Source organism: Atractosteus spatula, chromosome 7 (assembly GCF_055471065.1).
Source record: "Atractosteus spatula isolate fAtrSpa1 chromosome 7, fAtrSpa1.hap1, whole genome shotgun sequence".
NCBI classification, from domain to species: domain Eukaryota; kingdom Metazoa; phylum Chordata; class Actinopteri; order Semionotiformes; family Lepisosteidae; genus Atractosteus; species Atractosteus spatula.
The window spans coordinates 14,523,415-14,595,503 of NC_142712.1; the positions used below are offsets into that span (position 1 = coordinate 14,523,415).

General features: G+C 36.8%; 8 protein-coding genes across 8 annotated transcripts; all 8 read right to left on the bottom strand.

Moving 5' to 3' along the window:
* Positions 1–1,733: 1,733 nt before the first annotated feature.
* LOC148830568 (olfactory receptor 1E16-like) lies at positions 1,734–2,687 on the bottom strand. Its single transcript, XM_088919918.1, has one exon. It carries the CDS (start codon positions 2,685–2,687, stop codon positions 1,734–1,736), a length of 954 nt encoding a protein of 317 aa, XP_088776044.1.
* Positions 2,688–18,335: 15,648 nt separating this feature from the next.
* Positions 18,336–19,292, bottom strand: LOC148830569 (olfactory receptor 5B12-like). The gene is made up of 2 exons (XM_088919919.1): positions 18,857–19,292; positions 18,336–18,658 (listed from the first exon to the last, which is right to left on the bottom strand). The coding sequence occupies exons 1-2, from the start codon at positions 19,290–19,292 to the stop codon at positions 18,336–18,338; spliced, it is 759 nt and encodes a 252-aa protein (XP_088776045.1).
* Positions 19,293–26,564: 7,272 nt separating this feature from the next.
* On the bottom strand, positions 26,565–27,521 carry LOC148830570 (olfactory receptor 1E16-like). Its single transcript, XM_088919920.1, has one exon. The coding sequence runs from the start codon at positions 27,519–27,521 to the stop codon at positions 26,565–26,567; it is 957 nt and encodes a 318-aa protein (XP_088776046.1).
* Positions 27,522–32,550: 5,029 nt separating this feature from the next.
* Positions 32,551–33,507, bottom strand: LOC148830571 (olfactory receptor 1F1-like). Its single transcript, XM_088919921.1, has one exon. It carries the CDS (start codon positions 33,505–33,507, stop codon positions 32,551–32,553), a length of 957 nt encoding a protein of 318 aa, XP_088776047.1.
* A 1,756-nt stretch (positions 33,508–35,263) lies between these two features.
* On the bottom strand, positions 35,264–41,157 carry LOC148830572 (olfactory receptor 5H19-like). Its single transcript, XM_088919923.1, has 4 exons — positions 41,148–41,157; positions 39,672–40,672; positions 38,908–38,978; positions 35,264–35,636 (listed from the first exon to the last, which is right to left on the bottom strand). Exons 1-4 carry the CDS (start codon positions 41,155–41,157, stop codon positions 35,264–35,266), a joined length of 1,455 nt encoding a protein of 484 aa, XP_088776049.1.
* Positions 41,158–45,922: 4,765 nt separating this feature from the next.
* LOC148830573 (olfactory receptor 2AT4-like) lies at positions 45,923–47,270 on the bottom strand. The gene is made up of 2 exons (XM_088919924.1): positions 47,213–47,270; positions 45,923–46,914 (listed from the first exon to the last, which is right to left on the bottom strand). Exons 1-2 carry the CDS (start codon positions 47,268–47,270, stop codon positions 45,923–45,925), a joined length of 1,050 nt encoding a protein of 349 aa, XP_088776050.1.
* A 10,259-nt stretch (positions 47,271–57,529) lies between these two features.
* On the bottom strand, positions 57,530–59,313 carry LOC148830574 (olfactory receptor 4B13-like). The gene is made up of 2 exons (XM_088919925.1): positions 59,280–59,313; positions 57,530–58,530 (listed from the first exon to the last, which is right to left on the bottom strand). The coding sequence occupies exons 1-2, from the start codon at positions 59,311–59,313 to the stop codon at positions 57,530–57,532; spliced, it is 1,035 nt and encodes a 344-aa protein (XP_088776051.1).
* Positions 59,314–63,107: 3,794 nt separating this feature from the next.
* On the bottom strand, positions 63,108–66,052 carry LOC148830575 (olfactory receptor 1E16-like). Its single transcript, XM_088919927.1, has 3 exons — positions 65,783–66,052; positions 64,764–64,824; positions 63,108–64,108 (listed from the first exon to the last, which is right to left on the bottom strand). Exons 1-3 carry the CDS (start codon positions 66,050–66,052, stop codon positions 63,108–63,110), a joined length of 1,332 nt encoding a protein of 443 aa, XP_088776053.1.
* Positions 66,053–72,089: the final 6,037 nt, after the last annotated feature.

Genomic DNA, 72,089 nt, shown 5'->3' on the forward strand with positions numbered 1-72,089 from the left:
TTGTTGTGGGAGCTGGAAATGGCACTCACACAGGTGTGATCTTTACAACTCTGCTTTGACGTGTATAGTGATAAATTACTTTTGATGATTGTCATTATGGTTAGAGGAACACAAAGATTTTGTAAATGCGGTATTGAATCTAAAAATATAAATGTTTTTTTTTTCTCATTAATTAGTCTTAAAGGCAACATTTGGAAATAAATAAATCCCAACATGTATTTCTAATGGACCTTAAGACTGAGATTCTGTCCTAAATCCATCTGCACATTAATTATTTAAATAGAAATATTTTATGTGCTAAACTTGTGCATGCACCGACCTGAAACAGAAAACTATGACATAAACAAATGTATAACATTATCTATTATAATGTAGGTAACATATATTCTACATACATATATACTATACAAGACCTTGTTTATCTCTCTTAAGAAGTTAAAACATTTATCACAATTAATAAAGTTCCCACTTCTCCATCTGAACTGTGCAGAACTGCTGGTTGTAGCCATTACCAATGATGTATATAGGTCTTTATTTCCTTAGAGCAATAAAGGTGGGAAATGTAAAATAAAACACATTGGAATCTATATAGATACATACAGAAAGAAAGGAGCTACTGATCACAGCCTGCTTCTTATGAAGTATTGTTTTTTATCATACATTTACCAAAGTAAAACCTTACCACTATTTACAAAAATTTTGGTGGATTTTTAAGCACATTCTTAAAGTTACTACAAGTATTAGGGACTTTTTTTGAAATGCAAATGTGAATTAAAAAATAAAAAAAATCCACTTATGTACTACTAAATATAGTATTAAAAATGCTTACAGTATTTGAAGGTGTTTGTTATTAGTTACTTTATTGATCGCGTGAGGGAAATTGCAATGTAAAATATTTTAGAATATAAACCCTAAGCATTATAGTGGAAAATTAATTAATGTAATGCTTAAGGTGCAGCTAACGTACAACTAAGATAAGGACAGTGATATTATCAACAAGGAGAAGTCATGATGACTATATTTAATACTTTCTGTGGAACCATACAAAGTGAATCTTCACAAACTAAAATCTGTTATTTGGAGAATACATCAAGATGACACAGCTTGCTTTCAGATGAATAGAAACAGGTGAAGTCAGTGAAGGAAAGATGATAAAGTGTCCAGCTGTGAACTGGGTACAGTGTTGTAGTAACAGGCAAGGTAAAAAGAAATGTCTTAGGATAAAAAGAATCAAAGGGTGAATCCTGGACTCACAACAGAGTATTCAGAACAGAACTGAGCCTCCAGAGGGTTTATTATTTGTGAATTGTTAAATAGTTAATAAGTCTATTTAGAGGTTTCTAGAAATTTATGGGACAAAGTCTGTGTACAAAGTTTGTGTCATTTCACCCCAAACACACTAAAAAACCCCTCCCTTTTTCACAGTTCCTTTGGCTACGACGATTATGCAGTGATGACATCGATTTCCAGAACCAGAAAGTCTGTTTAAAGTAAAAAGCTAAACATAACATCCTTTGGCCTTGTAAAATTTAACTTTTGAAAAGCATTAATAATTAAGGACAAATGTTTTATATCACTCATGTTTCAGAAAATAAGTTACAAGTTAAAAATAATAAGATCAATTGCATTTTATGCTTTATTTTTTTTGTCACTGCATCATAAAATTGAGGATTAAGTATCTTTTAGTCTGTACAGAAAAAACACTCACTCTTCCAGAATAATTAAGAATACTTTTAATTTACTGGAGAAGCCTTTCGCTTTCTGATAAACTTTTTAATTTGCCCCATTACCTCCTCAGTTTTTAAGGTGTATATGATGGGATTCAGCAGAGGAGGCAGGGTCATAGACAAAGATGTGTTGAGGATTCTGGTGTTAGTGTCCACCAGCACATTTGACCATCCAATCATATATGTTACTAAAATAGGTATAAAATACATGGCCACTAACACTAAATGAGCCATGCATGTTTTAAATGCTTTCCACCTCCCCTGGGCAGATGAAATCCTTGAAAGAGCAGCTATAATGCAAACGTATGATAAACTAATTAAAGCAAGTGGTACAAAAAAGTAAGAAACAATATAAACTCTGGCTATGGTCCAGTTTGCAGTGTAGGTGCTGCAGGCCTCTTTGAACACTGGTCCATGATCACAGAAATAACTCTTAATGACAGGAACAGGTTGGCAGAATGACAAGTGTGTTATAAAAACCACTGCGACAACAAAAGAGATTAAAGATAATACCCAGCAGAACCCAATTATAAAAATCATCCTGCTGTTTGTGTTGATTGTGCTGCTTCTCAGTGGAAAACAAATAGCGACGAGTCTTTCGTAACCCATAACAACAAGGGAGAAAGATTCAAGGATATGCAAAAAATGAACAAATAACATTTGAGTTAAACATGTCTCATATGACACAAATTTTGAGTCAAAAAGAAATTGACTTATACATTTTGGAATAAGAGCTGTGCTAATGCTCACATCTACTACAGATAAATTAAAAACTGCTATGTACTTTGGTGTATGAAAACACTCTGAAAGCCATATAATGTACATTAGGAAGAAGTTGGCTATCACAGTTGCCAGATAAACGAAAGCCAGAAATATGAAATAATAATCACTGTGCTGCAGATTCTGAAAGCCAGAGATCAAAAACCCCACAGGGGTGGAAAACGTGGTGTTTATCTCCATCGCTGCCAGCTGTTGAAAGAGTGCTTCAGTTTCCCCCTTTTCACTTTTTCTCAAACCTAAAATTAAAAAGGCAATGAAAATGAAAGATGACAATATTTTACAATTAACAATGGTTTTGGTATAACAGTGTTAATCTGCCATATTGTCTGTCCTGCATAATTTTATTCACTAGCAGCAGTACTCACTAATGACAAAAATTAAACAAAATGATTTCTAACTAAAAATACAAAATGAGTATCATTGTCATTTTTCATACACCTTGACATAATCTCAATAGTGTCATACTGTACATGCATTTGCACTTTGTAAGGTATATATGAAATTTTTTCACCTGACAGAGATATGACGGAGGTATGTTTTCTGTGTGCTGTCTCAATATCAGAATCCTGCCTTAAGCCATCCTTTTATGTTCTAGAACATAGTAGTAATCACCTTGTTCTCACGTGGTATTACAATTCCTGTGTGCATGAATGGGTGCTCTTGTGTTTCTGAGAAGGATGTGTAAAATTATATCACATGGGGAAAGGGGATAAATATTTTTTAACCATGAATGAGTCATTTGGTTTTTTTTCTGACAGCGTGCTCCAAACAAGGAAATTAGATTCAGATTAAAAAATTTAACCTGCTAGTTTCAAATTTCAGATACAAATTTCATATACCCCAGAGAAGCCTACAGCTACAGGTGCTCTGTGTTGTGATGCACCTAATAAAAACATGCAACACTGTTTTTTTTCCAGTTACTCATTTGACATGAGCACCATATCTGCAAACAAATCCTAACATGGATTTCTAGCAGACATTAATTGCAGAGTTCCATGCCTATCTATACATCATTTTCCTATGAGAAATTTGCAGTGCACTAAAAACAGAACACACACGTAAAACAGAAAAGACTGACCTAAACAAATGTCTAACTTTCCAATAACAATTACTGAATGCTGTTCTCTTATCCGTCTTAAAAACTAAAAGCAAAACTAATTTAAATGATCATTTAAATGTATCACATTTGATAAAGCAGTTTCTCAGATCCCCATCTGATCTGTGAAGTAGAACTGCTGGTGCATTATGGCAACCATGTGGCAGTGTGTGACCACAGTGGGTAGTACACTGAACCTTTAAATCCCCTTCCTTATGAAAAGAGCTCTCTTATCCTTTGGGCTGAGGAACAAAGGCAATTATTTGTATTAGTAGTAGTAGTAGTAGTAGTATTTTCACTAACAACAGTGTGTACACCTTTTGTTTTATAAGAACACGTGTACATTTCATTGGTGGGAAACTTTAAAGAAATCTTAAATGTATTAAACAAAAACTATGTAGGTATTTATAGAAAGAAGGGAACTACACATCACAACTTACAACCCTGTGAAATATTGCTTTTTATCAGATTTCATTTTAAACCACTACCTCCACTTACAATGATGCTGGTACATTTTTTTAATCTCATTCTAGATGTTAGTTGCAGTATTTAAGTTGATTTTGTAATGCAATTTTGGATTAATAGAGTAAAAATTAGATCCCACTTGCTTTCACTAAAATAGTAATTACAAAATTAAAGGTAGATATTTTGATTTATTTAAAACGACAAAGGCAACAAACATTTGATCAGCTTGTAAAATTTAATTTAAAAAAGCACTAGTAAGACTACAAATGAAACAAAAATATTGGATATTATATTAATATTAATAAAACTTAAGAATAAAATAAAAACTAAAATAAGTTATTTTACATCATTACTGCAACAAATTAGAAATTACAATATTAATGACATTTTGTTCTGTACTCGGTTTCAAAGTTGTTATGGTATCATAACACCGAAGATTAAATACTTTTTACTTATTACAGAGATAAACACTCACAATCACAGACTACATGGATACTAATGATTTACTGAAGTATCCTTCCGCTTTCTGATGAACTTCTTAATTTGATCCAGTACCTCCTCAGTTTTTAAGGTGTATATGATGGGATTCAGAAGAGGCAGGGTTGCTGACAAAGATGTATTGAGGATTCTGCTGTCAGTGCTCACCAGCATGTTTGACCATGAAATCAAATACGTTACTAAAAGAGGTATAAAATATGTGGCTACTAAGGCTAAAGTGAGCCATGCATGTTTTAAATGCTTTCCACCAACCCTGTACAGATGCAATCCTGGAAAGAGCAGCTATAATGCACATGTATGATAAACTAATGAAAAACAGTGGCACAATATAGAAAATTACAATATAAAGACTGGCTTTAGTCTTATTTGCACTGTTGTCACTACAGGCCTCTTTGAACACTGGACCATGATCACAGAAATAACTCTGAATTACTTGGATGTTTTGACAGTATGATAATCGTGTTATAAAAACCACTGATATAACATTACTTATTAAAATCAATACCCAGCAGAAACCAACCATAAAGAACATCCTGGTGTTTATGTTGATTGTGCTGCTTCTCCGTGGAAAACAAATAGAGACAAGTCTTTCGTAAGCCATAACAGCAAGGGAGGGAGATTCCATGCTATGCAGACAGTAAACAACAAACATTTGAGTTAAACATATCTCATATAACACAAATCTTGAGTCAAAAAGAAACTGACCTTAACATTTTGGAATAAGAGCTGTGCTAATGCTCACATCTACTACAGATAAATTAAAAACAGCTATGTACTTTGGTGTATGAAGACACTCTGAAACCCATATAATGGACATTAGGAAGAAATTGGCTGCCAGGGTTGCCAGGTAAACAAAAAACAGGAATATGAAATTATAACCACTGTCTGCAGATTCTGAAATCCAGAGATCAGAAACCCCACAGGGGCAGAAAATGTGGTGTTCCTTTCCATTGCAGGCAGCTGTTGAAAAGGTGCTTCAGTTTCCCCCTTTTGACTTTCTCAAACCTAAAATTATAAAGGCAATGAAATTGAAAGATGACAATACTGTAGAATTAATAATGATACTAGTAAAACAGAAACAATCTGCACAAATTTCCTGTATCAGTTTCATTTGCAAGTTTTATGGTTTTGACTATTATGGAATTCAAGGGATATTATAAGTGTCCATATCATTATCTATATCTCAAATCATTATCTATATTTTTATGTAATCATTTCTAAATAAGAGTAAACTTCTCTATATGAAACTATATTTGAAAGATTTAATAAATAAGCTCTATTGCAAAAGTTTTTTAATGTGCTTGCTCCATTTCATACCTGACAAAGAGATGATTGTGAAATTCGTTCTCTGTGCTGTCTCAATAGCAGCATCCTACCCTAAATCATCCTTTTATGTACCACAGTGTAGTTGTCATCACCATGTCCTCAAGTGGTATTACAATTCTTGTGTGCATGTGTGGGTGCTCTTGTGTCACTAACAAAGAACTGCAAAATAAAACAATGTTTCTCAATGTTACTGAGAAAGCTACAAAAAATATAATGCATATTTTCTGTAAACTAGCCCCCAAGCCATTGACCCATTGAATTCTTTTGAGAGACATAATAGGGGAATACTTCTGTTTTTACACTTAGAAAAAAAAACATTTCAAGAATTCAAATTTATGGTGAAATGATGCTGTTAAGATTTTTTTTATATTACACTGATATGTGTGATATAAAATTCAACAATTTTACAAGTGCTATAGCAGTGGTTCTCAAACTTTTTAGACCAAGTACAACCCCCTGATCAAACCAAAGCATCCAAGTACCACCTACAAGTCATCTTCTCATAGGAACCACAGAAAATCTCAATGACCAACATGAGCGCGTGTGCACACACATAATAAAAATAGCATTGAGCACTTACTATTTCAGTGAGAGGGGTGAGCCTGTTTAGTCGAGCAAAGCCTTGCAATGTCAGGGACGAGGGCAGTGAGCTTCAAACGCAGATCTGGCTCAGCATCCATTTTGTTGTGGTGCTTTGTCTTGATTGCAGTGAGAGCAGAGAAGCCTTTCTCACAAAGGTAGGTAGCAGCAAAATGCATCAAAAACCACATAGCCTTTAATGAGAGGGCAGGGTATTCACTCTGTCTTTGGATCCAGAAATCCAACAGAGACTGTCATTTCAATTCTGACATCAAAGTCGCATCAGATGATAACTTGAGCAACTTCGTGTTAGCGCCGGGCTGTTAACAAACCCTGTGCAGATCTCGAGACACGGTCCAAAAGCTAAGGTATCTAAGACGGGAGGCGAAGAAGAGTGGTCGGTAATTCCAAGCGAGGTCAAATCCAGGTAGTCAGAATGAAGTCAGACAAACAAATTCGAGAGGTGCAAGACGAGAGAGAGGTAGCGAGAAATCCAAAGCTAAAGAGTCATACAGTAGTTGAGGGGATCCAGACGAGGTAGAGAGGGTTTCAGGAAAGGAGAGCGAGGCGAGCTCAGGAGGCAGAAGAAATTCTAATACCAAGCACCGGTAGTATGGAGCAGAGGGTTTAAATGGTTGCGGGGAAAAGGTGTGGAATGAAGATTGAATCATTTGGAGTTAATTGGTGCCGGCTGTGCTCGTAACACTTCCCTTGTTCAGCACAGGTCAGATCCTTGGGTATTCCTATGACATCAACAGTAAAGGGGTTCCTGATCCACTCTGGTATGGGCTCAACTGGAAAATACTCTGAGAACTGTTCTTCCAATGACAAGAGGTGCAGTGAAATCACATCACAAACAGCAGCATCAAGTGCCACACCATACTGTATGTACGCAGATGGTTCTCTAAAGTTGGGAAAGCAGAGACATCACTTGCGTTGATTTTATTAACAAAAAGCTGCAGCTTTTTCTTCATTATAGTGATCTTGTCAGACACGTCAAAAATTGTTAAAGAGAGCCCCTGCAGTCCCTTATTCAGCTCATTCAAACGTGAAAATATGTCAGCCAGGTAGGCTAATTTTACCAGCCACATTACAAAGCACAGTGAACAGACATGAATTCATTGGTCGAGCCTTGATACAATTCACAACCTTGACAGCAGAGTCTAACACAGATTTTAAATCCTCAGGCATTTTCTTGACTGCCAAGGCCTCGCGGTGGATGCTGCAGTGCGTCCACTTCATATCTGGAGCAACCTCTCTAATTCGTGCAACTACACAGCTTGTCATTTCTCTAGCACCGTCTGTACAAATTCCGATGCATTTTTCACAGTCTATACCATTCTCTTTGATAAATTCATTCATTCTGAAATATGTGCTCTCCTGTAGTTCTTATTGGTAGCAACTTACAGTGACACTTACAATGACATCTACAGACTCATCTAATTGCAGTGAAAAACAGTCTGCATCTGCTCATCTTAATGCGCTCTATCAGCATACTTTTGACATCATCTGCCATATCAATTATTCTACGAGTGACTATGTCATTCGAAACGGGCAGCAGGTCGAGCTGTTTAGCAGCTTTTTCTCCACATATAATATGTCAGCTCTTTTGCCAGCGGTAAACAAAGTTCTTCACCAATACTGTGGAGGGGCTTACCTGCTTTAGCAATCCGTAAGCTTGCATATTTCTCTGTTTTCCCTAAAAAGACAGCCAGTAGTCCATCTCAGAAGTTAAAAGACGTTTTTATTTCATGCACATAGGAGTGAAACACAAAGATGCTCGGTGTATTTTTCTCAAATTAACCTAGAACAGTCCTTAAATATTTATCTGTTATCTATCACTCTTTTCTGTGCTTACAAGACTGGCAGTGTTCCAAAATCACGCACATTCTCCTACCTCCCTATTTGCTGAAGATCATTTTTTTAAATACAATTGGTCACTTAGGTTCCTAGCATGCATTCCTATACAATGGTATACAATTACATAGTAGCCCTTGTGTCCACACAAGCATTAGCGTGCGCTGTATCATCGTAGCTGAGTACGTAGGCTGCGTATTTCACACATAAACTAATTTTATAAAAATAGAAAATATGAAAACCCATCCCAATTTTTTAGCGCACACAAAAAATGTCCAGTGTCATCTGGCGTACCACCTGGGGCGCTCCGCGTACCACTGGTAGTACACGTACCACAGTTTGAGAACCACTGTGCTATAGAATTCATATTGTGCTTTTCTTTAGCATTATGAATTCTAGCTTTTGATTTGCAGTAGGTTAAGGGTAGGGTTAAGACTTTCTTCAAAAAATGAATCCAACCTTCCACTCATTTGGGTTGAAAATATTAGTCTGAAAAGACTAAGCAATGTCAGCAAACCTAAGACAATGTATCAACAATGGTAAAATTTTATGTTTTGAGAAGTATTCTGCTATTGGAAATTTTATGTTCAATGGTGTTCTCAATGAGCGTGGCTTTAGGGTTAAATAGGTTAACAGTCAGGAATACCCAATAAATCCTGGCTGAATCTGTTAATATGCTAGTGCATTCAATGCCAAATGCAAGAGTTTGAAAAGTATACAGTACTCCCTTTTTTAAACTTTTTCTTTTAGGGCAATTGAGACAGTATTCCCATTTTTCGAATAGCAGTGTGTGAGGCCATATATGTAAGAAAAAAAATGTGAAGAAAACATTCAAATATTACTTTTCACCCCCGCTCCCAAAATGGATGTACTCTTTAATATTTTGAATTATCTTGGAAAGCATAAACAGCACAGACTTGGTTAGGGTCTTGAATTAAAGAGAACACCCTGGAGATCCCTTCATACTTTGAGTATGTCTTACTCAGTACAAACACTAGAGATACATATCAAAAACAAAAACAGGAAAAAATAGCAAACATATTTTATTGTCCTTCTTCAAAAGGCAATATCTCACGTTGAGGAGCATCTAGGCTGAAAATTTCTCTTTCCATGTCTTCTTTAATGTGTTTTCTAACTTGCATAAAAGGTTGAGAGTGATTCAACAAATAATAAAAAAATGGCATAGATTTTTATGATGGCTGGTCCTGGAATGATTTTCTCCTCCTTCCTGGAGATAGCAGAAATCAATGCAAAGTCTAATTTTTTCATTGTGTTTTCCTGTTGTATTGACTTCTGGCTGTGCTAGAGAGCCCATATATAATGTTTTCAGAGAAAAACAATGTTTTTGCACATTTTGAACACTGGTGTGTATTTTGACAGATTGACAAAAGGCTACAGTATGTGATCAATCTACAATTTCTTGATAGAAGAAAAACTAAAAAAGACAGGCAATGCAAGGACAGCTAAGAACTCTCTCTTTGCTAAAGCCTTCCCTAAAAGGTCTCTAAATGGTCATAATTTGATGAATGACAGCTGTTTCTTCTTATTACATCAGCTTTTTTGGTAGCCTGGTCGGTTTCAAAACTTACAGGGTCTTTCGGCAGCCATTTCTTTTTTGTTTACTATATATTCTACATGCATTTACATGGGAAAGTTTTACTCTACAAAAGTCACTTTTTCAAAGGTAAGCATCTCGTCTTTTGGTGAATTTTTATTTTTGTGATTGTGTTTTGCTGGAGAATCTATTATTACCGATGGACTTTGGACCTTCTCTAAATTGAAACGCTAGATATACCTTCAGAAATGATTTGCATTATGCTTCTGTATCTGGGTACGAAACACTGCTGAAAACATTAGGTTGTCCTGTTTGTTGTGATGTATGGTTCGTAGTGTTTTGTTTTGATTTTGCTGGTCAAAATATTTATAAAGGAACAAGAAATAGGTTTATTCCATGCTGAAAAGAGAAGGAAGAAAACATAACGTTTGGCTGTGGAGCCTTCTTCAGGTGTGAGGAATTGGATGAAGTAATTGCAGGAGCATTGGGGCTCGTCAGGGCATCGCAGATTCAGGGAGTTATAAGTTTTATCCAAATGATTGGGAGGTTGCATTCATTTGTTGAAGAAAGTCAACAAATGAATTCAAATGAAAGTCAACGATCCAATCCTCACACCCGAAGAAGGCTCCATGGCCGAAACATTGTATTTTCTTTCTTTTCTTTTCAGCATGGAATAAACCTATTACTTGTTCCTTTGCAGCCTAGGCATGCTGATGCAGCTACCCACCTAAAATATTTATAATACCCCTATTGTGCAGTTCCTGTCTGAAGTAGCGTTGTCGGCATTATGCTTTGTTTATTTGGAAATAGTTTCTCTGTTGTAAAAAAAAATAATAATGATTGTGTTAAGAGGAATATGGAGATCACTTGGATTTGTGATATTTTGAGAAATTTGGAAAAAAAAGTTGTTTTTAGTGATGGAAAGTGTAGCGTTAGAAATGAATTGACACTCGTCGTAGGAGAGGCCTTCAATGGAGTCGATAGGGTTAACTTAATTTCTGTCCTAAAACACAATCATGCCATCAAACATTCTCAACATTTTGTAGGAATCCTAACCCTAACCCTAGAAATGCGTTTGGGGAGGTTAGGGTTAAGGTTTAGACTTTCTTCAACAGAGAAGGGTTATTTGGGTTAAAATTATACCTCCCTGAATCTGTGATGCCCTGATGAGCCCCAGTGCTCCTGCAATTACTTCATCCAATTCCATGGCGCATTCCACACTTGGAAGGAGCTCATCAGGACCATCCTTAACAAGATCAGGCCGGGCTTATCAGCCTCGTTACGGAACATCACACACCATTTAAGTCCTCAGGGCTCAGACATTCAGTCTCTAACACTGTATGTATTTGTTCTTCATTCCAGGTTGTTCTAAGAACTAAACACAGTTTTCTCCCAGTTTTCAACCTCCAGTTCCAGTTTCGAGATACCACCACCATTAATCACCAATCAGCTCTTCCTGATCTCATCTCAGATCCATCTGCCCTTCCTGAGCATCTCTCCAGCCTGCCTGCTTCATATGTGCTTCTAACTCATCCGCCATTACTCTGCATATTCTCCATTTATTATATTATCACCAACCAATAAACTCCATTAACTTCATTACTAAAGAGACTCTGAAGGTGATTATTTGCCATGCCCTTTTTCCATCTTTGGGCCCGGCATAACAGAAAGTCTGAACCAAAAAGGCTCAAGACTACTGGACCCAGAACCACCGAAATGGCGCAACATTTCAGAAGTCTGATCCAGGATATGTTACCGAACACTTCCTCAATGAACTCTATACCCACCGACTCTGTCCCTGTGCCCTTCCAGATACTGACCCAGTCCCAGGCTCCAGCTCATTTTATGATTACCGATCAGAAGACTAAAGAACAGAATATGGCATTCCATTAACCCTCGCTACTGCCTCCCACACTTTCCTCCGGGTCTTCAGATCAATGCAGAGGATTCCTGATGCAGTGTGAGATGGTTATGTCCATGCAACCTTCTTCATTCCCTAATGATGCAACACGAGTGGTGTAGATCTTTTCTCTTCTTTCAGGAAAAGCCCTGGCTTGAGCCTGAGCATGAAGATCCTGTTTGTTCCAATTGCTCTGCGTTTACCCAAACGTTCCTCCAGGTTTTTCAGTCTCTCACCAAGAGAATTGAACAACAACTTTTACAACTCACCCAGGGAATTCAGTCAGTTAGTGATTACACCATTCAATTTAGAACATTGGTCTTGGAGACGAGATGGAATGAAACGGTCCGGTATTCATTCTTTTATCATGGCCTCACAGAAGAGATCAAAGATGAACTGGCACGAAACGAACTCCCAGATTCATTTGAAGAGATGGTAGCACTGGCTACCCACATCAATGATCAGTTCCATGCAAGACACACTGAAAGATCACATAAGAGTACAAAAACATCACCCCCAATTTGATCTCCAGTTCTGCCTTCCAGATTTATGATTTCCTGTACCCCTGATCTTGAGGAACTGATGCAACTTGGAAACACTCGCCTGTCCCTGGAAGACAGAGAGTGAAGACATAAAAATGGCCTCTGCGTTTACTGTGTGCGAAACTGACACTGGAAAAAGACCTGTCCTGGGCATCTGGGAAAGGAAAACAGCTCGGTAATTGTCGAGAAGCCCTTACTGAGTGGAGCACTTCAGTCTCCTCACCCGGGTGACAACTTACTACCACCAGCCTCCCTGTCCCTATCGGTCCAGGGCGAATTATTAAACAAACTGTTCCCCTCACCCTTACTGTAGGCTCTCTGCATCGAGAAACAATTTCCTTTCTATGCCTCCAAGCATTGATTGGACTAAAAAGGAATTAGTCACTTGTTTGCAGAGAGCACTCCTACATTGCCTGCCTCAGGTTAAGTTACTGGCTACCACAGAAATTAGCCCGGGCAAACTTCCTGAAGAATACAAAGATTTGCCGGATATTTTAGTAAGTAGAAAGCTCTCACAGAACTCCCTCCTCATAGACCATACGATCTGATACCTGGAAAGTTGCCACCCAGAGGCCGGTTCTATTCTCTCTCTCAGACAAAGATTAAGGCCATGGAAGAACGCCATGGTTTTATCCGGCATTCTACATCTCTAGCTGGGGCTGGATTCCTCTTCATGGAGAAAAAGGATGGGGGACTATGCCCCTGCATCAACTACAGAGATCTCAATAAAATAACTAGGAAGAATCAGTACCCATTACCACTCATCCCAACATTACTGGAAAAAGCGGCCAAGTCTACCATCTTCACTAAGATCAACCTCAGGGGGGTGTACAACCTAGTTTGCATCAAGGAAGGAGATGAATGGAAGACAGCCTTCAACACAGAGGTCAGGCATTATGAATACCTTGTAATGCCATTTGGACTGTGCAACACTCCAGCAGTTTTCCAACATTTCATGAACAATATATTCCGGGATTACCTAGGTAAGTTCTTAGTTATATATCTGGACGATATCCTAGTGTTTTTTTATGCCAACATGTCGAAACCGTTGTAACACTATTCGAACATGTATGTCTCCATCATCTCTATGCAAAATTAAAATAAAATGTGAATTCCATCGTTCAGAAATCACCTTCCTGGGGTACATCCCAAGGAGAAGATGGACCCTGCAAAAACAGCCTCTATTCAAGACTGGCCTATCCCCACTAATCTAAAACAGTTACAGAGCTTCATGGGCTTCGTGAAGTTTTACAGGACTTTTATTAAAAACTTCAGTATAATTATAGCACCCATTACCACCCTCACAAAAAAGGGACCCAACCAGGGCAAGTGGACCCCGCAAGCTCAGGAAGCCTTCGACAAATTAAAGATGAAATTCACATCTGCACCTATTCTTCAACATGTGAACCCAGACAGACAGTTTGAGGTGGAAGTCGACGTGTCTGAAGTGGGGGTAGGTGCAGTCTTGTCCCAGCGAATTGGTTATCCTCCAAAGCTTCACCCCTCAGCCTTTTTCTCCAGGAAGCTCACCCCAGCGGAGCAAAATTATGATGTCGGCAACAGGGAGCTCCTAGTCATTAAATTGGCACTGGAAGAGTGGAGGCATGTGTTGGAAGGTGCAAAATATCCCTTTCTTGTTTTTACAGATCACAAGAATCTGGAATACATCTGGCAAGCCAAATGACTAAGTGCACGACAGGCGCGTTGGGCGCTCTTCTTCTCCCGGTTTGATTTTACCATCTCTTACAAGCCAGGCAACAAGAATGGGAAAGCCAACACCCTGTCCAGACTATACCTTCCAGATCACCAGACAATGATCATCCCAACAGAAAAGGTGATCAGAGTGACCCTACTAGACATAGAGAAGACAATCTATGAGGCACTCCAAGACAAACACCCCCTCCAGAAACTCTGCTGGTTAAACAATAATCCTCAGGCCAGGGCAGAGGTCTTACAATGGGGGCACTCATCTCGGGTGACCAGATACCCTGAAGTGAAACGGACAGTGGAACTCCTCCAGTGTAAGTTCTGGTGGCCGTCCTTACAGGCAGACGTACTATAAAATCTTCATCTCCGAACTTGTGAATCTATATCTATGGACTTTATTACCGGCCTCCTGAGATCTCCAGTTCGTCTCCAAATTCTGGTGGGCCTTCTGTAGGAGACTGGGGTTTAAGACTGACTTGTCCTCAGTATGGTTACCACCCGCAGACAAATGGGTAGACTGAGCGAGTGAATCAGGATTTGGAAACCTACCTCAAAAGTCATGTCTCCACTTTCCAGGACGACTGGGTAGTACATCTTCCTTGGGCTGAGTTCTCCCGTAACCTCCTAATGAAGTCAGCCACAGGCATGTCACCTTTTGAATGTCAGCATGGATTTAAACCCCCTCTTCTCCAGGTCTCTCCCCACAGCTCCAGGGTTCCGGCTGCAGGCCACACTACATGAGACCTAGAGGGAGTGTGGAGACTGTGCTGGCAAACTTGAGGGGGCCCACACAACAACAAGAGACCACTGCCAACTGTCAGAGAGCCGATCCTCCACTCCGAGTCGGACAGCGGGTATGGCTCTCCACGATACACCTTCACTTACGTGTCCCCTAAAAACAATTAACACCCTGGTACATTGGAGCTTTCAAACTGACTAAATAGGTGAATGCTGTCACCTACCTACTCACTCTTCATAGCTCTCTCAGCAGGAAAATCTCGACAGCATTCCACGGGTCCCTACTGAAGCCCGCACGAACACATCTGACACCTGAGGGGTCACCTACTCCCCATCTGGAGCACTCGAAAGTACCTCACCCCCAGAGGATTCTCGACTCCAGATGGGTACAGAATAGCCTTCAAAATGTGGTTCATTGGAGGGGGGCATGGAGCCGAAGACAGGTCCTGGGTCCCAACAAAAGAACTAATCTGCACCCCGGCTGATAAGGACTTTGCACGTGAGGTTCCCTAGAAAGCCCGGTCCAAAGGTCCCCGAAGGTCACCTCTTTGGGGGGTAGGGGGATGCACTGTGATGCCCTGATGAGCCCCAATGCTGCTGCAATTACTTCAGCCAATTAAACAGTGCATTCCACATCCTTAACAAGATCAGGCCGGGCTTATCTGCTTTGTTAGAGAACCTCACTCACTATTTAAGCCCTGAGGGACCAACTGTGTGCTTTATTGGTTCTTAAAAGTCATCAAGTACACTTGCAATTTACTGTTACAGCAAAACACAATCATGTCATCTAACAGTCTCAGAATTTCTTCAAAAAATGACAGCAAAACACAATCATGCCATCTAACATTCCCAGACTTTCTTCAAAAAATGAATGCAACAGTGCATTGCTAATGTATTCACAATTAAATGTGAAAAAGTCCAAGGGGGGTGAATACTTTTGAAAGGCACTTTATCAATATACCGTAGGGCTTTCTTTTAAGACCTAGAATGTGTCTGGTCGCTCTTCTCTGTTCTGACACCATCATATACAGAGAAAAACAGGGAGAAAAATACTTTAATAGGGGATTACAGTAAAGAAAAAGGAACAGTGTTAGTCTCTTAACCAGCCTTTCTGTATATGGTGTTTCCACACTTTTGAACACTGCTGCATGTGCTGAATTCAGTTTTTGCAAAGATATCCTTCAAGGTAATTAAATAGAAGCAGCTGTAGCTTTGGTGTGTGTGTTAGAATTTCACCATTTAAAAATGTATATTTTTCTTGACAGATTGTATTTCGGATATCACAGTGGTACACTGGTTGGAACGGAGGCTTCTCAGTGCTGGCATCCTGAGTTCAATTCTGGACTTGGGGTGCTCTCAGTGTGGAGTTTGTATATTGTCATTGTGATTGCATGGGTTTCCTCTGGGTGCTTTGGGTTCCTCCCACAATCCAATTACATATTATACTGGCAGATATGGCTTCTGGAAAAAGTTGCCCTGGTGTAAGTGTGTGTGTTTGTATCTGTATACCCTGTGATGGACTGGATGGACATCATCCTATGATGGACTGGCATCCCATCTGCATGTTACATGCTGGGATACATCTCCCCAAGACCTTGTATTGGAAGAAGTGATTAGAAAATTAATTGAATATATTTTACCATGCTTGGTAGTCAACAATTTTGAAATAATTAAATCCCTGAAAATGTATCTAGTGAACATAAAAAGAAATGCTCACCATACCAATCTGCACATTAACTTATCTGGAATACTGTATGTTACGTGCTATATATTTAAGTGTGCTAACACACCTGAAATGGTAAATATTGTCCAAAATTCTGATCTTCCTTTTATAATTAATGCATACAACTGTTTTGTCACCTGAAACTTAAAGTAAAACTAATTTAAATTACCTTCAACACAATCTGAATAAATGGTGGTGCTCTTCAAATCCAGTACGTACTGCAATCGTGATGTTGTACTTTTAACTTAGGGTAGATTTTTTTCTACAACTGTTACTAGTGTAACAATATAACGTAATATAGCACCTTTTCAAATGGTTCATAAACTGACATTTCTATTAATTAATTTACTCATAGGATTTAATGTTTTAGAGGAGCACTGTTTTTATATATTGTTGAATTATTTATTTTTCTGTATGGTTATTTTAAATGTGTTTAATAAATTAGACATGGGGATTTTAATGAAGGTTTCAAAGTGCTTTATTTACACAGGATACTGTCACTCAACATTCTATCAATATTAACAAACTACGAAAAGAAATATCAAAACAAACCAGAACAGGGAGACATGACTAAAATATTAAATTCAGCTACAGGTCCACTTCAGCTGCAGTAACTCCCTTGAAACATTTAGTCTGATTTACACCTGGAGTAATTGATCTCCATAAGAATCAGGTTTTTCCAAAAGACACATGATCACATTGAGCTACAGTGCAGTACCTCTCCTCTATAGAAACCATGATATCCCCAATGACCAAGGAGCCTGCCACACTCTTACATACTGTACATGAAACCACACATTCAAGAGGGCAAAGAGCAGAACTGAGCTGTAAAAGCAGCTGCTTAAGTATATTGCATATTGTCTTCCTGGGAGGTGAAGACAATTATTCTCATGCGAAACCAAGAAAAACTAATGAAGGGATTAAAAGGGTCTAACTCTGCCAATATTTGTTGTGGACCAACACGTCTTGCCCTGTCTCCTGACCACAGTTAAAATATTGTTGTGGTCAAGTGTTTTGGACCTTTTGGACATTGGAATTTTACATAATAATATGCATTTTAAATTCATCCATCCAGAAGAGTCATCCATTCAAATAAAACGAAGAAAAGCAAAATAGAAAGAAATACAGAAAGTCAGCAGTGAGTCACAGAACCAAATCAGACAACAGATTAAAGTTTAGCCTTTTAAAATAAGTTGAAGAAGACTGCAAAACAGAATAATTATTCAGTAAATAATTGTAGTGCAGGTGACAGAGCTTCCTATCAAATAAATAAATCCAGAGAAGTGGAGATAAAGTTGTGAACTGGGTAAAGTGCTGTGGCTGCAGACGCAAAAAAGGCAAAAAAGTGTATTAGGAGGGAAAGGAGTAAAGGGTGATTCCTGAATCCATGGAGTATGATCGTTATTTGAGAATTATGGTGGGATAATTTGTAAGTAAAAAAAGTCTGTGTATTCAGGACATCTACATAGACAAAACTGTGAGAATAAATGTACATTTTCACACTTAATACTTTACCTTTACTGTTTCTATAACATACTCTTTAAATTCTAAAGATATATGTTGTGATCTATTTAAATGGAAAATAAACACAAATCTGCCACACTTGAAAGTCTACAAATGAAATACAAATGTTTATATTGTAATTTATATTGTAATTTTCTACAATTTACTACAAATTACTTTGTAATTTCACAATCATTCTAACACATTTTTAATTATAAGACTGATAGAATTTTATTCTGTGCTTTGTTTTAAAACTGTGACTCCATTGTAAAACTGAGGACTAAGTATGTTTTACCCTGTACAGAGAAAAATCCTCACAGTAAAGCACTAATAAGAAAGTTAATGTTTTATTGGAGCTGCCTTCTGTTTTCTTATAAAATTCTTAATTTCCTCCATGACCTCCTCAGTTTTTAAGGTGTATATGATGGGATTCAGCAGAGGAGGAAGGGCTGCTGACCAAGATGTATTGAGGATTCTGGTGTCAGTGTCCACCAGTATATTTGACCATACAATCAAATATGTTACCAAAAATGGAATAAAAAAAATTTCCACTAATGCTAAGTGAGTTGTGCATGTTTTAAATGCTTTCCATCTCCCCTGTGCAGAGGCAATCCTTGTAAGGGCAGCTATAATGCACACGTATGATATAGTAATGAAAGCCACTGGCAAGAAAATGAAAGTAAAAGTATAAACACTAGCTATAGTCTTATTTGTACTATTACTGCTACAGGCTTCTTTGTACACTGGTCCATGATCACAGAAATAACTCTTAATGACAGGAACAGGTTTGCAGAATGACAAGCGTGCTATAAAAAACACTGCAACAACAAAATATGTTAAAGCTAAAACCCAGCAGAAACCAATTATAAAGAACATCGTCACATTTGTGTTGATTGTGCTACTTCTCAGTGGAAAACAAATAGAGACGAGTCTTTCGTAAGACATAACAACAAGGGAAAGAGATTCCAGGGCATAAAAAGAATGAAAGAAGAACATTTGAGTTAAACATGACTCATATAACACAAATCTTGAGTCAAAAAGAAATTGATGTATACATTTTGGAATAAGAGCTGTGCTAATGCTCACATCTACTACAGATAAATTAAAAACTGCTATGTACTTTGGTGTATGAAGACACTCGGACAGATATATAACAGACATTAGAATGAAGTTGGCTATCAGGGTTCCTAGGTAAATGAAAGCCAGGAATATGAAATAATAATTACTGTGCTGCAGATTCTGAAAACCAGCAATCAGAAACCCCACAGGGGTAGAAAATGTGGTGTTTATCTCCATTGCTGCCAGCTGTTGAGAGAGTGCTTCAGTATCCTCCTTTTTTACTATTTCTCAAACCTAAAATTAAAAAAGGACAAAGAAAATTAAATATAAAACCACTTTAGCATTGCAATGAGCAAGAGTAGCTATCTAATACATTATCTGCCCAGCATTATTTCATTCACTAGCAGATTTGCTTAATAATGTAACATTTTACAGATACTGTGAGATGTCAGTGACCATTTTAGTATACCTCTTTCAGTTCTTTTGGAAGGCCTTTTTTCTAAATAAAAATTAAAATAGCTTGCATATTCTCTGCTATGATCTGAAAAATAAAACAGATTGAGTGATTTAATAATAAAAATAGAAAGGGAATAAAATAAAATGTATTTCATATTTTTCAGAAGACATATATTTTTACCTGACAGAGAGATGATGGAGATAATCTTTCTCTGTGCTGTCTTCATTTCAGCTTCCTACCCTAAGGCATTCATTTACGTGTATGTACCAGAGTGTAGCTGTCATAACCCTGTCCTCAAGTGGTATTACTATTCCTGTTTGCATGTGTGGGTTCTCTTGTGTCACAGATAATAACTCTACATAATAGTATCATGCATATGATGATTAGGGGATCATTTTCTGAAAGATCCCAGGGTAATAGCTTGTGGCTGTCTCCTCTTTTCCAGTCTTCCACAACCCTGTGCATATAGAACAACATCCCATTATCAATTTGATATACACTTAATGTAAAGGAACAAGTAATAGGTTTATTCCATGCTGAAAAAAAGAAGGGAAAGATGAACGCCAGCTCACGGATCGCTGCAATGTCAGGAAAAAGAGAATAAATACCTTCCCCAGGTAAGTGCTGTTTAATTACAGGCCGGCAGTATTGACAACCTACCTGACCATGTTATCCTGTTTATTGGCAGATTGGGTGACTTATTGAGAGATTGACTGCCATAAATGCATTATATGCAGCTGGAAACGAAACTCACCTGAGCACAATCATTACAACAAAAAAGAGCGACATCTGGGTTCTAGACTGGGCTTGCTTGGTTAACAAGCATGGAATGAGCAGCACGTTAGGAGTTCTTCGGACACTCACCCAGGATCTTTCTTTCGGCCCATGGCCTCTCCAATGAATTGGTGCTATACAGTACACTGCCCTGAACCTCGAGGGAATCCAGGATCCACCAGGGAACCAGCTCCTGAAAGCTGTCAAAGGAGGGGAACAGTTAGTCCCAAAGGAGTGGGTAACAAAGAGCATATGGGAGCCTCATTTTTTCTGGGTGATATCCAGAGGAGAGTTTCACTCTGATCCTCAGTCTACAAAATGCATGAGAGAATTTGAAGATGAACTGGGGTTGAACATGCTTGGAAATAATATCAGTCGGAATGCCATAAAATCTGAATACTTCCTTTGCGGACATGTGCCACCTGGGAAGTGGATGACAACTTGGGAAGAGGAACGAAACGGACAGTCTTTGAGAACAGTCCATAATTACTAGGATCACTAAGCACCCCTGAGAACATGGAAGGTCCGTGATGAAGTCCACAGTTCTGGAAGTCCAAGGGCATTAAAGAGTTGGGAGAGATTACAACTGGCCTGCAGGGAATGAATCAAAGTCTAAAGTTCACACCTGGATGGCCTGTGTCTCCACTGTAGGACCTCAGACCAGATAGACATAGGGACTAATAGCTTACTAGGTAGTTGTTCAGGGGTGCGGGATCAGAGGCCAGTACTATCTACACTACTTCTTCCACAGAGAGGAAATCAACTCTGATGATGCAGGTTCTCCCAAGGAGTCATCTGAGGCATAGATTGTTGACAGTGTCAGCTTTGCCATTCTTTGACCCAGGCCTGTAGGAGTTGGTGAAGTCGAAGCTGGAGTAGAAAAAAGCCCAATGTGCCTGTCTAGGGTTCAAATGTTTGGCCTTCTTAATGTATGCCAAGTTCATATAATCGGTGAGCACTAGAAATGGATGAGCTGCTCCTTCCAGGAGATTCCTTCACTCCTCCTAAGCCAGTTTTACCATCAATAATTCCCAGTTGCTTTTCTGCGGGTGAGACCTTCCTGGAAATTAATTGCACGAGTAAAGAGGATGAGGGACCTGAGCGTTGAGACAAGATGGCCCCCACTCCTACAACTGATGCATCCACCTCTAGCTTGAAGGGCAAAGATGGGTCAGGGTGTCGTGGTGATGTAGTGCTTCAACTCCATGAAAGCTTTCTGTGCTTCTGGATTCTGTTTTCCCTGACCTTTCTTGGTGAGGGCTATAATTGGGGCCAAAACTGAAATTAAATTGTACATGAATCAGTGGTAGAAATGTACAAATACAAGGAAATGCAGCTAATATTTAAGTAAATTAAAATACTGCTGAATCCTTCTGGGGATCAATTTGCAAGCCTGAGGGGATATATGGAAAAACTGGAACATTATCTCAGACATGTGGAACTCTGTATTTTCCAGCTTCACATAGTGTACAGGCCATGATGTTGGAGCCAGGTCAGAACCTGTTAGACATTTTGAATGTGCTTAGTGAACGAACTGTAGAAAATCAGGATGTCCTGTATGTAAATGACTATGAATCTGTCAAAGTAAAGGACGGAGCGGTGGCTCTGTGGCTAAGGATCTGCGCCTGTGGCTTGAAGGTTGCTGGTTTAAATCCTGCAGCCAGCAGAGGAATCTGAGCAAGGCCCTTATCCCCAGCTGCTCCAGGAGCGCTGTACAATGGCTGACCCTGCGCTCTGACCCCAGGCTTCTCTTTCCCTATTTGTGTGACTGTGTGTCTCACGGAGAGCAACTGGGGTATGCAAAAAAGACAAATTCCTAATGCAAGAAATTGTATAGGGCAAATAAAGTGTTCTTATCTTATAAGTAATGTATTGCTCAGAATGTATCACTTACAAAGTGTTGGAAGGTAGCAGGAGCATTACAGAGGGAAAAGGGCATCACCAGATATTATTGTCCCGTGGGTTAAAAGATGTCTTCCACTGATCCTCTTCTCTGGAGTGAGGATATTAATACAAGGGGATATTGTGTCTTCACTGTGATTTGATTCAAGTCCTGATAGTCAATGCATGGTCTTATCAAGCCATCTTTCTTCTTGACAAAGAAGAACCCCTTTCCAAAGCAAGAAGATGTGGTAATAAAAGTTTTCAGTGTAGCTGCTGCAGGCCTCTTTGAACACTGGTCCATGATCACAGAAATAACTCTTAATGACAGGAACAGGTTGACAGAATGATAAGCGTGTCATGAAAACTATTGACATACATGGGAGTATGGAAGCTAATATCCAGCAAAAATCAATTATCAAAAACATCCTGATGTTTGTGTTGATTGTGTTGCTTCTCAGTTTAAAACAAATAGAGACAAGTCTTTCGTAAGCCATAACAGCAAGGGAGAGAGATTCCATACTATGCAGAAAATGAACAAAAAAAAATGTTAAAAATATCTAATATAAAACAAAATAAAATAAAATAAGAGCTGTGCTAATGCTGACATCTACTACAGATACATTAAAAACTGCTATCTATTTTAAAATGAAAGATGACAATACTGTAGAATTAATAATGACCCTAGTAAAACAGAAACAATCTGCACACATTTCCTGTATCATTTTCATTTGCCATTTATATGGTTTTGACTATTACGGAATTGAAGAGATGTTATAAGTGTCCGTATCATTATCTATATTTTTAAATAAGAGTAAACTTCCCTATATGAAACACAAACAAGATTTAATAAATAAGTCTATTGCAAATTTCTTTTAAAGTGCATGTTCCATTTCATACCCGATGATTGTGAAATTCGTTCTCTGTGCTCTCATTCTTATTCTAACATAAGCGTTAATTTTTCTATATGAAAAACAAGATTTACTACATAAGCTCTACTACTAATTTCTTTAAATGTGCTTGCTCTGTTTCATACCTGACAGAAAGATGATGATGAAATTCATTCTCTTTGTTGCCTCAATATCAGCATCCTACCCTAAATCATCCTTTTACTGTATGTACCACAGTGTAGTTGTCATCGCCATGTCCTCAACTGGTATTACCATTTCTGTGTGCATGAGTGGATACTCTTGTGTCACTAACAAAAAACCTGCAAATATTCAGCTCTTTAACCTACTAGTCTTAGGACAGTGTGAGAAAACTGGAGCACCATCCGGAAACGCACGCGAACATGGGGAGAACATTTAATAAACTCCAGGCAGAAAGCACCTCAGGTCCAGAACTGTGCCCAGGGTACCAGCGTTGAGAGGGAGTAATGCTAACCACTGCACTGCTGTGGAAGATACTTGTTATCTTGTTAATATTTCAAAAGGAAATATGTCAGCAAATCCTTTCTTTTCAGTAAAACTATACGAAGTGATCCAGGCATTCACAATGCACGACAGACAATGCAGTAATTTGCTGGGCATGTGGGCTGTCGCCAGAAAATGGCTGATTTCTGATTTCCAAAAATCTATATTTTGTCTTTGCAAATTTCAACAAGGAGATATCAGAAAACAATTTAACTTTAAATTTTGATTATGAAAAATATATTTCACACATACTTTATTTTAGTGGCTTTAAAATTATATAGTGTCATACTGTACTTGTTATATACAGTGTACAGTATACTTATATAATACACCAATCATTCATGTGTACACTATTGTTTTGGCATATTTGTGGATATGACAATTTGTGTGTGAGGAAAAATTCAGTAACATTTAAGGTTATGGAAAAATTCACTAACAATTCTATAATGATAAAATAATTTGTAAACTATATTCACATTTTAGAACATTAAGTAATAACATGAATGAACCTTAATATCAACAATCTTAGAAACTGCAAGAGAAATTAAAGATGCCATAAACAGTAATCACAATTGTGTTTTTTATGCCACTATGTATATTATTATATTATAATATATAATATTATAATATACACTATGCCAATTTTAATGCCACTATGTATATTTTTATATTATAAATTTTAAAATCTATATTTTTGTTTTTATATATCTTTGCTGCTCTTTTTTCTTCCTAGTAGTTGATATAATTATATGCTCTAATCCCTTATGTTACAGGGTTACTCCTTGAAATTTAGACAGGGCAAGAGAATGTTGCAGCACTGGGTGAATTGTTCTATAAGATGAAGAGTTATAGAGGAGACACATGTACAGCATCTAGGATGGAGGAGGATGTCCTAATATGGATGTTGTATTCCAGTGTGAATCACATTAAGTCATTTCCACAGATTTGCAAAACCGATAGGCTACCATTTACTGAGGGTATACAATATAAATGTATTTACAGTAAAGACAGCATGATACTGTATAGTTTTAATGCCACTACAGTACCTTATGAGAAATTCATCTATTTGTCGTTTTGTAATGTGGGGCACTTGGTCACAGTGCCCCACATTACAAAATATGAGCGTTTCATTGTCTATTGCAACATCAACAGCAAAATGTAGTTTAAAACGGAACATGTTAGTGTTCCAAAATAATTACAAGTGAACGAGTTTAAGAATTCAATGCAGATGTTTACGAAGAAAGTGGAGTACAGTACTATTGCTAGCTATATAAAAACATTACAGTATATTTAGATCCATAAATGAATCCCATGAATGACGTTAAAGTATTTTTTTATTTTCAGTTTCCAAAATTTCTTTAGTTCCATGATTCCATATTAATATTCCATATTAAGTGGATTTTTAAAGGTACTACATTTTACAACAATAACGACAACAATATTCAACAATAACGACAATGATAGAAAAGGTTAAAACATTATAGCTTTTTATAAAGTATATAATCTTAATATGGTCAGAATGAGCACATCAAAACTTTTCCAAAACAGCCACAGTAAGGTACAGAGTTAAAGACTATAATGCAGAAAATGTTAATGAAGAAGGTGGAATACTGTTGTGTATTTTATTTTTATTTTTAGCTTCCAGCCATATACAGTATGTATAATATATCTATATTCCTAACTTAATACCATTTATGACATTCAGAGACATTTTGCTTCTGTTATTTTTGTTGTCAGCTACCAAAATTTCCCTTTAATTACAAAATTCCATATTAATGTTTCATATTATGTGAATTTAGAGATGATAAAAAGCAGGGAAACATTAAATGAAGCAACCACTTCTCTAGCATCTAACACATTAAAAGTGCCACCTATCGATTGTCTTTTTGCCAGTGAATCACATAATGCAACGTGTTCTGAGTGGTTGCATCTGCACAGTATTAAAGTAATATTTGTTTTGGTGGTTTATGCATGCATCACAGTAATAACAAGAATAACCAGTGGCCCTACTACACAGCAGAATAAATAGATAAGTGAAAATTTGCTTCAATAATGATATTTAAGGATAAAATTGTGCTTAGCCAGACTGAGCAAATGGGAAAATCGGAAGTGGACCACAGGGATTACCACCCTAAAAAACTGTGCCATGAGTTCTTTTGATACACATTTAATCATTATCTGGGATTAAGATCCAATGTCTGACACCTTTTATAACACCAATCAGGTTTCTTGTAGCAGTTACCCATCTAAGTTCTGACCAAACCCATCAGGGTTTGTGTTAGTGGTTTTAAAGAATGTAAAGCAAAATTGAAACAGTAAAATGTGTTCAGTTACTTTAAGTGGATTCTGTGTTTGCCCTGCAATGGACTGCCATCCTGTCCAGAGCGTATTCCACTTTCCTCTTGTTGATGGCCAAGGTTGGCTCTGGCACTCTTGTAACCCTGAACTGGATAAATAGTTGGAAAATGGATGAATGGTTTATAAATCAATCGTTAGCAGAAATGTACAGGGCAGACGTTTTTAACTATTAAGGAATTCATCGGGCCTTTGAGGAAAAAAAGTAGAGAATGTACCTTATGTTTCAATAACCAAATAACCTGGATCTCCAATTCATGCTTGACAAAAACACATACTGTACGTCTTGTCTGCTATTTTTCTAAAACACTAATTATTTAAATATTAGGACTGCATCAGATTTAGCTGAAGAACTTCAGGTAATAAACATCTTAAACCTTTTTAAAAAAATTATACTTCTGAAAAGCAAAAGTAAGACTAAAAAAGGAAGATTACTATTTTATGTTGATCGAGTCTAGGATTAAAATGATAATTCCTTTTTGTAATTGAACATGTATTAAAAAAATACAGATTAAGAACATTTTGTTCTGTACGTCACTCTGTTTTATTGCATAAATGTTACTGCATCAAAACACTGAGTATCTGTTATTCTTCACAGAGAAAGATTGCACTTCCGGACAACTCAGGGTACTAACAATCTATCGGACAAGTTCCCCTCTTCCTAATGAAATTCTTAATTTGCTCCATGACCTCCTCAGTTTTTAAGGTGTATATGATGGGATTCAGCAGAGGAGGCAGGGTTGTTGACAAAGATGTGTTGAGGATTCTGGTGTTAGTTTCCAGTGGTGAATTGGTCCAAACAATCATATATGTTACTAAAAGAGGAATAAAATATATGCTCACTAAGGCTAAGTGCGCTGTGCATGTTTTAAATGCCTTCCACCTCCCTTCTGCAGATGCAATCCTGGAAAGAGCAGCTATAATGCACACGTATGATAAAATAATCAATGCCAGTGGTAGAAAAATGAAAGCAACAGTATAAACACTGGCTATAGTCCAGTTTGCAGTGTAGCTGCTGCAGGCCTCTTTAAACACTGGTCCGTGATCACAGAAATAACTCTTAATGACAGGAACAGGTTGACAGAATGACAAGCGTGTTATAAAACCCATTGACATAAAAGGGACTATGGATGCTAATACCCAGCAAAAACCAATTATAAAAAACATCCTGGTGTTTGTATTGATTGTGCTGCTTCTCAGTGGAAAACAAATAGAGACGAGTCTTTCATAACCCATAACAACAAGGGCAAGAGATTCCAAAGCATAGAAATAATGGAAAAAAAACATTTGAGTTAAACACGTCTCATATAAGACAAAACTTGAGTGAAAAAGGAAACAATCTATACATTTTGGAATAAGGGCTGTGCTAACACTTACATCTATAACAGATAAATTAAAAACTGCTATGAACTTTGGTGTATGGAGACGCTCTGAAAGCCATATAATGAAAATTAGGATGCAGTTGGCTGCCAGGGTTCCCATGTAAACGAAAGCCAGGAATATGAAATAATATTCACTGTTCTGCAAATTCTGAAAACCAGTAATCAGAAAACCCACAGGTCTGGCAAAGGTGGAGTTTTTCTCCATTGCTATCAACGTTTGAAGGAGTGCTTCAGTAGCCCACTTTGCACCTTTTTTTTAAAATCCTAAAATTAAAAAGGGAATGAAAACGTAAAGATATGTCAGTACTCTAGCATTAACAACGATATTAGTAAGATAGAAACAGTCTACACACATGCCTTGTTTCAGTTTTATTTGCCCTTTATATGGTGTATACCATTACAGAGTTGAGGTTTTATAAGTGACCATATCACCCTCTATATCTCTGAATTTTTTATTTGGCATTTTTAAATAAGAGTTAAGATAACTTTTCTATGTGAAACACAAATAAGATTCAATAGCTAAACTCTGTTGTAAATCTCTTTAAATGTGCTACGGTAATGTGATAAAATCTTCATTCAAATAAGATATAAGATTAAGAATATAAGATAAGAATAAGATTAAAATAAGATAAATAACATAATAGTATTCATTATTATAAGAGTATAAAATGAATATCAGAGTATGTTGTATTTGCTTTTATTCCTTGATGTAATCTCAGTGATATCAGATTAACATTTTGTAAGGCATGTGATATGTTTTACCTGACAGAGAGATGATGGCGGAATTCAGTCTATGTGCTGGCTCAATATCAACATCCTTCTGTAAGCCATCCTCTTATGTACCAGAGTGCAGCTGTCATCACCTTGTCCTCAAGTGGTAAGGCAATTCCTGTGTGCGTGTGAGGGTGCACTTGTGTCACTAACAAAGCTGCAAAATAAAAAAAAATTATGAGCCCTTGCATTCCCATTCTGTTTTCTGTGTATTCTGCCAAGATAATTAATAGGGGACTACTACTGTTTTTACTCTAAGTTTACAATGAAAAAATACTTAAGTTCAAGAAGATTGATTGCTGTGTGAAATAATGACTTTGTTAAGATTGTTGTGATATCAGTTTTACAAGTGCATTTAAATCACATTATGCTTTCTATAGCATTGAGAACATTTGCTTTTGATTTTCTTTGTTCTTTCTCAATGTTGAATTATTAACAGAGCATTTCACATAAAAAAACTACTGTTCTACTGTATATACATGTAGGTATGTTTTTAGTAAAATGGACTGTATAGATTTTGGATATTCATTAGCATTTTGATTGATTGAATGTGATACACTGTAGTAACATAGGCTAATGCTTTAGGGCAAAATCACCTTACTACTAAGATTGTTCATTTGGCACAGGTAATGAGGTAATATAGCCTTTTTTATTTTCAAGCTAACTGAAAATTAAGAAAGATAACACAGAACGGAACACTTTACAGTTAGCCACTAGAATGTTGAAGGTTGGATTATATTTACAAAATGTTTTTTATATTAACACTCTTTTCTAGAGTACAATGTTTAATAATAATGATCGTCTTGTCCACTATGACATACTGTACCACCATGAAACAGCAGATGCAGAGATCCAGGGAGTGAGAAATATTTCAGGACTTCCATCAATACAGGACTAATAAGTCTGAAGTGCACAATTTGGAAATAAAAAAAATCCCATGATGGATCTACTGTCTATATTACGGCAGAGATCCTGTCCATACATTTTATGCACTAGTAAATTTTATGCAGTAGTTTAGCGGAAATGTTAAATAAAAGGCAGGTACGGTATACAGATGCAGCCATTCAAAATGCATGGTACAAACCCATACCCCGGGCATCTACGTGTGTGCCACCACGCCCTACCGCGGTACTGTACGTGATTGGCTGGCAAAAATGACCGACAGGGGCACTCGTGGTGCATTGGTTGGTAGTGAAAAGATTTAATCATTTAATCTCTTTACTGTGCACATTTTAATCTGCTTAGTATTTAATATTTATATGGAATTTTACCACTAAAGGGAAATTTTAGTAGCTGAGCATAAAAAGAATAGGAGCATAAACAGAACTGAAAACAGAACTAGCATCTGAAGGTCATAAACGATATTAATTTAGGAACATAAACATATTATGTAAACTGTATATTGCTGGTCTTGGTATTTTAAAGAAAAAATACACACCAGTATTCCATTTCTCCCTAAACATTTTAAGCATCAAAGTCTTACATGTGGTTATTTCAGAAACATTTACGTGCTCCTTGCTCCTTCTGACCATGTTACTGTACGTTTATACAGTATACAGTACTTCGTGAGAAAAGTGATAGTTTTAAGCTTTTCTGTGAATACACTCGATACCGGAGTAAACAGAAGCATACTTTTAGAATTGTATTAATAGGGAATATAATATGGAATCACGTATCTAAAGAAATTAATAATGGTATAACTATATTCATGTACTGTTGCAGAAACAGTAGTATAAGACTTTCCATTGATATGTGTTTGGCACACGACTGCCTCGGTGGTCCGATAGCTTAAGTGACTTATAACCCTGAGGTCAAGTGTTCAAAGCCAGCTGTCGCCACCAGTTTTCTTTTAACAAATAAACATTTCTTTGAAAAACTAAAATAGCAAATATTATTGGCATTATATTGACATTTTTTATATTTCTAAATATCACAACATGTTCGTACTGTATGTACACAGCAGTACCGTACCTTTCTGTGATCCCGAAAGCTCTACATTAATGTGCATTCGCCTGGCGCTGTGTTGTTATCGCATCTCTCTATTTCTCTGTGTCTACATTGTTTGTAAACAAACCGGTTTCACAGGTATTTTCAAAGTAGAATAAGGGCAAGTCCACCTTCCCCCACTCACATGTTTTCTTAGAAAAACAGATTCACAACGTGAAGCTGTGTCAGTCTTCTGTGTAAAAAAAATGGGTGCAGGTTTTAAGATGCTACTGAGTAAAGAATAGGAATTTTCCTGCTGTCAGCAGTATTGCGTATATAGTTGACCCTTACCTGAATGAAAACAGGACATAAAGAAAGGGTTTCATAAATCAAACAAAGCTTTATTTCTTTGTTTTGTGGTCTGGGTAATTGGAGGCTACGCTGTTATGCTTCCTATGGTGATATACGGGTTTTTCGCACGAAGCTGTATTGAGCAGTATTTCTGAAAACAGAACCTCAGAGGTTGTGCAAGAAATGAACTCTCTGTCTTGTTTGAGAGAAGGGACTTGTGAAACAGTATAAAAAGGGAAATTTTTCTTTAAATTGTCTCAGTAGTAGATAAGTCTATTACTCAAGGTAAGATTTAGCTGAGTTAGATTAAAGGTTAGACTGGTTGGACTAGGATTAGATTAGGGACCAGTGGGACTAGAAAAAGTATTTAGTTTTATTCATAAAATTGCTTTATTATTTTTTTTTCTTAATAAGACTTCTGTAATCAATGAGCTTATCGTTTTCTTCTATATCTATATCTATATCTATATTGTTTTCTCTCTTAGCCCTCCTTGGTATTGCCATATGAATCCTGTACTGCTTTACATCTATGATCCCTTAAAAGGCTTCTAAATAAATGTTTAAACTTGTCTCTCAGATATGAACTTTTAACTGGCCATTAAGGGTCACCTATGGAGACTTCTCCAAAGGAACTAGCCTTGCACCAGCTCCGGCCAGAGGTTTTAGGGTTTGTGCCCCTCGGGGGCAAGGGATTCAGTAGTGCCAGGCAAGCATCCTTTGTGTCCTTCACAAGGTAACTCCTGTGCTTTGCTAGTTGAGCTGCAACAAAGGGTTCCCAGGATGAACCCCCTTCAAGGTAGAGTGCCTTAGTGTAAACTCTCCCCTGACAGTGTATTTATTTGAGATGTCATAAAGTCTTTGGACAAAAAGTGTACATTGTTCTTTTATAATGAAATCTGAAATATATCATGTGGCTGTACAATTCAAACTGAAGATCACACTTAGCCAAATACTGTACTTTTCTGTTTCACTATGCATTATTTAAATACTGTATTAGGAGGATCAGATACTGTATATCTAAAGAAATTCAGGTAACAAACATCTTGTAACTAACACAATTGAAGAAGGCTCCACAGATAAAATGTTGTGTTTCTTTTCTTCTGTTTTCAGCATGGAATAAACCTTTACTTGTTCCTATACAGTCTACACATGCTGATGCAGCTACCTACTTGAGCTATCTTGTACAGTAACTAAATTTAATTAAATTTTTACTTCTGAAAAGCAATAGGAATGTTTGTTTAGGGAATATCATATTTTACTCTGTTTTACTACAGAGTATTTACTGCATCATAAAACTGAACATGTGTTATTATTTACAGATAAAAAATTGCAGTTCCCTACTAAAAGTTAATTGGAAACACTGGAGAGTTTCACAGTAATGGTGGATGGCTTCCTCATTCAGGCATCAGCCCTAGTCTGGACATTGGGAGTCATATTTGAGACCCATGTAAAAAAATGGATGAAACCCCTTTTTTCATCTTAAAAATTTCACCTGAATTAGGGAATTTCTATCAATGTCCAATGCTGGGTTGCTGATTCATGCATTTATAACAAAGCTTATAACAAACCTTAATTTCTGCAAATCTATAGACACCATAACACACTCCTTAGTAAGTTACAACATTTCCAAAACTTTGCAGCTAGACTTCTAATTCAATTTAAAAAAAAACACCGGCAGCATACTGTCATACTTCTACTTTAAGATCTGTTCATTTGTTCCTTATAAAGTCACATATTCAATATAAGATCCTGTTATTAACTTATAAGGCTCTGAATAGTCTGGATCCATTAGCATTTGTGAACTCCTTCTTGTATACACTCCATCCCATAAGCTCCCTTCAGTTATGGCAGGTCCTTTGCTGTTTGTAGCTAGGATTAAATGTCAGACAACTGTTGATGCTGTTTTTTCTGTTGCTACTCCATTTTTATCATTTTTTGCATCTCTTAAAGAGACAGGTTCTTTGACTGTTTTGAAATTAAACTGAAAACATACCTTTTTACTGGGACCTATGTCTGATAGTCTCACGAGTCATCTCATGTGCTCTTATTTGATTTATTTTTTAATGTAATTGTTATGATTATTTACAGCATCCTTGGGATTGGAGAGGTGATAAAAGTTTATTATTAGTATTAGTATCAATAATATACATATACTGTACATATACAAACAGATATACATATACATATTAATGATTTACTAGAAACGTCTTCCTTTGTCTTATGTGCTTCTTAATTTGTTCCATTACCTCCTCAGTTTTTAAGGTGTATATGATGGGATTCAGAAGAGGAGGCAGGGTTGCTGACAAAGATGTGTTGAGGATTCTGGTTTCAATGTCCACCAGCACATTTGACCATGAAATCAAATATGTTGCTAAAAGAGGTATAAAAAATATAACCACTAAGGCTAAGTGAGCCGTGCACGTTTTAAATGCTTTCCACCTCCCCTGTGCAGATGCAATCCTGGAAAGAGCAGCTATAATGCACATGTATGATATGCTAATGAAAGACAATGGCAGAATATAGAAAGTAACAGTATAAACACTGGCTATAGCCCTATTTGCACTGTTGTCACTACAGGCCTCTTTGAACACTGGACCATGATCACAGAAGTAACTCTGAATTTGCTGAATGTTTTTACAATATGATAACCGTGTTATAAAAAACACTGATATAACATTGCTTGTAAACATCAATACCCAGCAGAAACCAATTATAAGTAACATCCTGCTGTTTGTGTTCATTGTGCTGCTTCTCAGTGGAAAACAAATAGAGATGAGTCTTTCATAAGCCATAATAACAAGGGAGAAAGATTCCATGCTATGCAGACAATGAACAAAGAACATTTGAGTTAAACATATCTCATATAACACAAATCTTGAGTCAAAAAGAAAATGATCTATACATTTTGGAATAAGAGCTGTGCTAATGCTCACGTCTACAAAAGACAAATTAAAAACTGCTACGTACTTTGGTGTATGAAGACACTCTGAAAGCCATATAATGGACATTAGGAAGAAATTGGCTGCCAGAGTTGCCAGGTAAACGAAAGCCAGGAATATAAAATAATAGCCACTGTGCTGCAGATTCTGAAAACCCACAATCAGAAAACCCACAGGTTTAGAATATGTGGTGTTCCTTTCCATTGCAGACAGCTGTGGAAAGAGTGCTTCAGTTTTCCCCTTTTCACTTTTTCTCCGACCTAAAATTAAAAAGGCAATGAAAATGAAAGATGACAGTACTGTAGAATTGATAATGCTATTAGTAAAATAATCTGCACACATTTCCTGTATTAGTTTCATTTGCCAGTTATATAGTTTTATAGTTTTTTTAATTTTTCTATACGAAACACAATATTTACTACATAAGCTCTATTGCTAATTTCTTTAAATGTGCTTGCTCTGTTACATACCTGACAGAAAGATGATGATGAAATTCGTTCTCTGTGTTGCCTCAATATCAGCATCCTACCCTAAATCATCCTTTTATGTACCAGAGTGTAGCTGTCATCACCCTGTCCTCAAGTGGTGTGACAATTCCTGTGTGCATGTGTGGGAACTCTTTTGTCACTGAGAAAGAGTTGCAAAATAATACCATGTAGAGTATGTAATCAGGAAACTAGACTCTGAGCCCTTCCTTTCCAGTCTACTGAAAATTATTCCAAGAAAATTAATTAGGGGAATACTACCGTTTTTACTCTTATTTAAAAGAAGGAAATAACAAGACAAAATTCAAGAATCCAAATTCTGTGTGAAAGGATGCTTTTGTTATGATTTATGTGATAATACTCCAATATGTGTGACATTAAATTCCTGTGAAATTCCATGTGGACTTTAAAATCCTCATGCTCACCTATAAGGCTCTGCATGGCTTGGCACTTCAGTACTGTCTGAACTATTATCGCCCTACTCCCCACCTCGCAACCTTTGCTCTTCTAATTCTGGTCTCCTAACTGTCCCCCAAGCCCATCTATATTGTATGGGTGATAGGGCCTTCTTCTTTTTTGTCCCCAAGCTCTGGATCTCTCTGCCCAAGGATATCAGAGAGTCACCACCTCTAAACTCCTTCAAATCTGACTAAAAACCTTCTTCTTTAGAAGAGTCTTTACTTAACTGGTTCCTTTCTTCACCCCTCTGCTTTTCTTAGTACCACCATCCACGGTCTCCTCTGTATATTGTAATTGTGTTTTATCTTGTGTATTCTTTTTATTTATTGTTGTTGTCATTCTGTAAAGCACCTTGAGAAGCCACCTTTAAAGGTGCTATATAAAATAAAGTTTATTATTAAAATTCAACACTTTTACAAGTGTTATACAATTCATATTGTGCTTTGCCGTAACATTGAGAACACTACCTTTTGATTTACATTGTTCCTTTATAATGTTGAATGATTTATTGAATACTTAACTACTGAATACTATAGTTGAGTATAATAGTTGAATACTAAAATAAAATTTATTTGCAACATACTCTATACAGGTATGTTTTCAATAAAACAAATTATATAGATTTTGGTTATTCATTATTGTTTTGACCGATCATGATACACTCTACTATTATAGACTTACATACATTCAAAATCACCTTACTACTGAGATTGCTCATTGGGCAGAAGTAATATGGTTACATAACCTTTTCAATTTCAAGCTTTGTGAAAATAAATTGAGAAAATCACAGAATCGAACAGTTACAGTATGCCACTGATATCTTGAAAGTTGGATTAAATTTAAAAAGAAACTTAACTCTCTGTAGAGTGCAATGCTCTTTCAAGATGATTGAATATCTTGAATATCTAGTGAAGACCATCTGTTACATTCCACAGCCCTCCTCTAGAGGGCGCTCCTACCCTTTTCTGTTATGATTAGGTTCTATTATTTCCTGGTGTGTCTTGTTTGTATTTTGGTTAAAAGCTTAGCGTCTCCTGTTCCTGGCTGAGCATTGGGAGACGGATGCTCGGAAGCTCACCTACCAGCGGGTCCAGGAGTGACCCGATGGCATAGGCTTCACCCTGGTGTTCTGACCTTCTGAGTCCGGGGCTCAGAGCGCCTGGTCCCGTTAAGGTTTTAGTTCTGTGTTCCTGGTCTCGGTTCCCCTTCCCGGAGATTTTAGCTGTCTTCATCCTGGATGGATCTCCCAGCCTTTGGACAATAGACTGCACCCTGATAACCCCTTTTTGGATCCCTTTGGACTTGATCGCCTTCCTGCTGTCTGTAAACCCATTCTGACCCTGCTGTATCTTCCCCTGATGTCCTTCTCCAGACTCTTCTCGATTATACCTTCAGGCATAGGGTCTTTAACTACGCACTACAGGGGAGTCAGAACCGGCTCCCGTGACACCATCTTGATGAAAATCAATGTGTGGCATATGTGTGCAGAAAGAAATCCTAATGTTCTGTCAAAAAACCTGTTAATAAAAAGGTCTAAGCAGAATGGTATTGCAGCATGTTGTATTTGCTAAAAAGCTCCATCTGTAAAGATTGATGGAAGCCTAACTAATCTAGTTAACCTAAGCTAACTGCTTAACTGATCAAGTACTGTTAATATCTAATAACAAATTATTAGTATAATAATAATTTTATCAATATAGCAGCTTTAAATGTATCTTCTTGTGGCTCTTCACAGGAAAAGTTTTAAAGAATGTTATTATAACAATCTACATAATTAGTACAAAGGAACAGAAGGGTTCAGAATGCAGTAGAAAATGCAAATGGGCAGGGACAGACATTAGTTAAATAAAAGCATTTCCGAAGAAGAAGGTTTCAAGTGTGGATTTGAAAGTGCTCAGAGAAGGTAACTCCTTGTTATGCTCGGGGTTAGAATTCCTGTGTTTTGGCACATAGTAGCAAAGAAGGCACTGTCACCCTTAGTATGTAGACAAGCTTGGGGAGAAACAAGAGATCAGAGGAAGATAATAAGTCAGACATGTACAGTACCTTCCCTTACACACATGCAAGTGATCACATTAATTCTATCCTGGCACTGGCTTCCTATCAAGTTTGGTGTTAAATTCAGATTCCACATGCTCACTTATAAGGCAATAAATGGCTTGACACCAAACTTGTTTTAATAGGTCAGATGTTTTCCATCACTGAAATTGTCTGTTGAAGTGCTCCAGTGGTATTTAAATTATTTAATTCAGTTCTAATTCATACTGTGTCTACAACTAAAAAGGAACTCACAGACATGATAGCCTAACAGTATGAGAACACATGGAGTTAAGTAAATGTTCTCCTCATATTTGTGTAGGTTTCCACATAGTGCTCCACTTCCCTCACACAGTCCAAAGACATACAGTACTGGTAGGTTAAGTGGCTTCTGGGAATACTAACCTAGGTGTGAGTTTGTATATTTTTGTATGTGTTTACCCTGCAATAGACTGGAGTCCTGTCCAGGGTGTAACCTCCTTTCCTCTCATTAATGGCACACCCCTTAACCTGAACTGGATAGATTGGTTAGAAAATGGATAGGTGGATGGTTTGAAAATCAATTGTTAGCAGACAATTATAGGGAAAGAGTCTGTAACTTTTAAGGATGGCATAAAGCCTTTGAGCAAAAAAAGTGTACAAAGTACCTAATTCTTTGATAACCGAATACAGATATTTATTATGCTGGCTGTCCAGTTCATGCTTAACATCACACTAAAACAAATACATTTTGTGTGCCATATGTCTAAAACAGTAATTATTTAAATATATGGACCCCATCAGATTTATCTGAATAAATTCACGTAACAACATTTTGAAACTTGTAACATTCTTCAACTTGTAAGATTCTAAAATTGCACATTTATTTCTAGTGTTAGTTTCCAGTGTTAAATTCGTCCAAACCATAATATACTGTATGTTACTAAACCAGGTATAAAAAATATGTCTACTAAGGCAAAGGAATGTTTTAAATGCTTTCCACCTCCCATGTGTGGATGTATTCCTGAAAATAGCAGCTATAATGCACACATATGATAAACTAATCAATGTTAGTGGCAAAAAAACTTAAAATAACAGTATAAATGCTGTCTATAGATCTACTTCTGCTGTCACTTGCTACAGGACTCTATGAATACTGGTGCATGATCACATAAATAACTCTTAAATGTGAGTAACATGTTAGCAGAATTACAAGTGTGTTACATGAAGGATGAGAAAATGATTGAATTTGAAAAATGTAAGTAAAATATACAACTATATAGAGGAATGATGTATACAAATGGCTACAACTATATAAGATGTGAAAAGATTTAAAGTACCAACCCAGCCATGAAGGTAGATTTTTTGGCTGTGGTAAGACACATAAGACATCATATGCAAACGTTGACAGTGTTCTAAGAATCATCATTAAGTAGGAACCTCCGCTGTCTTAGTGTAATATTACACCATTAAGATAATGTATGAAGTTAAATAATCTTTTACAGGGCAGTCCCAAACTACATATAAATCTGGACCAGTCACACTGGAGTATTGATGTAGCAGAGAAGATTGGAAGTAATTTTGATCTGTAGTCCTCTGCATGGTATTGTAGAAAATCCTTACAGGTAGTTCATTTGAGTACTGGCAGGTTCATGCTTTCTTATCATTTGAGACCCAATGAGATAACCTATTCATTTTTAACAGGGCAATACAACCAACAGCCCCACATAAATGTTTCGATACAGCATGTGCAGAGTTTCTAGGACAAAAATAGGTGCAAAGCATCCTTTGGGTTGATTTAACCTCTTTAAAATGTATACTTTTATAAATAGACATTATTTGATCCTGCTTGGAAGTGAGTTGTGACAAATGATTTTGGAACCTTGTAGTTACTGGAAGAGGACTACAGGGCTTTTGTCCATAGCTGAGGTATTGAATGTTAACATATAAGAATTTATATTCTCATTAACTAATTAGTTTTAAATTCAGAATTTGGAAATAAATAAATCCCAACATGGATTTCTAGGTGACATTAAGGCAGAGATCTTTTACATTCTGTACCAATCTGCATGTTATTTCCCTGAAACAGAAAACATTGACTTACTGTAACCTTCTATTATAATTACCGAATACAGTTTTCTTATCTAAGAACTTAAGGTAATCATAGTCAAATGATCCTTTAAACTTATGAACCTGATAAAGTCATTTCTCACTTCTCCATTGCATCTCTGATGTGGAACTGCTGGTGCATAATGGCAGCCGTGTGGTAGTGTGTGACCCTAGTGGGTATTACACTGAACCTTCTTTATGAAATGTGTTCTGGGATTCTTTGGAATAAGGTACAAATGCAACAATAATTTTATTATTCTTTGTATTATTATTATCCATCCATTGCTAAGTGCTTTATCCAATACAGGGTCATGAGGAAGGAGGAATCAATCCTGGCATGCAATGGGAACTGGGCATGATACACCCTGGATGAGGCGCCAATCCAGCGCACAGAGACAAAAAAACACACATACTCACACCAAAACTAATTTTTCCAAACACCCATTAACCTACTGTATCTGCAGCTCTCTGAATTGTGGGAGGAAACTGGACCCAGCACCCAGAGGAAACACACACAGACTCAGGATGAACATACAAATTCCACACATATATCACCCCAGAATTTGAACCCAAGGCTCCAGTGCTGGGAGGCACCAACACTAACCACTGCAACACAGTGAAAAACCTGTTATTATTACAACAGTGTGGAAAAGCCTATTGTTTCATTAGAGCACACAAACAATTAAATTGGTCGGAAACTTTAAAGAAGTCCCTGTGAAAAACTACTTTAATATTTATAGAAAGAAATGAGTTACAGATCAGAGCCTACAGTCCATACAACTGTGTGAAATGTTGCTTTTTCATGCATTTCCCATTTTAAACTACTGCCACTGCATACATTGTTAGAACATTTTCACTGCTTGTTCTTGAAGTTAGTAAATTATTCAAGGTAATTTTGTAATGCAATTTTAAATTAATAGAGTAAAAAAATTATACATTCACTAAAATTATATTTCATTAAAAAAATTAAAGCTGGATTTTTTAAAGAAAAAAAAGATCAAACATCTGTTTTTAAAAGTTAAAGTTAAAATCCAGTCTCTGAAAAGCATTAGTAAAACTACAAATGAAACAGAAATATTCGATATAAAGTTTGGAAAAAATAAAGGTTAAAATATTTTTATATAATTGCTCTAAAAATTAAAAATGTCAAGATTTACATGGTCATTTTGTGATTAAACTGACATTTTGTTCTATACTCCAAACTTTTTATGGCATCGTAACACTGAGGTTTAAATATCTTTATGTATTACAGAGATAAACACTCACACTTCCAGACTACCTAGTATACTAATGATTTACCGGAGTAGCCTTCTGCACCCTCATGAACTTCTTAATTTGATCCAGTACCTCCTTAGTTTTTAAGGTGTATATGATGGGATTCAGAAGAGGAGGCAGGGTTGCTGACAAAGATGTATTGAGGATTCTGCTGTCAGTATTCACCAGCATGTTTGACCATGAAATCAAAAATGTTACTAAAAGAGGTATAAAATATATGGCCACTAAGGCTAAGTGAGTGGTGCAAGTTTTAAATGCTTTCCACCTCCCCTGTATAGATGCAATCCTGGAAAGAGCAGCTATAATGCACATATAGGATATACTAATGAAAGACAGTGGCACAATATAGAAAGTAACAGTATAAACACTGGCTATAGTCCTATTTGCACTGTTGTCACTACAGGCCTCTTTGAACACTGGACCATGATCACAGAAGTAACTCTGAATTTGCTGAATGTTTTTACAATATGATAACCGTGTTATAAAAAACACTGATATAACATTGCTTGTAAAACCAAATACCCAGCAGAATCCAATTATAAAAAACATCCTGGTGTTTGTGTTGATTGTGCTGCTTCTCAGTGGAAAACAAATAGAGACGAGTCTTTCGTAGCCCATAACAACAAGGGCAAGAGATTCCAAGGTATGCAGAAAATGAACAAAGAACATCTGAGTTAAACATGTCTCATATAGCACAAATCTTGAGCCAAAAAGAAACTGATCTATACATTTTGGAATAAGACCTGTGCTAATGCTCACATCTACTAAAGACAAATTAAAAACGGCTATGTACTTTGGTGTATGGAGACACTCTGAGAGCCATATAATAGACATTAGGAAGAAGTTGGCTCCCAGGGTTCCTATGTAAATGAAAGCCAGGAATATGAAATAATATTCACTGTGCTGCAGATTCTGAAATCCAGTGATCAGAAACCCCACAGGTCTGGCAAATGTGGAGTTTTTCTCCATCGCTGGCAACATCTGAAAGAGTGCTTCAGTAGCTCCCTTTTCACTTTTTCCAAATCCTAAAAATAAAAGGGGAATGAAAATTAAAAAGCTATGACAATACTGTAGTATACTCTACACATTACTCTATGTATGCCAGTAACAGTACAGTCCATCTGCACATCAATCTGCACCCTGTTTCAGTTTCATTTGCCAGTTGTCTAGTTTTGACTAGACCAGAATTAAAGGAATATAATAAGTGACTATATCATTGTTTATATCTCTCAATATTTATTTGCTATTTTTCAAAAAAGAGGTAAGATAACTGCTCTATATGAAACACAGTATTTGATACATACTCTCAATTTTACACTTTTTAGATGTGCTAAAATGTTCTTTAATAATAAAAATATAAAATAAGTATCATATGTTCTATTTCATATTCTTTGGCATAATCTCAGTTGTTTCACTTACTAAGCAATATGTTAATTTTTACCTGACCGTAAGATGATGGAGGTATTCTTTCTCTGTGCTGTCTCAGATTAAGCATCTTACCCTTTGCCATCCTTTTATGTAGTTGTGATCACCCTCTCCTCACGTGGTATTGCAAATCCTGTGTTTTTGTGTGTTTGCTCTTGTGTTATTGAGAAAGAGCTGCTGAATAATATTTGTATTATTATGTGATCTGTAAACTAGACCCTGAGCAGTCCCATTCTTTTGTGAATTCTCCCAAGAAAATGAATAGGGAAATAATACTGTTTTCTCTTAGTTAAAAAAGGAAGATTTACCAAAGTTCAAGAAGGTAGATTGCTGTATGAAATAATGCTTTTGTTAAGTTTGTTAAGATTTTTATGATATTACTCTATGACCTTTATACAAGTTCTTTTGACTCATATTATGAATTTCTATAGCATTTAGAACATTTGCTTTTGATTTACAATTTTGATCCCAAAAAGAATGGTCTTGCAAGATGCTCTATTTGCTAAAAATCACCACTTGTAAAGGTCAATGGCAACTTGACTGCATTATATTTAACAAATCAAGTCCTGTGACTTCAATTGCTGTCACTTTTGTGGGCTAATCTATTTAAAAAGCCTCTGCCCAAATTGAGAGAATTATTGAATCTGAACAATGTACATAAATGATCTGGGCCAGTCTCACTCAGAGTACCTCTGTAGCAGGGAAGGTTGGAAGTGCTTTACATCTGCAGCCCTCTTCGTGGTATTGTAGAAAATCCTTACAGGTTGTTTATTTACAGTAAGTACTGGCAGGCTCAGCTTTGTTTATCATCTGAGAATCAGTGAGATAATTAATCTTCTTTGTCTAGGCAATACACCCAACCTAAAGAAACATCCAATTGTTTGGAAACAGCAAATGCAGAGATTCAGGGAGTGAGAAAAATATTTTTAGAAGGAGATTACTGTGCAGATGAAGGAACGGTGCTAAACCTTCAACCAGTCTATCTTTACATGACTTAATTTTTAAGGGTGCTGAAAATGCCAAATATTTACATAAAGCATCCTTCAATGTTATTTCAGCTCTTTAAAATGTATATTTTCCTGAATAGACTTTAATTCATTCTGCTGGATAATGCATTATGACAAATACTTTGGATGCGCGTAATTAAGATGAAAAGAACACAGGGCTTTTGTACAGTATGTAGGGACAAGGCCTATTCTTTCACTTAAGAATTAAGTATATTAAGGATTTCTCATAATCTCTGTGTCCCTTAACAATGCAGCCCGATGTCTCTTCCTAAATGCACAGGAATCTGTTAAGAGACATTGTAAAACTGTATCAAGTTACTGTATATACAGTATTTAATGTTACTGTATATAGCGCAGATGGGCTCCAGTCAGTCTCCAGACTGGTTTATTCCAAAAACACTATCCATCTTGCAAAGGAAGATCCACCAATAAGTGATCTAAAGGATGGGTACCACAACCAAACCTGCATCTTGGCCAGTCACCAACTGGTGATGTTGTCCCATATAAACTGTAACAGAAGTCCTTTTTCTCCAGTTAACCCACTGACTGATCTTTCTCAAAACTGGCCAACTGATTTTTACCACCATGTGACTGCAAACAGTCCAAGTCAGAACTATTCTCCAAGACGCCAGGCCAACAGAGTGAGTCAGTAAAGTACAGATTTCTGTCTCTGAAACAAAAGAAATCTTATGTTCACGAACACACTGTTATTTTCACCTGATCAACTAAATTAGACAGTTGGCCTCTCATTTTGTTGACATCCAGAATATTCTGAACAAAATGCTACAGTATAGCATTTTGTTTACCTTGTGAACTTCAAGAAGACAAGCTGTGCATAGTCCAGAGCCAGCAAGATGCTACTTTTTTAAAATATCAGAGCTGCTCGAGTCCAACACAGGCTGCTAGGCAAAGCAAGGCAAAAGCTTTTTCTCTTTCCTGCGTCGGGACCCTCCCAGCACCAAGAAACCCAGCTCTGTTTTTACCAGGGCAAGGTTAAGCTCGTCTAGAACATTTGGTTTACAGATTGTTGAGTATTGCTTCAATAATCACATCATAATTCTAGAGAGTCAAACTTTTATTATTATTATTATTATTATTACAAAAGCATGTTTGATGTTTAGTTCACAATACTAAGTGGATGTTTACTTGTGTCTGAGAATATAAATGTGATTTAGTTATAAGAGACTGATAAAACATATGAGCTAGACTTTAACACATGATAGTAGATGCATATTTTACTCTAAAGTTATTAACACCGTTCTTTCTTATTCCTGAGTGAACGATCAGCATTCGTGTTCACAGAAGATTGTATAACAGATATATATTCTATTATGTTTTTGTTTGTTATATATGTTTTGGTTACATCAATAAATTGTATATATTGTATTTAGAATCTGTATGAGAGAATGGATATTATTGTTTGATTGGTTCCTAAAACTAATCAAGTACTCTCTCAATTTCCTGTTATAAGTTCTGATTGTAACAACAAACTAAAATCCCCAACCTTCTACATGCAAATACTGCAAGCAAATTATTGAATATTAACATATATGAGTTTGTTTTCTCATTAATTAGTCTTAAGTACACAATTTAGAAATTAAAAATGATTAAGGCAGAGATCCTGTCCATAAAACTGCTTCTTCTTATTATTATTTTTTAATTGTTTTTTTTTTGTAGCATGGGCGTACACAGAAACAAACACGCACATACTTACACCAGGGCTGTTTTTTCCTAGAGGACAATTGTGAAAGGAAACCAGAGAAATGCTTACCACAGCAGCATCATGCCACACTTATTATTTTTAATAATATTATCATTAAGGTCACTAACAACAATGTATATAGACTTTTATTTCATTAGAGCAAAGACAGAATTAAATTGGTGGGAGAGAGAAAGGAATAACAGATGAGAACTTGCTTCTTATGAAGTGTTGCTTTTAATCACAAATTCACCAAATCAAAATTTCGCAACTGTTTACAGTAATGTTAGTGGGTTTGTTTCAGCACATTCTCAAAGGAACATTTTTTTTACATAAATGTGAAGTTATAAAAATTGATTTTCACTTGTAGATTAATGTTACATTACAAATCTTTATATGTGAAGGAGTTTTGTATTAGAAATATACAATTTCAGCATGTAAATCCTAAGCATAAAGGTGGGAAATTACATGTAACTCTTAAGGCGCAGCTAAAGTACCACCACAATAAGGACAGTAAAATAAATCAACAACAAAAAATAATGTAAACTATATTAATCTAACTCTATGAAATAATTATTTATATATTTAATTAATCCAATGCTGGGTTGATTATTTATTTCCAGAAGAAAGATGGAAAAATAAAACACAGAAAGGCAAAACTGAAAAAGGAAAAGAGAAAACCATCAGCAAGATTAAAGAGGCATCTCAGAAAATATATGAATGTATAGTCTGTACATTAGGGAGGTCTGCAAGGCAGAATAAATAATTTCTGTAGAACTGTACAGCGTGACCCTTCACAAAGTAAAGTCTATTATCCAGTGAATACAGTATATCAACATGACACATCTTGCTTCCAGATCAATAGAGATATGAAAAAGTCCCCATAGTTTATTAATTCAGGGTGTCAAACCTTTGAACAAAAGTGTATATTTTTCTTTGATAAGAAATATAGAAATATATTATGTGGGCTGTGCAATTCAAGCTCAAGATCACACCTGCTGTTTCACTAAAATAATGATTATTTAAATATTAGGGCAGGATTAGATGTATCTAAAGAAATGTAGGTAACAAATATATTTTTTGCTTCTGAAAGGCAATAGTAAGTTTGAAAAAGGAAGATAAATATTTTATTTTGATTTTAAGATTGTAATGATAATTATTTTTTATAATTGCACAATTTTATGAGAAGTTTAAAACATTACAGGATGAAAAATGTGTTCCGTACTTTACTCTATTTTACTACAGAGTTTTTACTGCATCATAAAACTGAATATCTGTTATTAGTATTAGAGAACAATTTGGCCTTCCGAACTAAAAAACATCTGGAAACACTGGAGATTTTCACAGTAGTGGTGGATGGCTTCCCCATTCAGGCATCAGTCCTAGTCCAGAAACTGAGAGTCATATTTGATCCTCTCTTATCTTTAGATACCAATGTGAAAAAAAAGATTAAGACCTCTTTTTTCCATCTTAAAAAATATTAGCCGAATTTGACAATTTCTATAAATATCCAGTGCTGGACTGCTGATGCTCATACATGTATAACATCAAAGCTTAATTTCTGCAACTCTCTGCTCTTTGGACTCTGATATTCTCCTCAGTAAGTTACAAAATTTCCAAAACTCTGCAGCTGGACTGCACAATATTCACAAAAAAACAGTGGCAGCATGCTGTCATATTCCAACTCTCTAATTCATTCATTGGTTGTTTATAGTCACATATCCAATATGAGATCCTGTTACTGACTTAAAAGGCTCTACATATTCCTGCTCCTTTATGCATTTGTGAACCCCTTTTTGTATACACTCCATCCCATAGGCTCTGTTCATCTGAGGTCTGTCCTTTGCTCCTTGCTCCTTGTAAGAGTCAGACTCTTGGTGATGTTTTTTTCTATTGCTGCTCCATCTTAGCGGAATGCCTTCCCTGCATCTCTTCAACAGATTCTTTGACTGTTTTGAAATCTGAACTGAAAACACATATTTTTACTCGGTCCTACATCTGATTGTGTATACATATACTCTTATTATATTTATTTTTTATTGTAATTGTTATTAATATGTACAGCATCCTTGGGAAGGAATGGGTGCTTTATAAACACAAGTTATTATTATTACTATTATTATTAAATATTTTACTTGAACAGTCTACCTTTGTCTTATGAACTTCTTAATTTGCTCCATGACCTCCTCAGTTTTTAAGGTGTATATGATGGGATTCAGCAGAGGAGGAAGGCTTGCTGACAAAGATGTGTTGAGGATTCTGGTATCCGTGTCCACTGATAAATGTGTCCATACAATAATGTATGCTGACAAAAGAGGAATAAAAAATATAGCCACTAAAGCTAAGTGAGCCGTGCACGTTTTAAATGCTTTCCACCTCCCCTGTGCAGTTGCAATCCTGGAAAGAGCAGCTATAATACACACGTATGATAAAATAATCAAAACCAGTGGCAAAATAATGAGGGTAGCAATATAAACACTACCTATAGTAAAACTTGCACTGTAGCTGTTGCAGGCCTCTTTGAATATTGGTCCATGATCACAGAAATAACTTTTAATGAGAGGAATGTTTTGGCAGAATGACAAGCGTGTTATAAAAACTACTGATATAAAGGGGACTATGGAAGCTAACACCCAGCAAAAACCAATTATAAAAAACATCCTGGTGTTTGTGTTGATTGTGCTGCTTCTCAGTGGAAAACAAATAGAGATGAGTCTTTCATAACCCATAACAACAAGAGCAAGAGATTCCAGAGCATAGAAATAATGAAAAAAGAACATTTGAGTTAAACATGTCTCATATGACACAAATCTTGAGTCAAAAAGGAAACAATCTATACATTGTGGAATAAGGGCTGTGCTAACACTAACATCTATGGTAGATAAATTAAAAACTGCTATGTACTTTGGTGTATGAAGACACTCTGACAGCCATATAATGGCCATTAGAATGAAATTGGCTACCAGAGCTCCCAGGTAAACAAAAGCCAGGAATATGAAATAATAGTTATTGTGCTGCAGATTCTGAAAACCTGCGATCAGAAACCCCACAGGTCTGGCAAATGTGGTGTTTTTCTCCATTGCTGGTAACTTTTGAAAGAGTTTTTCAATATCCCTCTTTTCCCTTTTTTCTAATCCTAAAATTAAGAAAGAGAATGAAAATGAAAAGGAATGACAATACTTTAGTATTAACAATAATACAACACAAATAGAAACAAACACAGGTCCTGTTTCAGGTTCATTTGTCAGCTTTAGAGTTTGGAGCATTTTGAGGGGATATAATATGTGACCATAACATTGATCATAACATTGCCCTTATGTCTCAGTTTTTATTTACTATTTTTTAAAATAAGAATTAAGATTTTGACATAAAACACAAGCAAGGTTTAATACAAAAGCTCTATTGTAAATTTCTTTAAAGGTGCTGTTTCGTACCTGATAGAGAGATGATGGTGGAATTCTTTCTCTGTGCTGTCTCAAACTGTCTCGGCATCCTACCCTTTTATGTACAGTAACACCCTTTTATGTACCAGAGTGTACTTGTCATCACCCCGTCCTCAAATGGTATTACAATTCCTGTGTGAATGTAAGGGTGCTCTTGTATTACTAAGCAAGAGCTTCATAATAATACCTTGTACTGTACGTGATCTGGAAACTAGGCTCTTGCCTTCCCAATTTATTTTGAATTCTGCCAAGGGGAATACTATTGTTTTTTTCCTCTTAGTTAAAAGGGAAGAAATACCAAAATTCAAGAAAGTAGATAATTGTATGAAATGATGTCTTTGTTGTTTTTTGTGATATTTCTCTGAGACATTTTTACAAGGGCTATTGAATCATATTATTCTTTTCTGTAGAAATTTTGATTTTCAATGTTTCTTGTCAGTGTTGAATTATTCATTGAATAACTTATGCAGAACATGACTGTTACTCTCAGTGCCACCCCCAAGGAACAGGGATGTATGCCATAGGTGTTACAAACCCAAAAGTGAGGGCATTACGGTCCAGGGGGAGTGGCCGGCTCACTGCTGCTTGGGTGCTAGACAGGCTGTCACAAAACAAGCCAGAGGCAAAACAGGGGATATCTACAACCGAGTTCCAGGAGTGTGGCGGCTTTAGGAAGTGGAAGGCTGAGGGACTGGAATGCAGGGAAAGAGTGCAGGAAAAGCAAACATAGGAGGGGGAGAGCCACTAGAGTTTGGGGTCGTGCTTAGTTCTATAGTGCTGTGCAGGGCTGAGGGGTTTGGTGCAGGAGTCAAGCAAGACACTCATATCTGGGCAGGCATCCAGGAGACGTGCCAACATTGGGCTGAAGGGGTTCAGCGCATGCTGTCAGGGACCAGAAACCAAGCAGTCAGGGAGTCATTTGCTGAGTCCATGTCTAAAACGGGATCCCTGCCTCTATTCCAAATTTAACAACCTGGAGGAGCCATAGGCAGAGCTCCCAAGCGGAGCCCAGGTGAAGCACTGAAACTAAAAACTGGGAAAAGGCTCCACTGTGATGCTGGAAGGTGGAATGAAGCATGAATGGTACTGTAAACATCAATGCCAGATCGCCAAGGAGAGACAGAGCAGGGTTTAAATACCCCATAGCTGTTGCTGCTTCTGTAAGAGTTCTCACTACAGCCAAGCTCTCTGCCTAAGTTGTCTTCATTGTGATCATGGCAGATGTTGTACCTGTAACAATAACTGACTGCATATGTGTTCAGACCCTTTGAGTCAATATTTGGCAGAGGCATGTTTGACAGAAAATATAGCCATGAGTCCTCTAGGATAAGTCTCTACCAGCTTTTCACATCTGGACACTGAGATTTTGCCCATTCTTCTTTTCAGAATTGCTCAAGCAAGGAGAATGAAGAGGTGAGGTGGTCCGCCATAACTCAAGCTTCATTAAAACAGAAAGGCAACAGAAGGGTACAGCCAAGGAGAATGAATGGAAACTTTGCCCTTTTGGCACACCCTCAAGCCAGCCAAGCCTATGACTAGGCTGTTGCTCACCCCATTACTGACACACACAGTCCCCTTAACGGCTAATGAAACCCCGATACCTAGAACCAACACACAATTCCCTCCTCCCACTATTTACAGATTGCGGTTCTTAACAGTGCTCCTAGGGGGAGCCCCTTTGTAATGGACACTACAATATTCTTTCCTCTGACTTAAACAGCATAGAGTTGCTTTAAAGAAAGATGATTAGGTCAGCCCGTGGACCACCTGGTGCACACTCCCGGACCACTGGTGGTCTGTGGGCCACAATTTGAGAATCACCGATCTAGACCATTGTTCCAGGACTAAATTTGTATGCAAAGTAAACACAAATAGTACTGAGATAAGAATCTTATTGTAAAGGGTTGAGCTGAACCTAAAATAGATTCACAGGCCAATTGTCTTGTGGATGTGGATTTATTCCCACTGAACTAAAATGAATTAAAATCCTCACAGAAAAGGGTAAAGCAGGGACCCAACACTTCCCGTTTGTGGATCTAACATGACCTTTATCCTAGTCTTGCCCCAGATTCTATTATACTAGAGAAAATGCAAAGTATGGCATCTGTCATGTATTCTTGATCCTGGACTTCTGGGACACTGAGACTCTGTGTCTAAATAGGCTGTGTGGTTTTTGACCACTGCAAGATGGCATGAGGGACTTGTCTATTGTGGATAGACTTTGGCATTCAGGTCCTGAAGATATTCCTGAAGATATTCTCCATACTAGCTACCTTAGTTAGGGATGGTGCCTCTGTACAAACTCTCCCGTACTGTAGGACCAGGAGTCAGATTAACTTCTTCACTCACTTTGTCTGTTTAAGAACTCTAGTGTTATTCAAGTTCTTTATTTCATCTCTAATGAATACTCTATATGAACCTGCGCTCCCCCCATGCACCGGATCACAGTCTTCACCCCCCCATCCATCATCCCGTCCATTCCTCGCCGTGTCTTCCCTGATGTCCTTCTCTAGTCACTTCTGGATTACACCGTCCCGCATAGGGTCTTTTACAACGCATTTCACGGGAGTCTGATCCGGCTCCCGTGACATAAAGACGGCTTCACAGCAGTGGTAGCCTCAACTCTTTAAAGTCATTAAACAGACTTAACTCATCAAAACTGTTTTGTATTCTTTAAAAACCATTAACATAAAAATGTGCATTTCGTTTATTTATTGAATGTTTTAACATGAATGTTTTGATCAGTACTTAGGTGGGAAACTGTAATGTAAAACCTGTTTGTTACTGTAGGTGGTGTTAGTTGTGGCTGTCTTCCTTCTGGACTGGAATTTCTCAAATACAATGTTTTCAGCTAAAATTATTTAAATCTGTGAAATCATAACACATTTACTTACATCCATTACTAAAAGCCACTCATTCCAGTACAGGTTTGTGGTGAGCCTAAACTTAAGGCAGCTGACAATAGTAACAATTCAGACACACGACCACAGGGCAAACTCAAGAAAAGAAATTAGAGGCCATATTAACCTATTAATGCAGTGCGGTGGCTCTGTGACTATGGATCTGTGCCTGTGGCTAGAAGGTTGCTGGTTCGTATCCTGTGGCCGGCAGAGGAATCCTACTCTACTGGGCCCCTGAGAAAGTCCCTTAACCCCAACTGCTCCAGGGGTGTCGTATAAATGGATGACCCTGCGCTCTGACCGCAAGCTTCTCTCCCTGTCTGTGTGTCTCATGGAGAGCAAGTTGGGGTATGCAAAAAGACAAATTCCTAATACAAAAAATTGTATATGGCCAATAAAGTGATCTTATTTTATCTTATCTAATAAGGAGAACATGAATAATCTACAAGAAGGTGGTGCAAGCTGGACTCAAAACTACAGTAAAAGAACAGTGTGACAGCAATACTAAGCATGATGAACACTTTACGAGTGAATCCTTCTGTTACGGAATCAAAGTTCTGCCATTCAGTTATATTAAGACTCTAAATAGAGCTTGAAACCATTGCACTAAAACAACAATAATTTTAAATCATTCAATGGTTAGATGTAACTACACTACTCTGAAACTATTAGGAATTCAAGGTTTTCTAGAATCTAATATTATGAATTTGTTTTTTTTGTATTATGTGTATTAGGTTTCATACAAAGAAATACATAAAAGATGTACAATGTTGTACATGAATAGACATAATTGAATAAATCGCAACATATTTAGTAGTCCAATCAACAAAAAAAATGAAATTGACCACAAAAAATAAGTGTCCAGATGTGAACTGGGTAGAGACTTGTGGCCACAGACCAAACGTGCTTTAGGAGGATGGGGAGCCAAGGATTAATCTAACATTGAGCCTTAGTAGGGTTTTCACTAGCATTTGATAATTATGATGGAATTGTTTGTTAGTGGTTTGCAGAAATGTATAGGTAAAAAATCTGTATTTTTTCAGGATGACAAAAAGGCTTTGAAAAAAGTCTACAATACACATGATTCTTTAGTAAAGAAATACAGAAATATAACATGTGGGCTACACAATTCAAGCTTAAGATCACACAAACAAATATTTATTTTCTACTGTTTCACTCAAATACTAATTATTTAAATATTAGGACTGGGTCAGATTTACCTAAAGAAATAAAGTTAACAAACATGTGTTGATCTGTTGACTTATTCTTCTGAAAAACAATATTAAGACTGAAAAGGGATGTTTTATATCAATCTTGTTTGAGATTAAAATTTAAAATATTTTTTGTAATTGCACAATTATAACAAATAAAAAAACACAAGAGAAATACTATTTTGTTCTGTACGTTATTTTGCTGAAGAGCTGGTACTACATCATAACACTGAGAACAAAGTAACTGTTATTCTGTATAGAGAAATATTTGCACTTGGAGAATAATAATAGCACTAATTGTTTACTGGTACAGCCTTCCTTTTCCTTATTAAATTATTTACTTTCTCCATGACCTCCTCAGTTTTTAAGGTGTATATGATGGGATTCAGCAGAGGAGGCAGGGTTGCTGCCAAAGATGTGTTGAGGACTCTGGTGTTAGTTTCCACAGTGAAATTTATCAGAGAAGGAATGTGGCATTTATCTCCATTGCTGCCAGCTGCTGAAAGAATGTTTCAGTATTTCCCTTTTTACTTTTTCTCAAGCCTAAAATAAAAAAATAAAAAAAAATTAAAGGTGACGACAATACTGTAGTATTTACAATGATTCTAGTTAAACAGAAACAATATGAACATTATATGCTTTATTTCAGTTTCAATTGCCAGTCATATAATTTGACCATCATAGAGGGTAATATCATATAATTCTGTGTGCTGAGTCTAAATAAGCATCCACCAGAGCACAGTTATCAGCATATTGTCCTCAAGTGGTATGACAATTCCTCTGTGCATGAGGGTGCTCTTGTGTCACTGAGAAAGAGCTACAAAATAATACCACGCATGTGATCAGGAAACTAGGTCATGAGCCCTTGCCTTCTCAGTCTATTGTGAATTCCTCCATTAGAATTAATAGGAGAATACTTCTGTTTTTATTGTTAATTGAATTGGAAGAAAAGCCAAAGTTCAAGAAGGTAGATTGCTGTGGGAAATAATGCCCTTGTTACAATTTTTGTAATATTACCCTGTGAAGTTTATGCAAGGTCTTTATCTCATATTGTTATTTTCTGAGAATGTTTGCTTTTAATTTTGAGTTATAATTGTATGCTTTACATCAAAAAATATTTTTATACAGGCATATGTCTGACATATTGAATATTCATTAGTGTTTTGTTTGCCATATACAGTATATTCAGTACATATACAGTTATATACTGTAGGCATTTGGTCAAAATCACCTCACTACTGAGCCCTGGGTCCCAAACCTCAAATCTCTGACTCCCAGTTCAGATCCAGATCCAGGTCTGAGATTTAAAACTAAAGAGGAGATTTTAATGAAATCATGGGGAAAAGGGGGTGTTTTACAGTATCAGAACTCCTGGCTTTCCGATACCACACTTCCCCTGATGAATAGGCCTTCATTAATGTCTTTGGACTAAAGTGATTGTTCAATTATTGAGAAAAGTCACAGTAGACCATAACTACTCCCCTCATCCCCTCTGAAAAACACCAGTTTGTTTTAGTCAGGTTGTAAACTTAAGAAATCTATAGTGTTGTTCTTGTTTACTACACTGATTTCGTTTGATATAGATTAATATAGATATTTTACACAAATTAGTTAAATAAGGTAGAATAGCTTAAAGACTGAAAGAAGTAATTAGGACATGTAAGTGACAGCAATATAGGGTCCTCTTTGTTATAAAAGGAGAGGATTAAATTTTTTACTTGTTCTCTAATTCCTTGAAATTTCTACTTGGACTCAAGGAATGAGGTTATACATTGGCCCTCCCACAAGAAGCCCTGAAGTTTAATATTTATTTTCCTATTAATTTGTTCTTATCGTATTTTTTAAATGACAGCATTGTTTTGGGGGACTAGGAGGTAAAGATTTTAAAACTAACAAAAGCAAAAATAATTGGGATAAGGCCCAGGTAGTATTTCTCCACAAGTACTTATTTATCTGACATACAGTAGAATATATCAAACTGAAACAGAATGGTTTTGATAATGTGTACTATTCTTCCATTAAAACAGGGCTTAAAAGGAGCGTAGCCATACTCATTCCATTACTTAGTAATTTTGAGTACTTTTTAGAGATTAAAGAAAAAGAAGAAGGTAGATTAATCCTTGTTAAAAGCACAATAGAAGAGTCTCTCATTATGTTGCTTAATATCTATGCACGACCAGAACTGTACTGTTCTGAATGATAATGATGTTAAAGAGCAAATCAGACATGAGATGGAATTGTTTTTTAAAAAAAGGGAGAGGTTCTCCAGCAATACTATAGGATACAGCTACTGCGGTGCTTAGAGGGAAACTTATTTCTATTTGTTCACAAACGAAAGTAAGACAACTCAAATTAAGGCAGTTACAATCTGAATTAAAATGTAAAGAGCAAAAACATGAAAAATCACCTGTTCACATGATATAAAAACAATTACTGAAAGTTATGAAAGAAATAAATAAATTGAAAATTGTGGTATAGAAACAAATTAAGGTTCTTACAACAAAGTTACTATGAATCAGGAACTAAATCATAAGTACTAGCAAGAAGAATGCATAAGTAAGAGACTAAATTTGTAATTCCTAAAATATTTAACCATGTAATATTTTTGGTGGCATAATATGAATGGTTATTTAAATAAAAAAACATAATATAATATATTAATATAATATAATTGTTAGTTATATAATTAGTTAAATAGTTAATTAAATTAACATAATATTATTGTAAAATGAAAGACAAGAACTGTAAATTATTTAATTTTCTACATGTTTTACCTATCCATCCTTTCATCATTCAATTAAAAGTAAAAAAAAGAAAAATACAGAATGAAACCAATTTTAGAATGTCACTGGCATGTTGTATGTTAGATTGAATAAGCAAACCGTAGAGTACAATCTTTCTAATAATGAATGACTTTCTTGTGTAGGCCACCCTAATGGATGTCAATATTTGTGGCGTAGGTGTGCAGAAAGAAAGAAAAAACATTGTGTACATACAGAAGACATCTACAGTATTACCTCTACTTCAAATTCAGGGACACAACTAAGCAGTTTAGGAACACTGGCAGTGGAGGCCTGCCTCACCACATTAGGTTTTGACAGCGTCATAGAACTTTTTGCAAGTCGTAAAGCATGCAAAGCCCCGCTGTTTTAATTTGTACGAATGGTACTGTCTTGCAGTGCTGTGTTTTTAGTTTAACGATTGTTTGCGTAGTAATTTTAATGTCGTACTGGCACAATTTATATGCACAATGCGAACATGATGTGTTCACGTATGTTACGTCCCAGTGTGTGTTCTGTGTGTGTTTTTTCTGTTATGTCCACACTGCTGACCCTTGATTGTTCTCCCTTCCCCATTGGCCCACCATTACACCACACTTTCCGTATGATGTCATCATCAATTAGCTCTCAGCCAATCAGAACACATTTTATTCACTATATAACATGGAGGTTTTCAGCAAGGAGAGGCCTTTCGTTTGACTTCGGTCCCGTTTGGTTATCGCTTCGCTTCTTGTTATTGCTTCGGCTTCGTTGGTTTGTTTTGTTTTGCTTTGTGTGTGTGTATTTTTGTATAGCTTCGGCTTTGTTGTTTTGTTGGTTTTCTGTTAGTTTCTTTGTACTTTCGTTTGTTTGTGTGTTCATCCTTGCTTTGTCATAACCTTGCCCTAACGTGTTACATGTTCAACCTTTGTGTTCTTTTGTACTCTGCTCCTGTTGATTACTTTTGTTTTCCCTTATTTGTATTCCTGGTTCACTTGTGTTTTTGTGTGAACTTTTGTATATAAGGTTAGTTTAGGTTGTTGGGTACACTTACACACTTAGTTGATTTTGTATCAGTACACTAGTTTAGTACGGGTGAGTGTCGTTTGTCTTGTATGGTTTTGGGTAGTCAGTGCAGGTTAGCTAGGGTGTTGAAGACACAGAAGACCGTGTGTTTCGGGTTTTCTTTTGTAGTCAGATTAGCTTTCCCTCACTGTCCTAGCCAGCTCCATTTTGTTTGTTATTTTCTTTCCTTTGGCACCACTCTAGTTCCTTACCCTTGTTATCACGCTTCCTAGTCCCTCACCAAAACCCACCTGCTTCCAAAAGAATTATCCTAAATGTTACACCCCTTTACCCCTAGACACTTGGGGTCATAACAACGTACTTTACAGATTACATTACAGTTTTTTCTTTTTTCAATTTAAATATACTATAGTGAGTGTTATTCACCATAATGTTCTGGCGCCCTCGTCGGGTGATGAAGAGGAGGTGCACCCAGGTAATGCAGGCACCACAGAGCAGGCTGGGAGTTGTACCTAGGGGAATGGTCCGTGAGTCCGCAGAGGTCATCCTGTTAATATAAATAATTCTAATGGTATATGTGTAAACCGCAGTTCAGTGTTTACCTCTATCATCGTCTGTTATTGAATTGAGTTTGTCTCTGTTGCCTAAAGCTGGAATAAAAGGTGCTTCTGTGCCAAACGAGAGGGCTGTCACGGTTTTTCCTGCGTGATCTGTATATGCTACAATATGCTAACTTTCTTACTGTCGAAGGCCTACTTTTTTTGGTTTGATGGAGTTTACTGTGACGTATAGATTGTGTGCTTTCATGGTATTCACAATAATAAGGTTAACATGGTCATTTACTTTGTTTTGACATTTATTACTCCGGTACATTTAAAACCAATTTTCAAACAATGCAGGGGGAAAGGCTGTCTGCCCTGGGGTCCATGCTGGCTCTCTGGCTCAATGCAGGTGCAATGTTACAAGAAAAGATTAGGGGTCACAAATGTAGCCCATGGATGAGGACTGAAATAATATATCAATAATAATAAAACATTTAGCTTAAATTAGGTAGAACTGTAAAAACCATTATACATTTGCTTACACCCATTATTAATAGCCACTTAATTCAACATAGTTTTGTGCTGGGCCTATGCTTGAGGCAGCAGACAATAGTTGCAACTCAGACAAAGCATCACAGGGCAAACATAAGAAAGGCAATTTAGAGGCACACCTTAATATAGTAATTATGAGAACATGCAAACTCTACACAGCAGATGATGGAGGCTGGACTCAAAAACAAAAAGACAACGAGACAGCAATGCTAACTGCTACAAAACACTTCACCGCCCGTGCATGTCAGTCCTTCCAATATGGAATTTTTGGCATACAAATTGCAAGGTATATTCTCAAAAATCGTAGTTCCGTCACTTAGTTATATTAAGACAATAAATATAGCTTGAAACCACTACATTAAAACAAAACATTAATTGAAGTTGGTTACAGTACAGTACAATCAAAGGTTACAGTAGATGTACAGTCACAACACCACTCTGACACCATTATGAATTTAAGGTTTTACAAGATATTAAATTATGATTTTTTTAGGTTTTTGTATTCTGTTTATTAGTTTTCATAACAGGAAATACATAATAGATGAATGATCTCTCTTGAATGCACAAAGTGAATGAGTCTCAATATATTTAGTAGTTACATTTAAGAGTGAAAATGACTACAAAAACAAGGTGTCAGGTTGTGAACTGGGTAGAGGGTAGAGACAAGACCAATTCTTTAGAAGGAAAGGGAGTCAAGGATTAATCTTGCATCTGGAACAGAGTTTCCAGAAAAGACCTTTAACATTGAGCCACAGGAGGCTTGTGACCAGTATTTGAGAATTATGTTGAAATGGTTTGTACTGTATGTCAGTGGTTTGCAGAAATACATGGGTAGGAACTCTGCTTTTATTCAGGGTGTCATAATGGCATTGAAAAGTATACAATACCCATACCCATCTTTGAGAAAGAAATATAGAAATACTGTATATTATGTGGGCTACACAATTCTTAAGATCACACAAAAAAGTACTCCACTTTTTTCACTAAAATACTCATTTATAAATATGAACTATTATTATTTTATTATTATGACTAAAGAAATATGGGTAAACAAATACCTGTTAAACTGTTGCATTACAATATACTGCTATAAAAAAATAGTAAGTTTAAAAAAGGAAGAGAGATGTTTTAAATCATTAATGTTTGAGATTAAAATATTTTTTTGTACTTGCACAATTATAATAAAACGAAAAATTACAAGAATTCTGTTCTTTTTTTTCTCTTTTGCTGAAGATTTGTTTCTGCTTCATAACACTGTGAACTATGTACAGTAATTATTTTTATTTGCAGGGAATAATTACACTTCTAGATTAGAGCACTAAAGAATTACTGGAGCAGCCTTCTGCTTCCTCAAGGAATTCTTAATTTTCTTCATTACTTCCTCAGTTTTTAAGGTGTATATTATGGGATTCAGCAGAGGGGGCAGGGTTGCTGCCAAAGTTGTATTGAGGATTCTGGTGTTAGTGTCCACCAGCACATTTATCCATCCAATCATATATGTTACTAAAACAGGTATAAAGAATATAACCACTAAGGCTAAGTGAGCCATGCACGTTTTAAATGCTTTCCACCTCCCCTGTGCAGATGCAAGCCTTGAAAGAGCAGCTATAATACACATGTATGATAAAATAATAAATGTCAGTGGCAGAAAAAAGAAAGCAACAGTATAAACACTGGCTATGGTCCAGTTTGCACTGTAGCTAGTGCAGGCCTCTTTGAACACTGGTCCTTGATCACAGAAATAACTCTTAATGACAGGAACAGGTTTGCAGAATGACAGGCGTGCTATGAAAACCACTGCAACAGTAAAATATGAAAAAGCTAATATCCAACAGAAAACAATTATAATTAACATTCTTGTGTTTGTGTTAATTGTACTACTTCTCAGAGGAAAACAAATAGATACAAGTCTTTCGTAAGACATAACAACAAGGGACAGAGATTCTAAGGCGTAGAAAGAATGAACAAATAACATTTGAGTTAAACATGTCTCATATAACACAAATCTTGAGTCAAATAGAAATTGATGTATACATTTTGGAATAAGAGCTGTGCTAATGCTCAGATCTACTACAGATAAATTAAAAACGGCCATGTACTTTGGTGTATGAAGACACTCTGACAGCCATATTACAGACATTAGAATGAAATTAGCTATCAGGGTTCCCAGGTAAACGAAAGCCAGGAATATGAAATAATAATCACTGTGCTGCAGATTCTGAAATCCAGATATCAGAAACCCCACAGTGGTGTTTATCTCCATTGCTGCCAGCTGCTGAAAGAGTGCTTCAAAATCCCCCTTTTCACTTTTTCTCAAACCTAAAATCAAAAAGGAAATACATTTTAAAAAGGAAATGACAAAACTATATGAAATGTAAACACAATTTAATACATAAGCTCTATTATAAATTTATTTTGATACGCAATCTCTGTTTCATACCTGACAGAAAGATGATGGTGAAATTCTTTCTGTGTGCTGAGTCTAAATAAGCATCCACCAGAGCACAGTTATCATCATATTGTCCTCAAGTGGTATGATAATTCCTCTGTGCATGAGGGTGCTCTTGTGTCACTGAGAAAGAATTACAAAATAATACCACGCATGTGATCAGGAAACTAGATCTTGAGCCCTTGCCTACCCAGTCTATTGTGAATTCCTCCATGAGAATTAATAGGGGAATACTTCTGTTTTCACTCTTAGTTAAATTGGAAGAAAAAAAACTGTGTGAAATAATGCCTTTGTTAAGATTTTTGTGATTTTTCCCTATAAAGTTTATATTATTGCTTTTGACTCATATTATGATTTTCTGTAGCATTGAGAATGTTTGCATATGATTTTTATTGTCCTTTTGTCACGGTCGTCATCCCTCCTCTAGAGGGCGTTCCTACCTCTTTTGTATTATGTTTAGTTTAAGTACGTTCACCTGTGCTTTTTCCCCCTTTTTGTTATTTAAGCCCAGAGTCTCCGCGGTTCTGGGCTCAGCTTGTGAAGACGGATGCCCGGAACCCCGCCTACCACCTGGCACAGGAGTGGCCCGGGGGCACAGGCTTTATCACTGCGTCCTGACCTCTGAGTCCGGTGTTCAGAGTGTCCAGTCCCATTATGTTTTAATCTTTTTTGTTCCTGATCCCATTTCCCCATTCCAGTTTTTAACTGTCTTTGTCTCGTATGGACCTCCCGCCATTGGACATTGTACTGCTCCCAAACTACCCCATTGTACCTCCCTTGGATCTGTTGCCTGCTCCCTTTCCCCATGTACCGGATCACCACTGTTGCCGCCCCCTGTCTGTCGACCCGACCTTCCTTGATGTGCTTCTCCAGACGATATATCGTCTTTCATAGGGTCTTTAACAACACACTTCACGGGAGTCAGAACCTGCTATCGTGACACCCTTCTTACTTTTGATTTATTAAATTTTATACTTAACATGAAACAAAATATTTTTATACAGGCATGACATAACAGACTGTGTAGATTTTGGATGTTCATTAATGCCTGACTCAAATAGTTACTGTACATAGGCTGTCTCATACGGTAGGCACAGTTAAATACTGTAGGCATTTGGTCAAAATCACTATTGAGGTTGTTCATTGGGCACAGGTAATGAAGTGATCTACACTTTTCAATCAAGAATGACAGAAACACAGAATGGAGTCTTCTAGTGACATCACCATCAACAATGGGTGCTTAATTTCTTTTTTAAATTTAAGTTTATTTTTTCTGTCTTGCACATCTTCAAAGAATGCCAACAACTGCTTCAAAAATGTAAATAATGCATTTTAAAAAAGATACTTAGTGTTGCATAAAAATGGGAAAATGAGTCAAAGGAAGTAAAGACACCCAAAGCAACCCGAGAAAGAAAACTGAAGAACAGGGAAACCGCATTAGTTCTCCCCATGCTCAATGGGTTGTATGGTGCCATGTCGAGGAATCTGAGGATCAACAGGTCCCATCAGTCGCAAGAAGAATACTTACTGAAATGCTAAATTTCAGAAGGGATATGAACAGAAATCTGATGGACTTTAATGAAGAGTTGAACAACATGAATGAATGGACACATGTGGTGGAAGAGCTCATTGTGCAGACTGAAGCATGGGGTGAAAAAACAGATGATATGCTTCTACACCTGATCCAGAGGCAGAAGCTGCTAGAGGCCAAGAGACAGACCTGGAGGGCAGGACGAGGAGACAGAACCTGTGGATCTATGCAGTCCCACCAGAGAGCAATGTGGGGGAGGGGGGGTCAGTGATCCAGCTTACTGAGAAGCTTAGTGAGGAGCAGCTTGAGATCACCCTCCAAGACTTATACTTGGAGATTGAAAGGGCTTTCAGAACCCTGGGCCCCCAACCCTCTGATACCCAGTCCAAATCAAAATCCATGTCTGAGATTAAAAACTAAAGAGGAGGTTTTGATGAAAACACGGGGCGAAAAGGAGGTGTTTTACAGTGTCAGAACTCCTGGCTTTTTTGATATCACACTTTTCCTGACATACAGGGCTTCATTAATGTCCCCAGCAATACTATCAGATACAGCTAATGCAGTGCTTAGAGGAAAACGTATTTATTGAAAGTTACAGAAGAAATAAAAACATTGAAAATTGTGGTATAGAAAAATGAAAAAGAAAAATTCTAATTAAAGTTCCTACAACATATTTACTATGAATCAGGAGCCAAATAAATAATTACTAGCAAGAAGAACACATAAGTAAGAGGCTCAATCTATAATGACTAAAATTCATTATATATATATATTTTACCTATCCATTCTTCCATCTTTAAATAAAAAGAATAAAATAAGAAAAACACAGAATGGAACCATATTTTCTAACCTCTACTTCCAATTCACAGGGGAGCCACCGCCTTGTCTTGGTAAGCAGCTCGCATAAGGCAGGGTACACCCTGGATGTGCTGCCCCAGTCCATTGCTGCCCAGACCAGGTGGTTAAACAACACAGACACTCACATGTGCAGTACAATGCTACTGTACTCGATCCTAGAGCCCATTAACCTATGATCTCAGTATGTTTTTGGACTATGGACTACTCCTGGAATCTCAGTGTCACAGCACTGAATTAGCGGGGTTTTTGGGCTGAAAAGCAGTCATTTATTGGAGAGATGATTAGATGATTGGGTCCCTGATTGAATGGGAGAGTTGCTCACAATCAGAGTGCTGGCCTGGTCCTCATGGGCTCGGGTGGGATGCAAGCACTTACTGTACAGTATGTGAATGCTGCAGTTACCAAGAGCAACCTCAGGTAACAAACTGCTCCCAGCCCGAGTGTCACAGTGAGCTGCTACGTCTGCTTACTGTATAGGTACCACATTTTTACAGTTAGTACCTGTATCCAAGACAATATGCTGTATATGCAAATTATTAGAGAGTAATTAACCTACAGTTGTAAATCAACATAATGCACATGTGAAGCTTTTTCAGAATATACAATATTTGCATGGTGCAATGTTATAAGAAAAGATTAAGGGTCAGAAATGTAGCCCATGGTTGAGGATTGAAATAATATATCAATAATAATGAAATATTTAGCTTAAATTATGTAAAACTATGAAAACCATTATACATTTGCTTACAAACAGTACTGTACATTTTAATAGCCACTTAATTCAACATAGTTTTGTGCTGAACCTACGCTTGAGGCAGCAGACAATAGTTGCACTTCAGACAAAACATCCCAGGACAAATATAAGATTAATGCACACATTACTCCAATAATTATGAGAAAAGGCAAACTCTACACAGAAGGTGATGCAGGCTGGACTCAAAACCAAAAGGACAACGAGACAGCAATGCTAACTGCTACAAACACTTCACCACCCGTGCATGTCAGTCTTTCCAATATGGAAGTTTTGGTGTACAGATTGCAAGGTATATTCTCAAAAACCTTAGTTCTGTCACTTAGTTATATTAAGACACTAAATATAGCTTGTAACCACTACATTAAAACAAAACATTAATTGAAGATGTTCAAAGGTTACAGTAGATGTAACAACACCACCTAAAACCATTATAAATTTAAGGTTTTATAGGATATTATGAATTTTTAGGATTTTGTACTCTGTTGATTAGCTTTTGTGAGAAGAAATACATAAAGATGAATAATCTTGTACGTGAGTGTACATACAGTAACTGAATGAATCATAATATATTTATTAGTTTAATAAGAAAGCGTGAATATAACTACAAAAACCAGGTGTCTGCTTGTGAACTAGTTAGAGTGCAGTGGCAGTTGAGAACAAAAAGTGCTTCAGAAGGAAAGGGAGCCTAGGATGAATGTTGTACTGTACCTAGGACAGAGTCTACAGAACAGACTTTTACATGGATCCACAGGAGGGTTGTGACCAGTATTTGAGAATTATGGTGGAACGGTTTGTATGTCAGTGGTTTGCAGAAATTTATTGGTAAAAACTCTGCTTTTATTCAGGTTGTCAAAATGGCATTGGAAAAAGTGTACAACACACATAAAGTTTTGATAAAAACATATATAAATATATAATGTGGAATACACAAGTCATGCATAGTATCACATTAACAAATCCATCTCTTCTTTGGTTTCACTAAAATACTAATTATCTGAATATAAACTACTGTTATTATTTCATTTATTATTAGTAAAGAAATACAGGTAAACAAATATATTGAATTGTAGATTTGTACTTCTGGAAAACAATAATCAGAATGAAAAAGGAAGAGATGTTTTATTAGTCATGTTTGAGATAAAATTTAATTTTTGTACTTGCACAATTATAACAAATTGAAAAAAATACAACAAAAGTTACATTCCTCACTTTTGCTGAAGTGTTGCTACTGCATCGTAACACTGAAGGCTAATTAATTGTTATTACTTACAGAGATAAATTACACTTCTGGATCAATTACAGTACTAAACAATTACTGGAGCAGGCTTCTGCTTCCTCAAGAAATTCTTAATTTGCTCCATTACCTCCTCAGTTTTTAAGGTGTATATGATAGGATTCAGCAGAGGAGGCAGGGTTGCTGACAAAGATGTGTTGAGGATTCTGGAGTCAGTATCCACTGGTAAATTGGTCCAAACAATCATATATGTTACTAAGACAGGTATAAAAAAAATGACCACTAAGGCTAAGTGAGCCGTGCACGTTTTAAATGCTTTCCTCCTCCCCTGTGCAGATACAATCTTGGAAAGAGCAGCTATGATACACACGTATGATAAAATAATCAACGCCAGTGGCAGAAAAATGAAAGCAACAGTATAAAAACTGGCTATAGTCCAGTTTGCACTGTAGCTGCTGCAGGCCTCTTTAAACACTGGTCCATGATCACAGAAATAACTCTTAATGAGAGGAACAGGCCTGCAGAATGACAAGCGTGCTATGAACATCAGTACAACAATAAAATATGAAAAAGTTAATACCCAGCAGAAAACAATTATAATGAACATTCTGGTGTTTGTGCTGATTGTACTACTTCTCAGAGGAAAACAAATAGATACAAGTCTTTCGTAAGACATAACAACAAGGGACAGCGATTCTAAGGCATAGAAAGAATGAACAAAGAACAATTGAGCTAAACATGTCTCATATAACACAAGTCTTGAATCAAAAAGAAACTGATGTATACATTTTGGAATAAGAGCTGTGCTAATGCTTAGATCTACTACAGATAAATTAAAAACGGCCATGTACTTTGGTGTATGAAGACACTCTGACAGCCATATTACAGACATTAGAATGAAATTAGCTATCAGGGTTCCCAGGTAAATGAAAGCCAGGAATATGAAATAATAATCACTGTGGTGCAGATTCTGAAATCCAGATATCAGAAACCCCACAGTGGTGTTTATCTCCATTGCTGCCAGCTGCTTAAAGAGTGCTTCAAAATCCCCCTTTTCACTTTTATTCAAACCTAAAATAAAAAATGCAATGGAAATTAAAGGGGATGACAAAACCATAATATTAACAATGAGTTAATATTATTATTTTAATATTCTAGTAAAACAGAAACAATCTGAACATCACACCTGAAGAGGGCTCCTCAGCCGAAATGTTGTGTATCTTTTCTTCTGTTTCCAGCATGGAATAATCCTTTACTTGTTCCTTCTCATGAACATCACATGCTCTGTTTCCATTTCATTTGTCAGTAATATAGTTTCAACTATTACAGAATTGAAGGGATATTATACAGTATGTAAACGTATGGTTTGTCTGTCTCTTAATTCTCTATTTTCTATTCATTAAATAAGTTTAGTTAACTAATCTATATGAAATGCAAACCCAATTTAATACGCAAACTCTATTGTAAATTTATTTAGATGTGCTATATCTGTTTCGTACCTGACAGAAAGATGATGCTGAAATTCATTCTGTGTGCTGTCTCTATATCAGCACTCTACCCTAAGCCATACTGTAAAGCACCAGAGCATAGCTGTTATGACATTGTCCTCAAGTGGTTTGACAATTCCTCTGTGTTATAAGGGTGCTCATTTGATACTGAGAAGGTGAGACGGACCTGGAATATGGTATCATGTATGTGATCAGGAAACTAGGCCCTGAGCCCTTACCTTCCCTGCCTGTTGTGAATTCTTTGAAGAGAATTAATAGGGCAATACCATTGTTTTTACTCTAAGTTATAAGGGAAGAAATAGTCAGAGAAGGTAGACTGCTGTGTGACATAAATATGTCTTAAGAACTCTGTGGTATTACTCTGACAATTTTTACTAGTGCTTTTGACTTATAATATGTTTTTCCATACGATAGCACTGAGAATGCTTTTGATTTTCATTGTCCTTTTAATAATGATAAATTATTAATTAAATACTTAATATTAAAAAATGTTTTGATCAATACATGCATGTTTTCTATAAAATATAAAAATATAGATATTGGATATTCATTAGTATTTTGGTTGAATGACTAGCAACATAGGCTGTAGTATTAGGTCAACATCACCTCACTACTGAGATCAGTATGTTGTACAGTATGTTGGTTTAAATTAGCAATCTTTCACAAATCTTAGAATACTATCCTCTTTATGATGAATAAATTCCTTCTGCAGAATACGCTGGTCTGGAACAGATGTACAAAAAGATATAGTAATTATTGCGTACACGCATCTATTTGATAGGAAGATCCTAGGAGTTCTTGACAAGAGATTGTATTTGTTTAAAAGCACTGTGATAAAGATCAATGGCAACCTTACTGCACTACACTTAACTGTCCTGTGACTTCAAGACTGCCCTTCTTGTGGTCTTCTTAAGGACCATGTTGAAGGTTAAGGTGTTTGGTCTTCCAGACATGACCACTATAGGATGTGAAGCTCCATTGATAAGGTGCTTCCATTTTCACTGCAAGAAGTATCCAGTCTCCCACATTGTTATTGCACTCCATTGGGAGACAAATTCCAGGAGAATTAAGAGCAGGGGGTAGAGTAAAGGTGGTGCTTTGATTCTTTGGGACAGCACCACACCCACTCCAACATCCCATGCAACCAATTCGACTTTTAAGTCAGAGTCGGATCTGGGTGGTGAAGGATCAGAACTGAAGTGAATTACCTTTTCAAATCCTTGAAGGCCTTCTACACCTTTGGTGTCCACTTCCCTTGGCTAGGCCCCTCTTTAGCAGGACTTGTGATGGGATCCATGATTAAACTTAAGTTTCTGATGAAATGGTAGAAGAAACCAGGAAGCGCTAGATGTGTTTGAGAGTGTTTGACGGTGGTCGAGGTGGGGCAGTCCTTACTGTTGCAACTTTGTTTGGGTGCATCTATAGACCCATCAAGGAGAGCAGGTAGCTCCACCTCAGGCTTGTGGAACTCAAACTTTTCCAGATTGGCACAGAGGTGGTGCTCCATGTGTCACAGGAGGGCCTGCTGGACATGTCTGGTATGTTCAAGTTCAAGTTTATTGTCATTATACTCATAACAGGTATATAGTATAACGAAATGCGATTTAGCTAGCTCTCAGATGGTAAGTGCAAACAACAATACAATTGTGCAAGAAAAGAAAGACAGAGACAACAGGCAATGTGCAAAACAACAACAGGCAATGTGCAACAACAGATAATGTGCAAAACAACAACAGGTAACAGTTAATGTGCAAAATAACAACAGTTGTGCAAAATCATACAACAGAATGAAATAAAGGATACAGAATTACGGAGAGTAAATGTCTTAACATGTGAGGTAGAGGTAGATTTCAATGTGCATTTAAGTTTTGATAAAGAGAGAAGGTGTGAGAGAGGCTGGGAGTTTAACAGTTTGATTGTGGGAGGGGGGTAAAAACTATCTCTGAGTCTGGTAGTCTGGGCCCAAATGCTCCGGTACCATTTTCCAGATGGTAGAGGGTCAAACAGTCTGTATCTGGGGTGTGTGGTGTCTTTGATGATGCTTAGGGCTTTCCTCAAGCACTGTCTGTCATAAATGTCCTGGATGGATGGGAGAGCAACCCCACTGATGGACTGGGCAGTTTTCATCAACTGCTGTAGGGCTTTGTGCTCAGCAATACTGCAGTTGCCATACCACACTGTGATGCAACCTGTTAGTATGCTTTCTGTAGTACATTTGTAAAAGTTAGTGAGAGGGAGATATCTTAGCCTTCTTCAACTGTCTTAGGAAGTACAGGTGCTGTTACACTTTCTTAATCAGACAAGTGGTGTTGAGAGACCACGTGAGGTCCTCGGTGATATGGACGCCAAGGAATTTGAAGTAACTGACCCTTTCCACTTCAGTCCTATTGATGTGGATAGGGACATGACCGTTTTGCAGTTTTCTGAAATTAATGATCAGCTCCTTGGTTTTGCAGATGTTGAGGGTGAGGTTGTTGTTCTCTCACCATGTTGTAAGGAGATTGACCTCTTCCCTGCAGGTCCTCCCATCATTGTTTGTAATCAGACCTACAGATGCAGCCATTCAAAATGCGCGGGCGATACCGCATTATTTTCCGGTACGCTGTACGCAGTCTACCGCAAGTAAATACCGCTAGCAAAATAATAGTATCCGGAATTTCCGCAAGGTGGAGCTAATAAAGCTCAACCTCTCATGTTTGAGCTGTAGCCATCAAAGTCTTTAACGAAGATATTACTAATAGTATTAATAATAAATGACCTTGGACAAGCTGTAAACTCAAAGTATTGCCCTGGTCCACATTCTTTTTTTCATTGACCGTCTTTGTAAAAGTAACACCACAGCATTTCGCAATCACGCATTTTTTTCCAATCATGCAAAGTACAGTAATTTTTGAGAATCGATTCACCATGCCTTACACATGCTCATAAAAGAGATTGATTTAGGAACATAAACATATTACCGTATGCAAACTGTACTGTATACAGTATGTATATGTATATTTAATGTCTTAACTGTGCCCGTTTAAGTATTGAATATTTATATGGAATTTTACCACCGAAGGGAAATCTTAGTGCCTGAGCATAAAAAGAATAGGAGCATACTGCAACGCGTGTGAAGGCCATAAACGATATTAATTTGGAACATAAACATACAGTATATGGCTGGTCTCGGTACTTTAAAGAAAACATACACGAAACATGGTTTCATTATGACCAGAATCGGTCTTGAGATATTTTTAACTTGATTTACAGTATTTGAGAGGTATGTCTTGACACCGATACTACGTAAGTACTGCTCACGTACTGTATATGTTTCTAGGTTTATATTATGCATTTCATACGGTCAATTTACTTTTGAGCAACTGATAAGAAGCGCGAAACGGTATGCCCAGGGCGTTTTAGTTTCGTTTTGTGCGGCGACTGCTTTAACTATATCGCCGTGGATTGATTAGAGATATCAAGTACATACAAGTAATTTTTTAAATGTTGTAGTTTGTCTTGTAAAAATGTTACGAGAACATCATCTGTCAACAATTACACAGGTTCTGTTTCCATATTGCGGATTTTGGTTACGTAATATTATTTTCTAATTTAACGTTGTGAATATATGATTTGGGCAAACAGAGCCGCAAAGAAGTACATTATGGGTTGTTGTTTTTTTTTGCAGTTTTATCTAGAACAAGCGATGCTTAAACCTTTGTCTGATTCTTGTGAAACTATCCACACGACAGTTACCCACAGTAGGAGTTGACTTCAGTGATGTCACTGATGGGATGTTTCTAAAAATCCATCCTCTGTAAAACGTCTTCTCTAGTTGTCCTGCATATGTATTCGCTAATGAAGCTGTGTGTTCTGAGCCTGGATCTCTACATTTCTGTATGAACCAGCTTAGAGGGCTAAAGACAGCTTGTGTTTAAATTGAGTGTAAGGTAATTTATGCTTCTAAAGTCATGGTCAGCATTTATTATTGTACTGTGCTGTAAACTTGTTCTGTGCCTAGTCACATTATTTTATAGCGTTTTTATAGCGTTATCAAATCTGGTGGTGATGTGTGTTAGTTTCCTGACTCCCATGTCACATGGTCTGTGATTGAATCCCATGGAACTACTGTACAGTATCACTTTATTTTTTAACAAACATTTCTTTGAAAAAATGAAACGTTTCCCTTGGTCAGAGATTAAATAAAACCTCACTCGCACCAAACAAATTTATATTTCTAAATATCACAACATGATCGAATTTAAGTCTTTTTAATAACAATGAATAGTCACCTATGCGTTACAAAATAAACATTTATATTGATTTGAATCGCGTTTTGATTTAAATCGTAAACGCGTGTTTAAATATATGTGTTATATATATACTATATACTGTATAAAAGCGCTGATTCTTATGGAGTGTGTTCCGCCGGGGATTCAAAAAATTTATTTTTTTTAATCGCGTATCTAAGGAAAATTGCAGTATAACTTTGTTAATGCACAAACAGTGGCATGTTACATTATAATTTGGGTGTCTCCCCTTGCCAGAAAGCTCTAAATTGCATTTTGAGTGCGGTTTTTGACTTTTTCTAAATTGCAACCCATAAATAAAGCTGATAAAGCTTAGACTAACTGTATTCTAAACTGTATTACAACGTAAATTGCAAAAATGCACTTGGAATCTGTCCAAGCCCTCCTACGAAAATTATTTAAACTGCGACACTGATCATTCATCTCTAAATAAACTTTATTTTATATAGCGTTTTAGGCGAATAGGTAATTAGATTGCTCATAAACCTAATCGCTTTTTCTACATAAACACAGCGTGATTGCTCTCTGAAAATGCTTTTCCTTTATATTTAGGCTCAGATTTCAACTATAGATCGCATTATTATAAACTTTCTTGGAAAAATGTATTTTATGTAAACCATGTTTGCTATTAATTCATTTAGGGCTAAAATACGTTCATTGTCTTCCAATCGAGTCGAGTTGACATTAGAAGCTTGCCACTCCCGGACTGTTACACCAACGCATTAGCATGTTAAAGCGACTTAATTGAGGTGCCCAGCTACCAGTTAACACTGTACTTCCTACTTTAAAAATACTTGTGAAACCGGTTTAATTCGTCACAGCCAGCACTCCTGCAGAGAGGGGGTTGTACTCGTAAAGTAGAAGCAGGCGAGATTTCCAGCGAAAGACAACTCCCCCCTCAAAAACCCAGTAAGCAGCGAGGCTTTATGTTGAAAATTGAGGTGGATTTTGTTTATGATAAAGAGGAGAAACTGGGATGGGAGGAGGGTTTGGTTTTGCATAAGGGGCGGGATTATGATAATTGGAGGAATTTGCGAGAGTATAATGGTTTGATATATTTGATTTTGTATTGTGGTCGTTATCTATGTTTTTGGTTGGTATTATGTTTATATGGTTGTTTTTGTTGGTTGGTTGTTATTATGGTTATTAATAATACAATCTATAGTTGAAATCTGAGCCTAAATAAAAAGAAAAAGCAAGTGATTAGGTTTATGAGCAATCTAATTACTTATTCGTTTAAAACGCTATATAAAATAAAGTTTATTATTAATTTGCTGGACAGAGCGGTGAACATTATTATGCATAAGACAAAGATAACGATCCTGATCAGTTTAGAAATCTGTGTACACTGTAAGGTTTTTACTTCTTAAACTTTTAAAATACACGTTTCGAATAGAAAGAAATCCTCTTCCTGGTACAGTCGCATGAAGAGACAGGCGAAACAGCCCTACACAGCCCTGTCGCAATACACGAATATAATCATATCGTTATTAAATTCTTTAGATACGCGATTCCATATTATATTAGCAGAAAAGCTTAAACTACCACTTTTTCACACGCTATTTCACATGTTAGTTAAATTTAATTTATTTATATATTATATATTTATATCTCTGACCAAGGGAAACGTCTCATTTTTTCAAAGAAATGTTTGTTCACAACGGCGACTGTCAGAAGATAGGACACAGCGGCTCAGGCACCCGCTGAATGGAAAAGGGGCACTTTAATGTTCTGTATGGCTAATACTAAAGCCAATACTAATATTCAATACTTTAATATCCTTTTCTGTATGTTTAACAATAGTGGGTACTGGCCTAATTCGTCCCTGCTCCCGTTGTTAGGTGTTAATGTGTTGTTAAGTGTGAATTTTAGCTGTTTCCCTGGGGTCTGGCTTTTTTTCTGGGAAACCATAACTGGTCTTGTCCAGATTGACTGTCGGCGCCCAGGTCTGACAGTGCTGCTCCAGCAGTGCCAGGTTCTGGCGCAGCCTCTGTTCTGTGGGCGACAGCGGAACCAGGTCGTCTGCACAGAGCAGGAACTCGATTTCCATAATTAATGCAGATCAGTAAATCAAGGGACAAAACAATTATTGCACCCGAGTCCTCAATGGGCTTTGACGTGCTAATGCGTTGGTTTAACAGTCCGGGTGTGGCAAGCCTCTAATGTCTCCCGACTTTGAAAACCAAGTAATAACTTAACTATATGTGCAAACGTTTCATATGTTGCTGTTGTGGATGCCTGTGGAGTGTATCTTATTTGCCGCGCGCCCTCCCCCCCTCTTTCCCTCAATTCAATACAATTCAAGGTGTTTTATTAGCATGGCAGATGGGTTCAATCAGTGTTGGGTATTTACTTTGCTTTGAGATTCCACTTTTAAAGGTGATATATAAATTTTTGACTAAAATAAATTGATATCTTTGTCTTCTAAGCTCTCTGTGTACAGTGGAGCCTCCTGTCCAGCCAGCACATGTCCACAGACATTCACAACAGCGACATATCATAAAACGTTTGCACATATAGTGTGCAAAAATGCACTTTATTTACTAAAAATAAGACAGAGATACTGTATCAATTTATGTTGCATTAGCCTGATTATGATTAAAAAAACACATATAATTAAACACACGTTTGCGATTTAAATCAAAACACGATTTAAATCAATATAAATGTTTATATTGTATCGCATACTGTCCAGCCTCCATTTCTCTATAAAAATTTACTCTATTACACACACACACAATAGAAGCAGGAAGCAGAAGCAGGGACCGTTGTCAGAAGGGAAGAAGGTGACTATTCATTGTTATCAAAAATGACTTAGAATCGATCATGTTGCGATATTTTGAAATATATTTTGAAATATAAAAGTCAATTGATTGTCCATAATATCGCTATTCTATTTTTTCGAAGAAATGTTTGTTAAAAGAAAAGTCCAGCACCAGCTGGATTTGAACACACAACCTGCAAGTTATTAATCAGGCACGTAGACCAGTAGGCTACAAGACAACTCGCATGAACAGGGAGGCGAAACAGCCCTACACAGCCCTGTCGCAGTACACGAATATAATCATATCGTTATTAAATTCTTTAGATACGCGATTCCATATTATATTAGCGGAAAAGCTTAAAACTACCACTTTTTCACACGCTATTTCACATGCTAGTTAAATACAGTGGTGTGAAAAAGTGTTTGCCCCCTTCCTGATTTCTTATTTTTTTGCATGTTTGTCACACTGAAATGTTTCAGATCATCAGACA

Bases quoted from the DNA above. Each gene is read 5' to 3' on its own strand.
- LOC148830572 (XM_088919923.1), bottom strand. The intron at 38,979-39,671 runs GTAAATCATTAG...ACTGTGTTGCAG, and splicing joins GGGTGCAGAAGGCTACTCCG to TGGTTAGTGTTGGTGCCTCC. The intron at 35,637-38,907 runs GTATGTTCATCC...CTATGCCTGAAG, and splicing joins GTGATATATGTGTGGAATTT to GTATAATCGAGAAGAGTCTG.
- LOC148830569 (XM_088919919.1), bottom strand. From the start codon at position 19,292: ATGGAGATAAACACCACATTTTCTACCCCTGTGGGGTTTCTGATTGCT. The intron at 18,659-18,856 runs GTTTCTGCTGGG...TTTTCTTGCCAG, and splicing joins GACGATGTTCTTTATAATTG to TGGCTTTCATTACTATATCA.
- LOC148830575 (XM_088919927.1), bottom strand. From the start codon at position 66,052: ATGGAGCACCACCTCTGTGCCAATCTGGAAAAGTTTGAGTTCCACAAG. The intron at 64,825-65,782 runs GTGTAGAAGGCC...CTTATAACTTAG, and splicing joins AAGGGAAGTGGACACCAAAG to AGTAAAAACAATGGTATTGC. The intron at 64,109-64,763 runs GTAAGGGCTCAG...TTTTTATTTTAG, and splicing joins ATTCACAACAGGCAGGGAAG to GTTTGAATAAAAGTGAAAAG.
- LOC148830571 (XM_088919921.1), bottom strand. From the start codon at position 33,507: ATGGAAAGGAACACCACATATTCTAAACCTGTGGGTTTTCTGATTGTG.
- LOC148830568 (XM_088919918.1), bottom strand. From the start codon at position 2,687: ATGGAGATAAACACCACGTTTTCCACCCCTGTGGGGTTTTTGATCTCT.
- LOC148830573 (XM_088919924.1), bottom strand. From the start codon at position 47,270: ATGCCGAGACAGTTTGAGACAGCACAGAGAAAGAATTCCACCATCATC. The intron at 46,915-47,212 runs GTACGAAACAGC...TCTTAATTTTAG, and splicing joins CACCATCATCTCTCTATCAG to GATTAGAAAAAAGGGAAAAG.
- LOC148830570 (XM_088919920.1), bottom strand. From the start codon at position 27,521: ATGGAGAAAAACTCCACCTTTGCCAGACCTGTGGGTTTTCTGATTACT.
- LOC148830574 (XM_088919925.1), bottom strand. From the start codon at position 59,313: ATGGGACTGGACACTCTGAACACCGGACTCAGAG. The intron at 58,531-59,279 runs GTCAGGACGCAG...TTTTGATTTTAG, and splicing joins TCTGAACACCGGACTCAGAG to GTTTGAGAAAAAGTGAAAAG.